Here is a 72,089-nt window from a genome sequence, read left to right on the forward strand (position 1 = left end):
ATTTAATTTAGTTCTTAATAATAATTTAAGTATTTTTATAATTTAGTTTTAGAAAATAAAAGAAGAAAAGAGAACAAAAATACAAAGAAAAATCGGATTGGGCCACTTCTTCAAAATTCAACCCCAGGCCCAAACATTTGTCCAACCTTCTCCATGACCCAGTCCATCTCAACATGGGTCGACCCGGTCCGCCCCATTAACCCAATCTATAAGCCAATACCCCTATCTTGCATTTCAAAGACACAAAAAAAAAAGAAAAAAAAAAGAAAGAACAAAAACCCTAAAAAAGGGACCTAAACCATCCGCCCCCATTTTGGCTTCTTATTCTCCAAACTCCAAGAACACCCCACCATGACTGTTGTTGCTCGACGTCCAGTCCCCCCCAGCTGCTGCTTCTTCACCTCCAAACAGACTTCGTCGACCGTTCGTTTCCATGGCCAAATGACCTCCGTTGCTGTTTCGTTCTCTTCGAGCTTGGGCATCACCATGGCCAAGCTGTCTTCACGCTATTGTTGCTGCCCTCATCTTCTTCGCGTGAACAAACCAAGCACTTCCAGCTGCTGTATCTTCAGACGAGCTGCTGCCACCTTTTCGTTCGGTCGAGTTTTAGTCGAGGTCGTCGAGCGTAGTTTTGAGTTCGTTCAAGTTTATAAGAAAGGTGAGTTCGTCGTTGAGTTCGCCGTTGAGTCCGGACAAATTTATTCCCATGTTTGAGGTTCATCGAAACAGTCCATACGATCGAATTCATCGTTGCTCATCTCCGGTTAGTAGATTTTTGAGTTTTATTTTTGTCCGTATTTTGTTTTGATATTTTCGGATCTAAAATCGGCAAATATTTGTTTTGTTTATCGTTTGAATTAATTTTTAGTTCATGTTCATGTGTTGTTTGTTAAATTAATTTTTCAGATTCCAAATGAAAGATTAATTAATTGTTTTTCATGTTTATTTCATGTTCGTATTGTTGTTTTAAATGAATATTTGTTAGTTTAATGCTTGTTAGATTCAAATTGAAATTTAATTAATTATTTCTTCAATTTGTTTCATGTTGTTATAAATTTTCCAGAAAATGTTAATGTTGTTTGAATCGTTAGAATCCGTCATGTTTGTCGCTTAAAAACAGATTTAATTCATGTTCATCTTTGTTTGAAGTTCATGTTTAAATCCAGTGATTTAATGTGAATTCATGTTTGTTTGTGATTTGCTTGATTTAATTTGAATCATGCATATTGTTGTTTGTATCATTGTCTCTTTGTTCATCCATTAATGGTCTAAATTAACCAGGATTGGTTCCCGATATGGTTGATTTATTTCCATTAATTTGGAGTTTGTGTTGTTCATCATGTTCATGTAAATTGTTGTTGAAGATTGTTGAGAAATTGGTCATCTTGACTATATTTTGGTTGAGTTATGATTAATTGATTGTTTAGAGCAGAGGGGTAATTTGGTAAATTGCATTGCATTCGGGGATAGATTTGTAATTGCAATAAGGTCGGAGGGGTAATTTGGTAATTGAACATTATTTTGATTCTTTATGTTAAGCATGGGGGACAAATATAATGGGGTGGGGTTTTTGATGTACTTGTTTAATATAATGGGGGACAAGACAAAACATAATGGGGAGGAATCTTGCACTTGTTTAATGTAGGCATGGGGGACATATTGTAATGGGTTGGTAATGTGGCATTTATTTAATGTAGGCATGGGGGACATATGGTAATGGGTTGGGAATGTGATATTTATTTAAAGAAGACATTTAATAGGGGGACACAACATGCCATTGGGGGAATAATTTGGGGTTGGGAATTGAAGACTTGTCTTGCTATATATAGAGTCATTCTTGACATTAAAAAGGGAGACTTGAGAATTTTGAAGAGATTTTTGGGGGGAGAGAAAAGGAGTTGAATATTATTGAGAGGATTTTTAGAGAGAGTTGACAGATTCTTTTTACACTTGAGAGTTGACATACTTTTATACTTAAGAGAGTTTGTGATAGTAAAAGAGAAAGACAATTTGAACTTTCACTCGAACAATTCTGTTTGCTTTTCTTCGAGTGTTATTCAAAAGTCAGAAACTACTGCATCTCGTATCTTTTCTCTCTTCTGCTTTGACTGCGATTGTACTTTTGCATTGCTGAGTTTTCAATCTGTTACTGGGTTATTCTACTGGTTGTTACTGGTTTTGCGGTGTTGCTGAACCTGTTGTTGCCGCGTTATTACTGTCGCTGACTCCTACTTCTTTTGTTCTTGTACTGCTGTTTCCAGGTACACATTTGTACACTCTTGACTTGAAGCGAAAAATGAAATATTAATCAGGCTCCTGTTCCTGTTGAATTCTTTTGTTTGGATCTGTGTTTGAATATTAATTTTCCTCTCTTTGTATAAAAATGTAGTCGATTAATTAATTAGTAATGAGGCTGCATATGTATGATGTCTTCATCTAATAATGCTAGTTTAAATTACTTGAAGAATAGTTAATCGGCTTTGATATTATTGTGTATCCCTCTCATGTTCCAGCATTAGTAAATAATAGAATATAAAAATGAAAGCAGTTTTTCTTTGTACAAACTCGATCGCAATTTTCCAATCGCATTAGCCGTAAACTAATAACTAATAAGTTACGTTTTCAGCATGTAAATAATTAAGAGATTTTCTTTTATTTTTAGATACGAACTTAATAGAAAATATAATCACTATAGGTTTATCCTTTAAAAAATAATGAGATGAGCCTCGCCAAATAAAAATGCAAATTGCGGGGCCCTCAACAAGTAATCATAATATTTAGAATTCAGGCTAGGCCGTTTAGTGAATCTCATGGCCTTCTCAAAAAATAATAACGCGTTAGACTCTTTAGGCATGGCTTAATTAAATCATATTCTTAAATTCGGGTGCACATTGATGTGACCCAAATCCAAATCTCAACGAAGTCAAAATGTGTTGACGATCACGGGCGCATTGATTGTGACGTGGTTCGAGATGCATTTTCACGACGTTGCAATTCTATAAAAATAAGTGATAATGATAAAAGCGGTTTAAACTTAATAAAAGCACGTAAGTCATAACATGTATTTAAATCAGATATTTAGCCATTATAACAATTTAAGCGACCGTGCTAGAACCACGGGATTCGAGGGTGCCTAACACCTTCCCTCGGGTCAACAGAATTCCTTACTTAGAATTTCTGGTTCGCAGACTTCATTTGGAAAAGTCGAAAATTTCCTCGATTTGGGATTCAAGATAAACCGGTGACTTGGGACACCAAAAGCCAAACCTTTCCCAAGTGGCGACTCTGAATTAAATAAATAATCTCATTTCGAATATTGTCACTTAAATTGGAAAAACTCCCCTCGCGCATTCTACCCTTCGGGGCGGGGCGCGCAAAAAGGAGGTGTGACATATATATATATATATATATATATATATATATATATATATATATATATATATATATATATATATATGTGTGTGTGTGTGTGTATGTATGTTTAATTAAGTCTATTTTTCTAGCTTCAACGTTATTAAATTTTTTGTAATATTTTTTTTTCCAATTGATAATATAGGTAATCAATTTGAAAACCGCCTACTTTATAAAAAAAATCTTTTTGTTGCTTTTAATACTTGATGCAATACTTGAAATTTCAAAGAGAAACAAAAAAGAATCTCAATTTACTTTATTTTTAATTTGGTTCTTGATTCTTTTTTTTAATTTTTTTTATAAAGGCAGTAAAAACTTCAAGTGGCTCTTGTCTAGCCCCCTCCTCGACTCGAGTTGTCCGCTCGGGTACACAGTCTAGAACAAATACTCAGGTTACGAACCTAGAATAACTTGACTTCATGCCGGATCCCTAGTAGGAACGCTTATTTGCATCATGTTGCATTTGACTTAGGGGACTCAACACAGGGGTTGAGTCCGTCTAGGACTAGCAACCTGAAATGAAAAGACCATCATGTTGCATCCTATTTGTTTCCGTGCATTTATTTGTCTCGGACATGCATGCTGCCTGACTTTGGAGTATTGTAAAAATATCAACAAATAATAATAATAAAAAAAAAAAATAACAGAGTATAGGGCTAATTTTCTACTTTGAAAAATAGCAATGCCCAATTACTGTCAAAACTCTGCCGAAATTTTGCGATAATAAAAGGGGAAAATGTTTTATTGACTAAGAAAAAGAAAAACAAAAAGATAGAAAAATAGTCTTTTATTTTTGGGAAGTTGTTTGTTGAAAAATAAAAGGAAAGAATTTTGTTCTAAAATAATTCGGTTAATTTGACCGAACTACGCGGGTCTGATTCTCACCGGATGTGAGATACGTAGGCAAACCTCATCGGTTCCGGCCCCAATTTTCAAAAATCCAAAAAATATATTTCCCTTTAGTTCTTTCTTTATAAATTTTTCCTTAGAAAATATAAAAAAAAAAAGAAGTTTTTTTTTTAAAACTCAAAAAAAAAGAGGGTAGTTTCCTTCTTGTTGAAGTATTTCATACGGAAAAAGAAATAAAAGAAAAAATAATAATAATAATAATAATAATAATAATAAAAGAAATCCAAAATACGGTTTTCCTTTATTTTGAAGTATTTTTCCAAAAAATAAAAATAAAAATCGAAAAAAAAGATATATATATATATATATATATATATATATATATATATATATATATATAATTTAAAGGTCATAGAATTAAAATATATAGATATTTTTCCTTCTTTAAAAGTTTGTCTTTCGTAAATGTCATAGAATTTAAAAATTAAAGTCCAAAAATATTTTCCTTTTTTTAGAAGTACTTTGTAAATTTAAAAAAAAAAGAAAATAAAAGAAACTTAGAAATCCGAAATATTTTCTTAAAAGTCCTTCGTTATTGAAGTCCAGAGTATGTCTTCGTTTTTCTTTAGAAGTTTTTGTAATTAAGTAAAAGCTCAAGAAATTCAAAACATTTTTCTTAAAAAAAAAAAAAAGTCCCTCTTTCGAAATTAAGAGGCAACATCCAAAATCCAAAAATATTTTCTTTCTTCCTTAGAAAAGATAAAACAAATGAAAATTCAAAAAAAAAAATCTTTTTTCTTCTAAAATTCCCAAAGTTTAAGTCAAAAGCAAATGAAATTTTAGAAGCCTTCCTTTAAAAAAATAAATAAAAATAATAATATATTTCCTTTCTTCTTTTAAAGCACTTTCAAAAAGAAGAAAATCATCAAAAAAAAATCAAAATCAAAGATGTTTTCTTTTGCCTTAAAGCTTCCATGGTCTGAGTTTTATAAAAGAAGTAAAAAAAAAGGTTAGTTTATTTACTCCATTCTCGATCTGCCCGAAATACGCGGGTTTGATTCTCACCGGATGTGAGATACGTAGGCAACCCTCATCGGGTCCAACCCCACCTTTTGCTAAAATTGCCAAAATCAATAAAATAAATAAAAACGTGTCAAATTTTAAATTTTGCTATAAATAAGTTGGGTGGTGTCCAACCTTCCCTTTTGCTAAAAATAGCCAAAAATATATGTCAAATTTTAAATCTGTCATAAATAAGTCAGGTGATGCTGTTTTGTCATAAATAGCCGAATGTTCCCGAAAGGGACGCCGGAAGGCTGACTTTGCATAAACAGCCACCTTTGGGTCATTTTTTAAGGTTTGGTCCAGTTGACCCACACAACCTTAAAATCTTCGTCACCGAGGCGTTGAAAGGCCGTGTTGGCAATATTGAGTTTTCTAATTTGAAAAACGATAAAAAGAGTCATAAATAAGTCAGGTGATGCTGTTTTGTCATAAATAGCCGAATGTTCCCGAAAGGGACGCCGGAAGGCTGACTTTGCATAAACAGCCACCTTTGGGTCATTTTTTAAGGTTTGGTCCAGTTGACCCACACAGCTTTAAAATCTTCGTCACCGAGGCGTTGAAAGGCCGTGTTGGCAATATTGAGTTTTCTAATTTGAAAAACGATAAAAAGAGTCATAAATAAGTCAGGTGATGCTGTTTTGTCATAAATAACCGAATGTTCCCGAAAGGGACGCCGGAAGGCTGACTTTGCATAAACAGCCACCTTTGGGTCTTGTTTAGTATTTTTGTCCAGTAGACCCACACAGCCTTAAAAAACCTTCGCCCCAAGGCGCTGAAGGGCCGTGTTTGCAACACCAGGTTTTTATTGTATTTTGAAAAAAAAACAACAAACAAAAAAAAAATAAAGAGTCAGCGGTCGGGTGAATACCGTTTGAATTTTGTCGTAATAAGCCGAGCCAGCTTCGGTCGCGTCTTAAACCGTTCTTGCCGAAGTAGCCTTAGAGTATCTTTCAGTTGTCGAAAGGTTATTTTCGTAAAAGAACGGACAAATTTGTAAAATGATCCTCCCCGGCCTCAAAATTCATGTGAAATTTGGAAGGGGCCACGTTTGCAAAAAATAACCGTTCGGTTGCGTTTTGTGAGTGTTGAAACCCAATTTTTTATTATGAAGAAAAAAATGTTTCATTGCTTTTACCTGATTCATGCGGGGTCATGATACATAGGCAATCTCCATCGGATTCGATCATAGCTACAAAATAAATTGAGAAAAAAAAAACAAACTGAAAGAAAAGGAAAAAGAAAATCGAGTGAAAAAGAAAATAGAAAAAAAAGGAAAAAAGAAAAAAAAAGAGTGCAAAAAATAAAAGAGCGGCAAAAACAAGATCAAGAGTGACTAAAGAGAGGCAAGAATAAAAGAAAAGAGGTACATAGTGAAGAGGGCTAGTTTAGGGTCGGGATGAAACATGCAACCCGTTCAAACACATGGTAAAAGCGTTTAACTGTTTAGGTGCATTGCATCCCATATTGCGATTTCCTATATGTTAAATGCTTCAAAACTAACAAGGTTGTGTGTGTGAGTAAATTAGCCAGGTTCTGTTCAGGTGATTGGTTTTGTTGGTATGCAGTGATGAGCAGCCTTGCACGCGGCCACAACATTATACACAAAACTGAGCTCCACCTCCCAGAAACGCCCATCCTTACCAAGCTCCATATAGTCCCCAATCAAATGTTCCTCAGTACAATCCTCACCCAAGAGAGTCTTTCAAAAGGAATCAGTTTACCTCTGTTGGTGAATCATACTCAGGCTTGTTCCAAAAGCTAGTCAGGCGAAGTCTGCTGCAGCCAGTGGCCCCAAATCGGCCAAACACCGAGTCCCCCCTCCCCGCATCGAGCTGATACTAGATGTGAATGCCACTCTGGAGCAGTGGGGCACGGTACAAAGGACTGTTGGTCATTGGACCCTCAAAATGGCAGTTGAAGACTTGATTGAAGCTGAAAGAATCGTTCCCCGGGACGAAAAGTTTCCTAATATGATAAACATTCCCATGCCTACTCTCACAAATGGGCCAATAGACGGAATGATCTGTGAAGCTGAGGAATTTGATCCGGCACTGAAGGCTATTGCAGCCATTGCCGAGACAGAAGAAAAGCCAAAAATGATTGCCATGCCTGAAAGTTCCCCATCAGACGGGAGTCTCGGTAGCCAGTCTTGCTATCCTTTCTGCATCTGGATTGTCTCAGGGTGTGATCCAGATGTTTTACTTTATTGTCTTACTTTCCAATGTAAACCCTTCTATCTTCAAAAAATAAAAACAAAAAAAATCATCAAAAAAAAATCAAATCAAAAAGAAAATCAAATGAAATTGATATTTCATTTTCCCGGAATGTCTATTTTCTTAAATCTTGTCAATTTTCTCATTCTCTTTTAGTTCTGTTAAATGCAGATTTCAATAATATGACATGCTTGCGGACTTCATACCCGGATCTTAAAACTCTGTCAGATCTCGAAATAATGAATCAAGAATTGGGTCGCAATGAAGAATAGCTTAAGGAAACAAGACAAAGAGTTGGAACAACTGAAGGAAAATTGATTCCCGAAATTGGAAAGGTCCATATATTACAACAAGAGTACTGCCAAAAAGAGTGTGTTGTACTTGGGACACATCGAAGGAAATGTCCTTGAAATAACTGTCAATGCAAATGCAGTCAAAAGGTACTATGTTGGATCCTTTATATAATAAAATCTTTTCCGGTTGAGATGATGAAGGCTTTCATTCTCGCTACCCAAACACTATCAACCCTTTGCAAAACCCATTTGAGCTGGTTACTCTTCTTTGATTACCCTCTTTGGAACCTAAAAATATTATTGAAAATAAAATGAAAAAAAAAAATTGAAATGAAAAAGAAAAATGAAAAAAGAAGAAGAAAGAATTGGAAAAATAAGAAAATATATATACAAAAAAGCAAATCAAAAAAAAAAAATCCAAAAACAAAAGTTGCCTGAACTACGTTTGACTTGATTCCGAAAGGATACGTAGGCAACCTCTCCTTGGGGTTCAGTCACACCAAAACAAAAATCCAAGAAGTCCCCCAAAAGTGAAACTGGGGCAGAAGTTATAATGGTTCGGCAATGATCCCGCCCAAAAGGTTCCAAAGTTGTAGTTCAATCCAAATTCTTTTTACCCCAAACCTTGTTCAAGTCCTTCTGATCAATCGGCAAAGCGGTTCAAAATAGGAAGATGGAGTTATTTGGACCTGATACAACAAAATGAGAAGATAAAATGAGAGAGTCTTATTGGTGAAAACCTACACGGGCACCGTAAGACGACGGTAAGCAGAGAAAATCAAATGAGAAGTCTTGTTAGTGAACACCCACACGGGCACTATAAGGAGATGGTAAGAAATGAAATGAAAATGCCAGCTTGTGAAAACCGGCAAAGGGCGCCCATGATCGAAAATGAAATCCTCACAACCACCGTCATCAATAGAGTCCTAGCAAGGTTTCTCGGTATTCGAAACAAAGTTGTGATAAATTTTTGGGAGTCAGACGGTTTACACAGATCAGGCATCCAGTCCAAAAGGCATGTCATGTTCATTGAAGTCCGCATGTACTCCGGATAAGTCTTTCTCTCCTTTCCCCGAAAGGGACACTTCTAGTTTTAAACTCATTCTCCATTCAATTATTTGTTTCTCTTTGAATCCCTTTTGGTCTAACACTGTTCCAAAACCAAGACAAAGAAAGGATGGCAAGACTGATTTACAGGGCTTTCGTTGGATACACGCTAATGTGCAAAGGGCACCCAGCCTCAGCAGGGGGCATCAAGACGACCTCGACTGGTCATGGCAGCCTATAAAGGCAATTGAAGTTGAAAGGTTTGGGTTTCACATGGTTAATCGCCTCCACGAAGTTTAAAAAAAAAACCAACGCGATTCCCCAAAGAAGTCCTACAAAGGTAAGGATAAGTTGGAGAGGTTAAGTCCCACGCGATTAGCCACTGCAGGTCCGTTTTATACAAATCCCCACAGAGTCTCCCCTTGTACAATCCCCCACAGAGTCTCCCCAATATAAAAAGAGTCTCCCCAATATAAAAAAAAAATCCCCGTTGGAATTTCCCCAGCACATCCCCAGCGAGTCCCTTTGTAAAAATTCCCCAACAAGCTTACCCCAACAAATCCTAGAAAGCCCGCTTTGAAACAAATCCCCAGCATGCCCCGTTGTACAAAAATCCACACAAAGAATCCACTTTGTAAATATTCCCCCCACAGAGCTTCCTTTTGTACAAATCCCCACAGAGTATCCCCAATAAAATCCCCGTTGAGAATCTCCAAGCAAGATGGGACACAAAAAAAAAAAGAAAAAAAAAGAGCCTTATGAGGCAAATCAACACAGAATCTGGAAATACAAAGCCTGAGCAGTCAAAAGGGTTTCGCCATTTGAAGCCAATCAACGGCGGGACTTCGCGACAGAAATAAGGACGCAACAAAGCAACAGGAACGATCAAGGTCACCAAATCGACCGTCATTTCCGAACTAACAATTGTTTTTTGTTTGAAAAGTTGAAACAGGTATAATCCAAGACAACCGTGCAAGAAGCAGGTGTCGCCCAAAGAAGAAGGTACATGTGTACAAGAAATATTTTGACAATAAAGAATTCACTCGAAAGGTAAGTTTCTACGAGACTCCCTTTTTATCTGCTACTAAAACAAGAAAATCCAAAAAAAAAAAGAGGCTAGCTAGCATTCTCGAACTTTACCCCCCAACCAGTCAGCATTAGGGTTTTAAACACTAAACTGAACTTTTCCCTTTCAGTCAGCATTAGGGTTTTAAACCCTAAACTGAACTTTTCCATTTAGTCAGCATCAGGGTTTTAAACCCTAAACTGAACTCTTTCATTCAGCCAGCATTAGGGTTTTAAACCCTAAACTGAGCTTTTCCATGCAGTCAACATTAGGGTTTTAAACCCTAAACTGAATTTTCCCTTTAGTCAGCATTAGGGTTTTAAACCCTAAACTGAACTTTTCCTTTAGTCAGCATTAGGGTTTTAAACCTTAAACTGAACTCTTTCCCTTTAATCAGCATTAAGGTTTTAAACCCTAAACTGAGCTTTTCCATTCAGTCAGCATTAGGGTTTCAAACCCTAAACTGAATTTTTTCTTTAGTCAGCATTAGGGTTTTAAACCCTAAACTGAACTTTTTTCCTTTCAGCCAGCATTAGGGTTTTAAACCCTAAACTGAGCTTTTCCATGCAACCAACATTAGGGTTTTAAACCCTAAACTGAATTTTTTCCTTTAATCAGCATTAGGGTTTTAAACCCTAAACCGAACTTTTTCCATTCAATCAGCATTAGGGTTTTAAACCCTAAACTGAATTTTTCCTTTAGTCAGCATTAGGGTTTTAAATCCTAAACTGAACTTTTTTCCTTTCAGCCAGCATTAGAGTTTTAAACCCTAAACTGAGCTTTTCCATGCAATCAGCATTAGGGTTTTAAACCCTAAACTGATTTTTTCCTTTAATTAGCATTAGGGTTTTAAACCCTAAACTGAACTTTTTCCATTCAATCAGCATTAGGGTTTTAAACCCTAAACTGAATTTTTCCTTTAGTCAGCATTAGGGTTTTAAACCCTAAACTGAACTTTTTTCCATTCAGCCAGCATTAGGGTTTTAAACCCTAAACTGAGCTTTTCCATGAAATCAGCATTAGGGTTTTAAACCCTAAACTGAATTTTTCCTTTAGTCAGCATTAGGGTTTTAAACCCTAAACTGAACTTTTTTCCATTCAGCCAGCATTAGGGTTTTAAACCCTAAACTGAGCTTTTCCATGCAATCAGCATTAGGATTTTAAACCCTAAACTGAATTTTTCCTTTAGTCAGCATTAGGGTTTTAAACCCTAAACTGAATTTTTCCTTTAGTCAGCATTAGGGTTTTAAACCCTAAACTGAACTTTTTTCCATTCAGCCAGCATTAGGGTTTTAAACCCTAAACTGAGCTTTTCCATGCAATCAGCATTAGGGTTTTAAACCCTAAACTGAACTCTTTTCCTTTCAGCCAGCATTAGGGTTTTAAACCCTAAACTGAGCTTTTCCATGCAATCAGCATTAGGGTTTTAAACCCTAAACTGAACTTTTTTCCATTCAGCCAGCATTAGGGTTTTAAACCTTAAACTGAGCTTTTCCATGCAATCAGCATTAGGGTTTTAAACCCTAAACTGAATTTTCCCTTTAGTCAGCATTAGGGTTTTAAACCCTAAACTGAACTTTTTCCATTCAGCCAGCATTAGGGTTTTAAACCCTAAACTGAGCTTTTCCATGCAGTCAGCATTAGGGTTTTAAACCCTAAACTGAATTTTTCCTTTTAGTCAGCATTAGGGTTTTAAACCCTAAACTGAACTTTTCCTTTAGTCAGAATTAGGGTTTTAAACCCTAAACTGAACTTTTTCCATTCAGCCAGCATTAGGATTTTAAACCCTAAACTGAGCTTTTCCATTTAGTCAGCATTAGGATTTTAAACCCTAAACTGAATTTTCCCTTTAGTCAGCATTAGGGTTTTAAACCCTAAACTGAACCTTTTCCATTCAGCCAGCATTAGGGTTTTAAACCCTAAACTGAGCTTTTCCATGCAGTCAGCATTAGAGTTTTAAACCCTAAACTGAATTTTTCCTTTTAGTCAGCATTAGGGTTTTAAACCCTAAACTGAACTTTTCCTTTAGTCAGCATTAGGGTTTTAAACCCTAAACTGAACTTTTTCCATTCTGCCAGCATTAGGGTTTTAAACCCTAAACTGAGCTTTTCCATTTAGTCAGCATTAGGGTTTTAAACCCTAAACTGAATTTTCCCTTTAGTCAGCATTAGGGTTTTAAACCCTTAACTGAACTTTTTCCATTCAGCCAGCATTAGGGTTTTAAACCCTAAACTGAGCTTTTCCATTTAGTCAGCATTAGGGTTTTAAACCCTAAACTGAACTCTTTCCATTCAGCCAACATTAGGGTTTTAAACCCTAAACTGAGCTTTTTCCATGCATGTCAGCATTAGGGGTTTAAACCCTAAACTGAACTCTTTCCTTTAGTCAGCATTAGGGTTTTAAACTCTGAACTGAACTTTTTCCTTTAATCAGCCTTAGGGTTTTAAACCCTAAACTGAACTTTTTCCGTTCAGCCAGCATTAGGGTTTTAAACCCTAAACTGAGCTTTTTCCTTCTAGTCAGCATTAGGGTTTTAAACCCTAAACTGAGCTTTTCCATGCAGTCAGCATTAGGGTTTTAAACCCTAAACTGAATTTTTCCTTTTAGTCAGCATTAGGGTTTTAAACCCTAAACTGAACTTTTCCTTTAGTCAGCATTAGGGTTTTAAATCCTAAACTGAGCTTTTCCATGAAGTCAGCATTAGGGTTTTAAACCCTAAACTGAATGTTCCCTTTAGTCAGCATTAGGGTTTTAAACCCTAAACTGAACTTTTTCCATTCAGCCAGCATTAGGATTTTAAACCCTAAACTGAGCTTTTCCATTTAGTCAGCATTAGGGTTTTAAACCCTAAACTGAACTCTTTCCATTCAGCCAGCATTAGGGTTTTAAACCCTAAACTGAGCTTTTTCCATGCATGTCAGCATTAGGGTTTTAAACCCTAAACTGAACTCTTTCCTTTAGTCAGCATTATGGTTTTAAACTCTGAACTGAACTTTTTCCTTTAATCAGCCTTAGGGTTTTAAACCCTAAACTGAACTTTTTCCATTCAGCCAGCATTAGGGTTTTAAACCCTAAACTGAGCTTTTCCTTCCATTCAACATTAGGGTTTTAAACCCTAAACTGAACTTTTCCTTTCAGTCAGCATTAGGGTTTTAAAACCTAAACTGTACTTTTCCCTTTCAGTCAGCATTAGGGTTTTAAACCCTAAACTGAACCTTTCCCTTTCAGTCAGCATTAGGGTTTTAAACCCTAAACTGAACTTTTTCCTTTAATCAGCATTAGGGTTTTAAACCCTAAACTGAACTTTTTCCTTTAATCAGCATTAGGGTTTTAAACCCTAAACTGAATTTTTCTTTAGTCAGCATTAGGGTTTTAAACCCTAAACTGAATTTTTCCTTTGGTCAGCATTAGGGTTTTAAAACCCTAAACTGAACTTTTCCTTTAGTCAGCATTAGGGTTTTAAACCCTAAACTGGATTTTTCCTTTGGTCAACATTTGGGTTTTAAACCCTAAACTGAACTTTTCCCAGATGGTCAGTATTAGAGTTTCGACTCTAAACTGAACCTTTCCCCAGCTAGTCGATATTAGGGCTCCAACCCTGAACTGAGCATGCATATCCTCTTTCATCAATTTTATGCACTTCCTGGCGAATAATTCACGAAATTTTCCTAGTGAAACTGGGGCAGAAAATTTCGTTCATTTGTTTTTCCCGCAGGTCTAACCTCGAGCCACACGGATCGAAACGACTCACAAGATGAGTCTCAACTCAGAATCTAAGAAGAAAAAGAAAAAAGATGTCCCAAGACACCGGAGAAAATGGAAGGCGGATCGCTCCAAGATTTGATCAAGGTCCCGAGTTCTACCAACCCCGTCCTATTCAGTATCGCAGAAATAAATAGGCGCCTACAACTTGCAAGCATCAAGATTCAGATCGGAGTCTACAAGCAGAATCAGCTAAGACCCAAGATCAAGTCGCAAAAGAATCATAGATAGGAATCTTGTAACTAGCAGTTGACATGCATATAAGTGTTTAGTTCAGTTTCAATTTTTCTTTGGTTGTAATAAGGCGGTCAGTAAAGCAGCGGTGACAACAGCAACAGCAGTAACAGCAAGCATTGCAATCCCATGGTAGTCCCAGCTACCAAAACTTCCCGAACTACATTAACCTGATTCCCCTTTAGCCAGGGATATGTAGGAAACCTTTGAAGCAGAGGTTCGGTTAAATCTTTTTCAAAAAAATGCTTCACACGGAGTACTCGGATAGGCAAAAATCGCTCACTTTATCTTTGCGCGAAAACCCTTCGTGTCTTCGGGCAAAGAGGGGCAGCTGTAAGCACGTGATTTTTGCCCTATATGAGAAATACTCCCAGAAAATGCAAAATAAAATAATTTTCCTTGGTGTGCAATTTTGAGTATTTTTGTGATATTTTTGGATAATTATTTGTATTTGTTTGTGTTTGCTTATTTGTTAAATTAATAAAAAATATAAAAATATGTCGCATTTTGCATGTAGGATTTCATTCTACAATTGTTAGTAATTAAATTAGTTTTACAAAATTTAAAAATTACAAAAAAGGCATCTTTTGCATTTTTAGCATTTAATGTCCAAATGAACAATTTTATGCTTAATTATTACTTAATTGTGCGTTAATTGTTATTGGGAGTTAATTTGCGCTTTTATAATTTAATTTAGTTCTTAATAATAATTTAAGTATTTTTATAATTTAGTTTTAGAAAATAAAAGAAGAAAAGAGAACAAAAATACAAAGAAAAATCGGATTGGGCCACTTCTTCAAAATTCAACCCCAGGCCCAAACATTTGTCCAACCTTCTCCATGACCCAGTCCATCTCAACATGGGTCGACCCGGTCCGCCCCATTAACCCAATCTATAAGCCAATACCCCTATCTTGCATTTCAAAGACACAAAAAAAAAAGAAAAAAAAAAGAAAGAACAAAAACCCTAAAAAAGGGACCTAAACCATCCGCCCCCATTTTGGCTTCTTATTCTCCAAACTCCAAGAACACCCCACCATGACTGTTGTTGCTCGACGTCCAGTCCCCCCCAGCTGCTGCTTCTTCACCTCCAAACAGACTTCGTCGACCGTTCGTTTCCATGGCCAAATGACCTCCGTTGCTGTTTCGTTCTCTTCGAGCTTGGGCATCACCATGGCCAAGCTGTCTTCACGCTATTGTTGCTGCCCTCATCTTCTTCGCGTGAACAAACCAAGCACTTCCAGCTGCTGTATCTTCAGACGAGCTGCTGCCACCTTTTCGTTCGGTCGAGTTTTAGTCGAGGTCGTCGAGCGTAGTTTTGAGTTCGTTCAAGTTTATAAGAAAGGTGAGTTCGTCGTTGAGTTCGCCGTTGAGTCCGGACAAATTTATTCCCATGTTTGAGGTTCATCGAAACAGTCCATACGATCGAATTCATCGTTGCTCATCTCCGGTTAGTAGATTTTTGAGTTTTATTTTTGTCCGTATTTTGTTTTGATATTTTCGGATCTAAAATCGGCAAATATTTGTTTTGTTTATCGTTTGAATTAATTTTTAGTTCATGTTCATGTGTTGTTTGTTAAATTAATTTTTCAGATTCCAAATGAAAGATTAATTAATTGTTTTTCATGTTTATTTCATGTTCGTATTGTTGTTTTAAATGAATATTTGTTAGTTTAATGCTTGTTAGATTCAAATTGAAATTTAATTAATTATTTCTTCAATTTGTTTCATGTTGTTATAAATTTTCCAGAAAATGTTAATGTTGTTTGAATCGTTAGAATCCGTCATGTTTGTCGCTTAAAAACAGATTTAATTCATGTTCATCTTTGTTTGAAGTTCATGTTTAAATCCAGTGATTTAATGTGAATTCATGTTTGTTTGTGATTTGCTTGATTTAATTTGAATCATGCATATTGTTGTTTGTATCATTGTCTCTTTGTTCATCCATTAATGGTCTAAATTAACCAGGATTGGTTCCCGATATGGTTGATTTATTTCCATTAATTTGGAGTTTGTGTTGTTCATCATGTTCATGTAAATTGTTGTTGAAGATTGTTGAGAAATTGGTCATCTTGACTATATTTTGGTTGAGTTATGATTAATTGATTGTTTAGAGCAGAGGGGTAATTTGGTAAATTGCATTGCATTCGGGGATAGATTTGTAATTGCAATAAGGTCGGAGGGGTAATTTGGTAATTGAACATTATTTTGATTCTTTATGTTAAGCATGGGGGACAAATATAATGGGGTGGGGTTTTTGATGTACTTGTTTAATATAATGGGGGACAAGACAAAACATAATGGGGAGGAATCTTGCACTTGTTTAATGTAGGCATGGGGGACATATTGTAATGGGTTGGTAATGTGGCATTTATTTAATGTAGGCATGGGGGACATATGGTAATGGGTTGGGAATGTGATATTTATTTAAAGAAGACATTTAATAGGGGGACACAACATGCCATTGGGGGAATAATTTGGGGTTGGGAATTGAAGACTTGTCTTGCTATATATAGAGTCATTCTTGACATTAAAAAGGGAGACTTGAGAATTTTGAAGAGATTTTTGGGGGGAGAGAAAAGGAGTTGAATATTATTGAGAGGATTTTTAGAGAGAGTTGACAGATTCTTTTTACACTTGAGAGTTGACATACTTTTATACTTAAGAGAGTTTGTGATAGTAAAAGAGAAAGACAATTTGAACTTTCACTCGAACAATTCTGTTTGCTTTTCTTCGAGTGTTATTCAAAAGTCAGAAACTACTGCATCTCGTATCTTTTCTCTCTTCTGCTTTGACTGCGATTGTACTTTTGCATTGCTGAGTTTTCAATCTGTTACTGGGTTATTCTACTGGTTGTTACTGGTTTTGCGGTGTTGCTGAACCTGTTGTTGCCGCGTTATTACTGTCGCTGACTCCTACTTCTTTTGTTCTTGTACTGCTGTTTCCAGGTACACATTTGTACACTCTTGACTTGAAGCGAAAAATGAAATATTAATCAGGCTCCTGTTCCTGTTGAATTCTTTTGTTTGGATCTGTGTTTGAATATTAATTTTCCTCTCTTTGTATAAAAATGTAGTCGATTAATTAATTAGTAATGAGGCTGCATATGTATGATGTCTTCATCTAATAATGCTAGTTTAAATTACTTGAAGAATAGTTAATCGGCTTTGATATTATTGTGTATCCCTCTCATGTTCCAGCATTAGTAAATAATAGAATATAAAAATGAAAGCAGTTTTTCTTTGTACAAACTCGATCGCAATTTTCCAATCGCATTAGCCGTAAACTAATAACTAATAAGTTACGTTTTCAGCATGTAAATAATTAAGAGATTTTCTTTTATTTTTAGATACGAACTTAATAGAAAATATAATCACTATAGGTTTATCCTTTAAAAAATAATGAGATGAGCCTCGCCAAATAAAAATGCAAATTGCGGGGCCCTCAACAAGTAATCATAATATTTAGAATTCAGGCTAGGCCGTTTAGTGAATCTCATGGCCTTCTCAAAAAATAATAACGCGTTAGACTCTTTAGGCATGGCTTAATTAAATCATATTCTTAAATTCGGGTGCACATTGATGTGACCCAAATCCAAATCTCAACGAAGTCAAAATGTGTTGACGATCACGGGCGCATTGATTGTGACGTGGTTCGAGATGCATTTTCACGACGTTGCAATTCTATAAAAATAAGTGATAATGATAAAAGCGGTTTAAACTTAATAAAAGCACGTAAGTCATAACATGTATTTAAATCAGATATTTAGCCATTATAACAATTTAAGCGACCGTGCTAGAACCACGGGATTCGAGGGTGCCTAACACCTTCCCTCGGGTCAACAGAATTCCTTACTTAGAATTTCTGGTTCGCAGACTTCATTTGGAAAAGTCGAAAATTTCCTCGATTTGGGATTCAAGATAAACCGGTGACTTGGGACACCAAAAGCCAAACCTTTCCCAAGTGGCGACTCTGAATTAAATAAATAATCTCATTTCGAATATTGTCACTTAAATTGGAAAAACTCCCCTCGCGCATTCTACCCTTCGGGGCGGGGCGCGCAAAAAGGAGGTGTGACATATATATATATATATATATATATATATATATATATATATATATATATATATATATATATATATATATATATATATATATATATGTGTGTGTGTGTGTATGTATGTTTAATTAAGTCTATTTTTCTAGCTTCAACGTTATTAAATTTTTTGTAATATTTTTTTTTCCAATTGATAATATAGGTAATCAATTTGAAAACCGCCTACTTTATAAAAAAAATCTTTTTGTTGCTTTTAATACTTGATGCAATACTTGAAATTTCAAAGAGAAACAAAAAAGAATCTCAATTTACTTTATTTTTAATTTGGTTCTTGATTCTTTTTTTTAATTTTTTTTATAAAGGCAGTAAAAACTTCAAGTGGCTCTTGTCTATTTTTTTTTATGAATTATTTTTTTAAAATAAATTTAAGCGCTTTAAGTGAAACAATACAATTTTTATAAGAGAGGAAAAAAATAGTTTTCATGATTATTTCAAAGATTAAGACAAGAGAGGTTGCTCTGATGGTAAGCAGCCTCCACTTCCAACCAAGAGGTTGTGAGTTAGAGTTTGCTCAAGAGCAAGGTGGAAAGTTCTTGGAGGGAAGGATGCCGGGGGTCTATTTGGAAATAGCCTCTCTACCCTAGGGTAAAGGTAAGGTATGCGTACGCACTACCCTCCCCAGACCCCACTAAATGAGATTATACTGGGTTGTTGTTATTGTTGTTCAAAGATTGAGTATTATTTTAGGAAATAAAAATAGTAATTTGGACAAGAAATTACTTTTTGGAGATCTTGCTTTATGAAAGTGGATTTTTTTCTACTATTTTGACAAGTGACCCAAATTTTGACTTTGTTTATCTTTTGGCTTTCTCATCATACTAAAACGCGTAAAACAAATTGCTCCTTTCCTGCCAAAACAAGAATAGACAAGAGCCACTTGAAGTTTTTACTGCCTTTATAAAAATAAAAAATATAAAATCAAGAACCAATTAAAAATAAAGTAAATTGTGATTCTTTTTTGTTTCTCTTTGAAATTTCAAGTATTGCATCAAGTATTAGAAGCAACAATTTTTTTTTGATAAAGTAGGTGGTTATCAAATTAATTACCTATGTTACCAATTGGAAAAAAAGTATTACAAAATATTTAATAACTTTGAAGCTAGAAAAATAGACTTAATTAAATGTGTACATATTTTAAAAAATATTAAAATCTTTCGTCAAAGTTCGGCTTTAGGCCACAATTATCGTTAAGACGCCCCAATACCGGAGGAGGGGAGAGGATTTTTGTCATTTGACTCATCGAGAAAAATCATAGCACGTTTTTTAAGTGGCATCACATCTTGGCTTCTAGTAGGGATGGCAATGGGGCGGGGCGGGGCGGGTGCAGGGCGGCTGCGAGACGGGTTTGGCAAAACCCACAAAAATTTCAACCCGCCCCCCCCCGCCCCGCATAGTTATTTTTTTTAATTTTCAACCCTCCCCGCTCGCCCCACTTAATTTTTTTTAAATTATTTTCTACAACAAACCAGTTTGATATTTTATTATTTTATAAAATGGAGAGTTTAATAGAATCAAATAAACATAAAATTGAGAGAGTATTATGCCAGTCTTCCAAAATAAACTAGTTGTCCATGTCAGGAAAAGCATGAGAAATTGAGAAAGTGCCGGCAATAAAATCGAACTATACATATAGTTATTCTATAATATTTATGTATGTATAATTCTATATGCATAATATATTATTATAGCAAAAACAAATCTACAAAGGATATGTATTACAACGAATATGTATTTTTAAAAAGGATATGTATTTTGTACAAGGTAATTTTAAAAAGGATATGTATGTTCTGCTTTTGCAAAAAATAATGAAAAGTAGAACAAACAAATAAGAGTGAACAATTATTCACAAAGGGAAAAATTAAACAACAGAACTCAAATACTAACTATTGCCACAGTACGTGCTCGGCAACCAATATCAATTCAGCATACTAAATATTGTCTCGTATTGAACCCGCATTAAACCTACAATCTATTCCGCCTCGCTTTAAAAATTTTAAAATTATTTTAACCCGCCCAGCCCCGCACCTGCATAAGAGTAAACCCTTCCCGCCCCGCATCAAACAAAACCCGCCCCGCCTCGCCTCATTGCCATCCCTATCACGTATTGGGTCCATGAATTGAATTTGGACAAACATTTACTTGCAACTGATGTTTATAACACATTAATAAATATATCACAGTATCTGTAAATAAATTTCTCTCACTTGCTAGCTGGTTGTCACGATTCGGAATTCCCATCGTCGAGATCGTGATGGCGCCTAACATTTCACTTGCTGGGCAAGCTACGTTAGAACAATTCTACTTCTTTTAATAGTTTAAGTAATAAACGAACTGCGATAACAGATATGTTCTAAGTATAAATGCGGATTACTGGTTGGTATATGTTCCATTTCGGAGACATCGAGATAACACCCCTACTCAAGGAAATAGGAGTACTGGTTGGTATACCGTGAGAAACTCCAGGTTTATTAATGTTGGAAAACCGCAAAGGTAGAGGTTTTCTCAAAATGATGGGTCTAAAGAAGAATCCATACTTGACATGTTTAAAAGAATCATACATTCCTTTTGACTATTTGTATGAGAGGTACAGTCACAACAAATCTTACTGCACTAATCCTGATGAGTTCGCCCTTACACCATTGGGGCATATTCACTGAAGGGTCTTTGTCTTCATGTTCTATTTCCTGGGGATGATAGTGTTTCTGATGAAGAAAGCAAGGATCCATACCAGGCTAGCTATGGTCACTAAAACTCTAATGAATCGAAATTGACAGACAACTATTCAGCCTCGTACCAATGATCTTTGCAGAGATATACCGAGCCCTAGAAAGGTGCCAATAGGGAGCCAAACATTTTGAGGGTTGTAATCTGCTACTTCAACTTTGGCTCATGGAACATCTCCAAAATGGTAAGTATCGACAGGAAATCCATCGAAGGGACTGGGATGATCATATCGCTTTTCCTCACCCAAAGCGAATGAATTACATGCCCAACATGTTCGCCCAACCAAAGAATGCTAGAGAATGGGTTGAACTCTTCGAAAATCTGACTGAGGACCAAGTACAATGGATGTTCGAGTGGTTCCCAACCGAAGAGTTCATCATCCGATCCAGGGACGCACCTTTTCGAATACTGATCGTCTTAAGAGGAATGTACCCATACATACCTCTTCGGGTTATGAGACAAGCGGGTAGGAAGTAGGTTATACCAAGGGTCGACAAGAGGATTCACTTCCGGGCTGACTTCTAGAATGACGATAGCCCTTATAGGTGCCAGGCTCAGCATACGTGGCATTGCAAGATTGTCATAGGAAGGGACACCATTGAACTAGATAGATACTATACAGGTTGTGTTACCTATTATTCGGGATGGTTGGAGGATAATCATAGTGGTCTGGGCCAGCCTGGATTTGTTTGAGGTAACATGATCATAGATGAAAAGGCTGAGGCACAGGTCAAGTACAACCATCTATGAAAGAGAATCCAAGAGTACGAAAGCGAGCACCGTGAGATACAGGAAGCCAATCAAAAAATAATTGAAGAGTGGAAGGATATGGCTGTCAGCGCCAATAAGAGATTGGTCTATCTGGAGTGAGGTATAGTATAGTTGGAAAAGAAGTTTTTGAAGAGGGTCGAAGATTGCCGGACTACTGACGGAAATGAAGGCGGACATCTGGCCAGAGCCTACTTGCTGTTGGGACTACGCGAGCTAGGGAGGCTGTTCGATGGAGCCAATGATGCCGAATCTGGGGAAGGTCCCTTTGGGACCAAATAGATAGGAATCTCCATTTCCGCTTTATAAAATGCAATAAGGTCAATGGCCATTAATGACTTTTAATTTCTTGTTATTTTAGTGTCGACTTGGAATTCGCCTACCTTTTATCAATGAAATGAGGCATTTAGCATTCTAAGTTCTCCAAATAAACTTGTCGCTAGGCCTACCTCGGGCACAACGAGGTCCCCAAAATTAGGACACACTTTATATTTCAAGCACTACATGTTTAAATATTGCAACATTTTTCTAATGATCCTCACTAACTTGTTACCTTTTGTTTATTCCCCTCCCCAAAGGTTAGTTCGTGAACTCTGTTAACGTCATCATATTTTACGAGATCCAGAGGTCCTCCACCTATTCCTCCTCCCAGTCCTGTCAGACACAAAAACAAAGGAAAAATGGAAGATTCGAACAACTCAACTGAACGGGTAGAGGTCACTCATGACACTCTGGTCCCCAAGGAAAATGCATCCCAACTAGAACAAAAGCTGTTGAAGTTTTAGGAAGAACTTGATCAAGTCCGAAATTTGGCAAGTCTGTCATTTTCCCTCACCACTCCAAAGGTTACCTTCCCAAATACTCAGAATCCTGTACCTCCGCAAAACATCCCAAAGAAACAAAACCATCCCACTCCTCACCACCACTGCAATACCTGCCATACCTAAGATAACACCCCACTGCTCATCCCAGAACTCCAAAACTCCACAAATGACCACTGCCACACCCAAAACAATACCCCCATCTACGTGGAGACTATGTCACACTCCACCCAGCCCATCTCAAGCACACCCGAGTCCGATGACAAGGACTTGCTCAACAGAAATATGGCTGAAGAGCTTAAAAGGTTGATTAGCAGAATTCAAGGCGTTGATGGTAGTAAGGGAATTGAGGGGCTAAACTATGAAGATCTTTGCATACAACCCAATGTTGAACTGCCCGAGGGGTACAAACCTCCCAAGTTCGAGATGTTTGATGGTACAGGGGATCCCAGGGTCCACTTGAGAACATACTGTGACAAGCTAGTCGGAGTAGGAAGAGACGAGAAAATCCACATGATGCTTTTCATGAGGATCTTGAAGGGAGACGCCTTGTCTTCGTACATTAGTTCGGATCCGAAGAAGTGGTCGAACTGGGTAAGCATGACGTCTGATTTTATGGACAGATTCAGGTTCAACACGGAGAATGCACCAGATGTGTTCTATATTCAAATTTTGAAGAAGAAACCCACGAAAACATTCCGTGAGTATGCTACTCGATGGAGATCAGAAGTTGCTAAGGTTAGGCCTGCTTTGGAAGAAAAGCAAATGAACAAATTCTTCGTTCGGGCCCAGGACCCACAGTATTATGAGAGGTTGATACTGATCGAGAATCACAAATTTTCTGACATCATCAAGCTAGGATAAAGGATCGAGGAAGGCATCAAAAGTGGTTTGGTTACGAACTTTGAAGCCTTGCAATCTACTAATAAGGCTTTACAGTCTGGTGGTACGTCCAAAAAAAGAGACGTAGGTGCTGTAATGGTTGCACAGAGGACCAAATCCCCTATCAAATACTAAATATACCCAATACCTCCAATCACATATCAGCCTACCCCAAATTACCAAGTACCCTCACCCTCTTACCATACTTTACCACCCACTTATCAGTCATCTCCACCTCCCCCATATCAGCCCACTTCACCCAAATACTCCCAACCAGCACATGTTTACCAAGCCTACAACACCCAACCATCCCACTATCAATCACCTCCCTCGCGTTAAAACTTCCCTAGATCTCAACCCAATTTCAACCGCAGACCTCCCAAAAAGTATACCGCCATTGCTGAACAAATTGACCAACTGTATAAAAGGCTCAAAACTGTTGGTTATGTCACCCATATCCCTGCCATAGCCCCCGAAAACCCTTCTTAGTGGGTCAATCCAAATAAATCCTGTACATACCATTCCGACATGAAAAGACATACCATTGATGAATGCCGCTCTCTGAAGGATAAGATCCAGACTTTGATTGATAATAAGATCATTGTAGCAAAGGAGCCTGCTCCGAATGTTCGCAATAACCCTTTGCCAGACCACAAGGGTAGAGGTGTTCACGTGATCGAGATAGAGGATGACTGGGAACCCAAAGGATCAATCTGTTTAATCACAGAAGGCGATGATCCAAAGAAGCCAGTAGTCACCCTTAATCCGATTGTGGTCAAGATTCAGCCTTCTGGGGACGCCGAGGTAAACATGTCCATGCCACTCGAGTTTGAAGCATCATCCTATGCAAAGATGCCAGTGCCAATTGAGGTTGAGCTTATGTCACCAACAAATACACCTATACCCTTTGAAGTTGCAGTCTTACCACCTAAGGGGCCTGCTCCGTTTGGAGTAAAGATAGCTACGCCAATTCTAGTGGCAATGTTGGCAGTAACACCATTCCACACAAAGGCTATACCTTGGGACTACACAGCCGAGGCTAGAAGAAAGGGGAAGGTCAAGTTCGGGGAAGCCGTTGTGGCACAGGGTATGATAAGACCGGCAGGGTTTATACCCTGGAGCATTTGGCTGAGTCAAACAAGCAGGCCTCTAGTCGGCCAACCATCACTGAAACCGAGACCAACAATCTCTGGGGAAAGATACAAACCAAATAATACTCAGGCATTGATTAGCTAAACAAAACTCCGACAAAGATTTCTATCCTTGCTTTGCTACAAAGTTCCGATGCACACAAGAATGCCTTGTTAAGAGTGCTGAGTGAGGCATATGTACCAAGTAACATCACTGGTGGAGAGATGGTAAACATGGTAGGGCAGGTATTGAAAAGTCACAAGATCACTTTTTACGAAGATGAGCTGCCGCCAAAGGGGATGAGTCACAACAAGGCATTGCACATCACCGTGCAGTGCGAAGATTACTTTATCACCAGAATCCTGATTGACGGAGGATCCAGCCTCAACATTTGTCTGTTGGTGACACTCAGTACATTAGGAAAGGGGCTGCATGAGATCAAGGACGGGGCCATCAACGTCAAAGCTTTCGACGGATCCCAAAGGTCCACTATTGGGGAAATTAGCTTGTGCTTACAAATGGGAACTACTTGGTTCGAAGTTGATTTTTAAGTGATAGACGTGCCAACATCTTACAATTTGTTGTTTGGACGACCATGGATTCAAGCCGCTGGGGCTGTAGCATCAACACTACATCAGGCCGTGAAGTTTGAATGGAACCACCAAGAGGTGATCATTCACAACGACGATAGCAATCCCATATATAGTCGCCAAACTATCCCAGCAATAGGAGGCAAAAGAAGGATAGGTAGGGAAACTTAACACCACATCGAGCGAGTCAACGTCGTTGTTAAGGACAAATGGTGGGACCTAGCAAGGGGCTTGGCAAGAACCTCCAGGGAATCGCTAAGCCTATCAAACTAAAGAAACATGGCACCACCTTCGGATTGGGATATGAGTATACTTGGGAGGAATTCAACTAATGGTTTCCACCATGGCGCGGTCCTTACTATCCACTGGAACAGCCAATACCACCTATGGAGCAGACTTTCCAACAGGTTGACATTGTTTATGGGACAGACGAAGAAGAAGCACTTGCTGCGGTAAAGAACTTGTTCCTAGAAGACTTTCCATCATGTTTATAGGAATTTCTGCACTCTCATATAAAGATATCATGTCTATAGGAATTTTTGCATTCTTTCATATAAATACCATGTCTATAAGAATCCTGCATGCTCACATATAGATGATATGTCTATAGGAATCTTGCATGCTCATATATAGATGCCATGTCTATAGGAATCCTGCATTATTTCCTATAGATACCATGTCTACGATTATTCGAAATCTGAACTCTGCATATATGGAAAATGTGCCTATAGGACTTTCTGAATCTTACATCTCCACTTTTCATTAGGCAAACACGTTTATAGGTCTTAAATAACCAACTGCGATTAAATATCATGTTCATGTAAATTCCAGCATCTAGATGTCATGTCTATTAGGTTTCTGCATTTTTACTATGTCTATCCATGTGTTCTAAAGTCGACAAACAAATAGAAATCATGAATATAGGAGTTAATCAAATCTGAATTACCTCACTCGCTTATAAGTCTAAAACCTGCAATAATAATGCATTACTAGCTGTAGAACTTATGATCTTTTGCTAAAACTTGCCTTTCTTTAATAACTGACAACTTTTTCTTAAATTAGAACGTATTCAATTTTCCTGAAACCAGTAGATATCATGCCTATATGACCCTCGTCCAACACTTAGGCAAGCCATAGGGTAAATTTATAAACTGAATCAGATTTTTATTAGCTATAACCAGCAGGCAAGCCTGATTCGGGCTTCTTATCTTAACTATGTAATAAATTAGTCTGCCTCAAATCTTTAAATTTTAATTAGACCTTAAATAGTACGTGCAAGTCATGCTACATTATGTGCTATTCTTTGGTTTAAATGAGGTCTGTTTGAGCGCTTTTTATCTATTTATATGCTCCCCCAAACTTGCTATATATGTTTTGTTTGTCGCCTTAGTATTTTACCTTTTGAAACCACAAACAAGCCCAACATCTCCTCCTTTTAGGATTAGTAGTCCCAAGTACCTCTGGAGCTGATAGGATTGGGGCAGGTAATAGCATGCAATAAGTGAACGAGATCATTCCACGCTTTAATACCTTAAAAGGGGCAAGAAAGGGTAGATATGGATATGATGACCACGTGATAACATCACGTGTAGCCCCTCACTAAGGAGTGATTACCGGATATTGTGTGGGGTGATCCATATTATTAGTAAACCTAGGACCCCCTCCCCTTTGTTCCTTGTTTCTTTTAAATCTTTTAAAACCATTTCTTCTAAGAAAATCAACTCTCTTTAGTTCTTTCCGATTTTGTTTATTTGTGACCATTACATGAAAATCCTCTCTTATTTGAAACTCTTACTTGCCTATGTGTTATTTGCATTTAAGTCACTACAATAGCTTGGCCGAGAACCACACTAGTGGATCTTGAGGGGTGCCTAACATCTTCCCCTTGAGATAATTTGAAGCCCTTACCCAAGCTCTGGTTATCCAAATTAAACCTTTCTTAGTGTCCTAATGCACTTAAATCATTTGGTGGTGACTCTTCAATTCCTAAACAATTTCCAAAAGGGAACGAGTTGTCTTCCTAAATGTCATAAACCCGATTTTGCAAGAAAAAGGGGGCGCGACATAAGGTCGGTGCAATCTACAAACTCGCCATTTGCTATTCTTTTTCGGTACTACTACAGTATTGGCTAACCAATTAGGATACTTTACCTCGCGGATAGACCCAATTTTAATAGTTTTTGAACCTCATCTTGAATCACCAAATTTTTGAAAGTCCCCTGATTTCTCTTCTTTTGTTTGACGGGAGAATACGATGGATCTTCATTTAACTTGTGAGTCATTACTTCCGAGGGTATTCCTGTCATATCAGAATGAGACCAGGCAAAACAATCCATGTTTGTTTTTAAAAATTCAATCAGATTACCTTTCGTGTCGTGGCTTAAGTTGGCCCCAATGTAGACTTTCCTTTCAGGCCATTGTGCAAATAACTCTAAAACATCCAGCTCTTCAATTGTTGTTTTGATATTTTCATTTTCTTCTGGTTCTTGAATGGAATCGGGCCTTGAGTCTACATCTGTTTGCCCTTGTTCAGTTGAGGCCTGTGTTGTGGTATCCTCAATTGGATTTTGTAATTGCTACTTTTCTTCATTTTTTGCACTTGAATCTGCTACATAATTGATGCTCCTGGAAGTCTGTTGATCCCCACGGATTTGACGCACTCCCCATGGTGATGGGAGTTTAATAACTTGATGTAAGGTAGATGGGACAACATCCATCTCGTGGATCCAGGGTCTCCCGAAAATCATATTGTAAGCCATTTCCATCTCCACAACCTGAAATTTCGTATCTTTGACAACTCCTTCTACGAAGGTTGCAAGTGTTACCTCCCCTTTTGTCACAACGCTTGAATTGTCGAATCCAGACAAAGTATGTGCCTTAGGTACTAGCTTGTCTTCATATTGCATCTCGTTTAATACTCTTAGCAAAATAATGTTCACGGAACTACCTAGATCAATCAAAACTCGTTTCACATTAGTATCATGTACAAGTAGAGAAATTACCAATGCATCGTTGTGAGGCGTTAACACGCTGCCTGCATCTACATCATCAAATGTAATACTTTCTTCTTCCAAAACATGTCGTACCCGCTTTCTGTGGGTAATTGTAACTTTAGAAACTTTATTGGCCCTCGTATATGTTACGCCGTTGATTTCCTCGCCCCCGCTTATAACCTTAACAGTCCTTTTAGGAGAAGGAGGTTTAGGGGGCTCTTGCCTGTTCTTCATGTATGTTTGCTTACCTTTTTCACTGAATAATTCAGTAAGATACCCTTGTTTCAACAGATGGTCGACTTCCCCTTGTAGCAACCTACAATCTGCGGTTTTATGACCATGATCGTTGTAAAATTCACACCAGTGGCCAGGATTACATCTATTTGTATTTGATCTCATTTCTTTTGGCCACCACACCTTATCACCCATGCTTCTTGATACGGCTACTAACTCTGAAGTACTGACGTTAAAATTGTAACCGCCAAATCTTGCCTTCAAGTTTCTATCATCATCTCGTGTCTCCCATGTGTTTCGATTGTTTCCAAACCTCGATGATGAACCCAACTCTCTATTCCTTGATCTATGATCATACCTTGAATTATCCTGCTTTGATCGTGAAACCTTTCCCACTGGGCCCATATATGGTTTGTATCTATTTTTACCGGATCTTTTTTTGATTTCTGAACGTCTCGAACTTACCTTTTCTTCTTTTTGGGATTGTGAAATGGTATCTTCTTCTATCCTTAGCTTTGTGATGTATCTGTTGTAAACGTCATTCCGGGTTGTTGCTGGGAATTCATGAACACTTTCTCTAAGTCGTCTCGTGGCTTCTAAACTTTTCTCATTCAAATTACTGGTAAGAGGAACAACTTCCCTCTTAAAGCACGGCTCAAGAAGAGAAACAACGTCCAAAACCATGTATTTAGATTGAAGTTCAAGACATCAAGCGCTAAAAGCAAAACAATTGTTCTTGCGAAATAATATTGTTTCACGAAAGTACTGTTGACAGGGAAAATGACTAACAAGATCCATAAATAATCTGTTTCTATATTTGAAAACAAAAAGAAGAACTTAACAGCACATGTGAAAAGTATAGAGAAGTGGAATTTTTATCATGGAGAAGGTGAATTGTTGACGCAGAACGTTGAAAATAGGGAATAAGAAAGTGTTGTCTTCAACCACCGAAATAACCTAGCTTTGTTTACTTATTATGCTTTGAATTTGGTAGTAATTCATAAGTTTTGTGTTGGAACCGTTTAGCTAAAATATTTCTTGACTTCCACATCAAAATTCCATTTCCATAATTGATGGCCTCACAATAATCTCAAACTACTTTTATGAAAAATAATTCATGAACATCGTAACCGGCTTTATATGCGACTAATAAATCATTGTGGCCATGGACACGGTTGTCGTGGCATGGTCACGATACATAAATCCCAACTCAAGTGCGCGTTTGTGGCGACTTGACCTCAACTTCAAATAATAATAAATAAACATGTTGTAAATAGCGGGTGCGTTTCACGTGACGCGAATCGCAATATGTACGAAAAACACAACATCAAAACTTGTTCAAATAATTTCCATAAGTATTAAAAGCGTTTAAATAAATACTAAAAGCGGTTTAAAAGGTAAAAATGCACAATATGTTTGGAATATGTATTAAATCAGACAATTAGGCCAATTATTAATTATTGAGCGACCGTGCTAAACTACGGAATTCGTCTCACACCTTCTCCCGGGTTAACAAAATTCCTACCCGATCCTCTGGTTTTCGCAGACTTTAAATAGAGTCAAGTTTCCTCGATTTGTGATTCAAAATAAACCGGTGACTTGGAACAACATAAATTATGCTAATTGGCGACTCAAAATCAATAAACAATCTCATTTCGAATAATGTCACTTAAATTGAAAAAACTTCCTATCCCCTCGGGAAAAAGGAGGTGTGGCAATAGGAAGGATGCTAAGTTTAAGGGGCAGCAAATATATGTGGCCATAAAATATAGGGGTATTAAGTGTTACTGTTTAGAATCACTGGGGTATTAATGCAATTGAGTTATATTATAGGGGAATTTCGGAAAAAGAAAAGCCAAAAAGAAAAACGAAAAAAAGGGAGGCACGTAAAACCTAACTATATAGCGTCCGAAACTTGACGATACGGATGAAATTAGCCAGCCGACTTAGATTTACAGAACCCTAGATCTGAAGTTTACCCAGCCGATGTGATTCGAAGAGGAATGGATGAAGAGGGTTTGAGAGAGAGGGGGTCTCCAGTTGTTGTCTATCTCCACGGGCTAGATGAAGAGTTTGATTGGTGGTATTGCATCGACGTGCCGGTGACAAAGGATCCGTTGTTGACAAAGGATGATGATAATTCAGGCCAACCGATAATCCTCCCTATGAAAAAGATTTCTCCGGTTGCGAAGCTCAATCCGGTTATTTATGGAAGTGAGGAAATTGGGCCGTTATTGGTGACGACATCTACTATGCTGGTGGATCCTTGCCTGATGGTCTTTCTGGGTCTATTCCTAATGAAAAATTGGTTAAGCATAGCATGACACAATCTGATCCTGCCTTTTGGCAGATCGAATCTTCCCTGAATTGTCCCCGTATGTCGCCCGTCGTCGAAGCTGTTGGTAGGGGAAAACTATGTGTTATGGGCGGAAATCACTGCACATGTCATGATCGTCCCAAATGTGGTGAAATTTATGATATCAAGGACAAAACTTGGAAGTACCTTGATGATGATTTTGATGCTTTTGCTCCCTATGATCCTTTCTCTGAAGTTGCTATTTCTGTGGAAAAAGATGAGCCTACGCAAATTGTGTTTTATTCCTTGTTAAAGGGTTGTATCATGTTTTTCGATCCAACTAAGGGTACTATATCCAAGTTAATCGAAGACCAGAAGGACTTTGCTTTGCGGAGTCATTCTTGGGATCCTTCTCCAGAAGGTCTTGGTGATAAGGCTAAAATTCGTCCACTAGTGCGTGCGTCCAATAATCTAAATGCAGTGTTCACTAACGATACATTCTATTGGTTCACCTTTGACATGTACATGTATGCATATCATGTTAGTGCTAAAAGATGGTTTCAATCGCCATGTCTTATAGATCAATTTCCCTCACTGTCTTCTCACGATCACCCTCCACCATCCCCCATTTTGGTTGGCCTCCCGCAAGATGGGAAATTCGTGGTGTTTCTTCCTGAAGAGCCTGAGCCTGGATTAATGATGATGGCCTGCCTCAAAGTGGAGAGAAACCTACAATCCTTACAAGTGTTGGTGGAGTTAATTCAACCTTTATCCTTGGAGGAGACAGATTTTTTGCCCTTTGAGGGGAAGGCAATGTGAGTACACTTTCCTTGCCGCCTTTTAATTTTTTTGAATTTTGGTTGTCCGCTTTGGTTATGAAAGTTCATTTTTGTTTGCTAGAATTATTGTCTCGAAGTTTATTGTTTCTTCCTTTGTACTCACGATTTCCGGTAAGAAACCTAAGTCCTTTTATGTCATGGTGCAAGTCATTATTCCAAGAATTTGATCTAGCTCGCCTAAGTCCACATGGGAGTAATGTCTCGTTTGCGATTTCTTTTTGAGTAGAATGGCACAAAAATATGGTGCAATATCTGCCCTTAGTTTCACATTGCAAAATAGCTTGGCATGAGTTGAAACGTGATTCATTCCCTGATTATATAGTGTACAAGCCAAATAATAAACACTATGGACCACGGAACAATGGATTTCTCTAAACAATAGAGGTGCTATTTTATAGATCTTTGTGCCTAGTGGAAAAATTTTAATATAACATTTTTACATAAAATTCTAATATGAAAAATAAACTAATATAACATTGTTACATTATAAATACTTGGTATTCCTTTAGTTTTGGGAAAATCAGTGGACAAATGTGCATGACCTAATCTTCACAAAGTAACAATACAATACAACATGCACCAACCATACATTTGTATGATTGCATCCATTTGTATTCCCCTGATCAGCCATTTGTTCTTGTTATGATTGCATAAAATTTCATTCATATTTATCTGCTCATTTGTGGTTGTGTTTTGTTCTATTGCTCCGTTTATCCTCCTTTATTTTTCACTCTTGTCATCCAATCCTTTTCTTTTGGTTCTTGAATGTACTGGATATTGGAAGGGGTTAGGGATGGCAATGAGTCGGTGCGGGTGCGGGTTTGAGTGTTAGCGGGGCGGTGCGGGTTTGGGTGTTTGCGGTTGCGGGGTGGGGCGGGGCTGGTTCAGTTTTTTAAAAAAAAATTATGCGGGGCGGGTCGCTGGTTGGGGATTTTACTTTTTGGACCGATAAAAACACAAACACAATCACAAGTGTAGTTGTTCAGTTTCTCTCTGCAATGGCACGCAAGTCTGAGAAATTCTTGGAGCTAAATGGTAAAATTCTCAATTCCAATCCCAATAATTATTTATCCTATTTGTATTGAAGCTGTAATATATTCTTGAAATCAAGTTGTAAGCGGTTCTATTTTATAGTCTACGATTGAACTAATAAACAGTACCAAATTATACTGAGTGTATCTTAATGCAAAATTTAAGTGGCAAATTTCAGATGTTGTGTAGATGTTTGTGGCGTCTTTATATAATACAACTACTGTAAAAAAAAATCAAAAAAAAAGAGATTTTTTTTAAAAAAACATTTTGCTGGGCAGGCGGGTGCACGCGAGTTTAAATCATATGCGGGGCGGGCGGGTTGAAATTGTGCTGCCCCGTACCCGCACCGCCTGCCATTCCTAGAAGGGGTAGTTGGAAAATACAGTCTCTACAAACAGTGTGGAGTGTGTTTCTCTATCCAAGATTATTTCTGTTATCTGTATTATACATGGACACGTTCAAGCACATGATATGTTACTTGAAAGGCATCAAACTCATGCCTGGTTGCATACGCCATAACTCACCTTGTTGGAAGAACTCCTCGCTTGCATGTACCAGATCGAAAGAAGTGTAACATTGAAAAAGCTAAGAATGTGTTCCACTTCTTGGTCCTTGTGAATTGTCAAAAGGGTCCCGAAATATGGGACGAAGGGAATATTTTAAGTATTTGAAGTTTCTAAAATCATATGCTCGCAAAAAGAAAACATTAGCTGTTTGTAACCTCTTTGTTATATCCTTAAGGGATTAATAATTATCTGTTGTAGGCTTGTGTCCGTGTATTGTATTTTATTATATTATATTATATTGCATCGTATCGTATCATTTTGATGTGTACAATATTTGAATAGATTTTTATTATTTTCCATCATTTCACGATGATATGCCCCAACAATATGAAGAACGAACTTGCAATACAACATGTAACAACCATCCAAACAAGGGGTTAGTACCTATGTTGCGCGGACTCTACAAAATGATGCCGCACCCCGTGTCGGATCCTTCAAAAATACACTATTTTTGGAGGATCCGACACGCACCGGGCATAATTTTCGGAGAGTCCGAGCAACATAGGTTAGTACTAGATCTAATAAAATGAATCTTTTTAACCAATTTGATGAAAGTTCACTAAGTAGATGCATTTGTCAAATACTATGATGATGTTTTAACTTTCGGGAAGTCCCAAAAGTATAATATTATAGTTGTATGATTATGTGTAAAAACGAGAAACTTAAATTAGTTGCGAGTGAAATTTCATCCTTCTTTTTTTTCCTCCCGTGGACGTTTTACTTTGCTTGAATTCTGCTAATGCTTTTTTTCTTGACATGAATGTTGAAGGTTGAAGAATACTGGGTCAACTAGCATGCACGGATGAGCAGGGGCAAATCTACATGCTAATTTTGGGTGCTCAAGCACCCATTATCTTTGACAAGATTTAGTAAATTTGTATAGGTAATTATAAATATATTTAGGTAAATATTGATTGAGCACCCATAACTAAACTCTTTTTTCCTCTTCTTTCAATTTTTTATCAGTGAGCACCCACGACTTTAAAATCCTGGATCCGCCACTGCGGATGAGTTTGATCTGCAACAGAGATCTAATGGTGAGTGGTTGTTGGATTTTCATATTTTTGTCTCTTTCTATTTGGAAAATTATAGGATATATAGATGAAACAGGAAATTTTGAAGTGCATCCATCTTTTTAATCTCCGTATACCGCCCTTAAAAATGTTGTAATTTTTGTTATCCTACCATTTTCTTATAAACCAGCAGTCAGTTTAATGCCTGGCTTTTCTTTTGTTGGTTGGTTTGGGAATTTTTCTAGTTGTCAAGACATTTGAAATTGCTGTTACTCAAAAGTTCTGAAATTTCAGTACTTCGACTTGGCAACTCTCCAAATTTCGAATGTCTTAAACTTCTAGTTTTAGTTGTTTGATAACTATCATTATGAATCTTTTGGTGAAGGCGAAGATCTTTGTAATGCTGTAATGGATTTGTAGTATGATCCCTTTAAGGCAAGAAATTTGCATTTCTATGATCAGCAAAAGTTACCAGTTTGCTGTGGTTGCTGTAAATATTTTATCTTTTTGATGCAGATGCTCTTGTGGAGATATTTTCTCTAAAACCTTTTTTCGAATTGCAGGCATCTCGTTCGAAGGGTTGTGTCGGTCTTGTTTGGTTCTCTAAGTTAATTGATTCAATTAGTTTTATTAGTATATTAAACTTTGTGCTTTAGCTTGTACATAAATATGCTGCATTGTGATGGACATAAAAACGTATAAGATTGTGTTTTGTATAGGCTTTATCTTTGCCTTCTAGAGCGAAGGTAACTTGTACATTTTAATGTTGCTCCTTTTCATCCCTTCCCCCCCTCGTGATGTGTTGGCATGAAGGGAAACAAATGATTTCCTCAGATATTTTGTGCTTGGTAAGTGAATTGACAATATTTATCAATGTTTGGTTGGTGAGGAGGAACACAATTTCCGGACCATCAGGACATGTAATTTCAACTCACCTTCTCGCCAGAATCAACATATGCCTTGTAGAACGAGCATGAGTTCACCCCCATCTCACTACAAAGTCCAAAACCATTCCAGTCCCCCTAGTGTCTATGTAAGGAAGACAATTAGGGCTCTCTTGTTTGGTATCACGTGTGAGCATTGCAAACTGGAAAAGATGGAAAAGCTAGATGGTGTTTCTTACGACTTTCCACAAAACTGCATCTGAGACATGTAAAAGTTTATCTAGATTTTCAATTGCTGGTACTTTGGAATACATGTGCAATTAATACCATTCTTTTAACAGTTTAGATCTAGCAAAGCAAGCAAATTGCTGGTACTTGGGAATAAATGAATAGCTAAGCTGTAGTATTCAACCAAATTAAGTTAGCTATAATCAACACTGAAAGCAATCAAAGCACCAAAAACAATTAAGCAGTTACCTATTAGCAACAAGGAAACACACCAAATAGATACTTTGTCATAACTCAACCCTTCTTTCCATAATTACTGAGATTCCTCTTTTTTCACTATTAAGTTTTCCCCTAAAGATGATTAGTGAAACCCCCCCCCCCCCCAGATAAAATGTTAACCTCGGCAATGGCTACACCTAGGCATCGTAGGCGCATTCACATAACTCCTTATTTTTACTGGCTAGAGGAACAACTTCCCTCTTAAAGCACGGCTCAAGAAGAGAAACAACGTCCAAAACCATGCATTTAGATTGAAGTTCAAGACATCAAGATCTAAAAGCAAAACAATTGTTCTTGCGAAATAATATTGTTTCACGAAAAGTACTGTTGACAGGGAAAATGACTAACAAGATCCATAAATAATCTGTTTCTATATTTGAAAACAAAAAGAAGAACTTAACAGCACATGTGAAAAGTATAGAGAAGTGGAATTTTTATCATGGAGAAGGTGAATTGTTGACGCAGAACGTTGAAAATAGGGAATAAGAAAGTGTTGTCTTCAACCACCGAAATAACCTAGCTTTGTTTACTTATTATGCTTTGAATTTGGTAGTAATTCATAAGTTTTGTGTTGGAACCGTTTAGCTAAAATATTTCTTGACTTCCACATCAAAATTTCATTTCCATAATTCATGGCCTCACAATAATCTCAAACTAGTTTTATGAAAAATAATTCATGAACATCGTAGCTGGCTTTATACGCGACTAATAAATCATTGTGGCCATGGACACGGTTGTCGTGGCATGGTCACGATACATAAATCCCAACTCAAGTGCGCGTTTGTGGCGACTTGACCTCAACTTCAATTAATAATAAATAAATATATTGTAAATCGCGGGTGCATTTCACGTGGCGCTATTCGCAATATGTACGAAAGACACAACATCACAACTTGTTCAAATAATTTCCATAAGTATTAAAAGCGTTTAAATAAATACTAAAAGCGGTTTAAAAGGTAAAAATGCACAATATGTTTGGAATATTTAATTCAGACAATTAGGCCAATTATTAATTATTGAGCGACCGTGCTAAAATCACGGAATTCGCCTCACACCTTCTCCCAGGTTAACAAAATTTCTACCTGATCCTCTGGTTTTCGCAGACTTTAAATAGAGTTAAGTTTCCTCGATTTGTGATTCAAAATAAACCTGTGACTTAGAACAGCATAAATTATGCTAAGTGGCGACTCAGAATCAATAAATAATCTCATTACGAATAATGTCACTTAAATTGAAAAAACTCCCTATCTCCTCGGGAAAAAGGAGGTGTGACAATAGGAATGATGCTAAGTTTAAGGGGCAGCAAATATATGTGGCCATAAAATATAGGGGTATTACGTGTTACTGTTTAGAATCACTGGGGCATAAATGCAATTGAGTTATATTATAAGGGAATTTCGAAAAAAGAAAAGCCAAAAAAGAAAACGAAAAAAGGGAGGCACGTAAAACCTAACTATATGGCGTCCGAAACTTGACGATACGGATGAAATTAGCCAGCCGATTTGATTCGAAGAAGAATGGATGAAGAGGGTTTGAGAGAGAGGGGGTCTCCAGTTGTTGTCTATCTCCACGGGCTAGATGAAGAGTTTGATTGGTGGTATTGCATCGATGTGCCGGTGACAAAGGATCCGTTGTTGACAAAGGATGATGATAATTCAGGCCAACCGATAATCCTCCCTATAAAAAAGATTTCTCCGGTTGCGAAGCTCAATCCGGTTATTTATGGAAGTGCAGGAAATTGGGCTGTTATTGGTGACGACATCTACTACGCTGGTGGATATTTGCCTGATGGTCTTTCTGGGTCTATCCCTAGTGAAAAATTGGTTAAGCATAGCATGACACAATCTGATCCTGCCTTTTGGCAGATCGAATCTTCTCTGAATTGTCCCCGTATGTCGCCCGTCGTCGCAGCTGTTGGTAGGGAAAAACTATGTGTTGTGGGCGGAAATCACTGCACATGTCATGATCGTCCCAAATGTGGTGAAATTTACGATATCAAGGACAAAACTTGGAAGTACCTTGATGATGATTTCGATGCTTTTGCTCCCTATGATCCTTACTCTGAAGTTGCTATTTCTGTGGAAAAAGATGAGCCTACGCAAATTGTGTTTTATTCCTTGTTAAAGGGTTGTATCATGTTTTTCGATCCAACTAAGGGTACTATATCCAAGTTAATCGAAGACCAGAAGGACTTTGCTTTGTGGAGTCATTCTTGGGATCCTTCTCCAGAAGGTCTTGGTGATAAGGCTAAAATTCGTCCACTAGGGCGTGCGTCCAATAATCTAAACGCAGTGTTCACTAACGATACATTCTATTGGTTCACCTTTGACATGTACATGTATGCATATCATGTTAGTGCTAAAAGATGGTTTCAATCGCCATGTCTTATAGATCAATTTCCCTCACTGTCTTCTCACGATCACCCTCCACCATCCCCCATTTTGGTTGGCCTCCCGCAAGATGGGAAATTCGTGGTGTTTCTTCCTGAAGAGCCTGAGCCTGGATTAATGATGATGGCCTGCCTCAAAGTGGAGAGAAACCTACAATCTTTACAAGTGTTGGTGGAGTTAATTCAGCCTTTATCCTTGGAGGAGACATATTTTTTGCCCTTTGAGGGGAAGGCAATGTGAGTACTCTTTCCTTTCTGCCTTTTAATTTTTTTGAATTTTGGTTGTCTGCTTTGGTTATGAAAGTTCATTTTTGTTTGCTAGAATTATTGTCTCGAAGTTTATTGTTTCTTCCTTTGTACTCACGATTTCCGGTAAGAAACCTAAGTCCTTTTATGTCATGGTGCAAGTCATTATTCCAAGAATTTGATCTAGCTCGCCTAAGTCCACATGGGAGTAATGTCTCGTTTGCGATTTCTTTTTGAGTAGAATGGCACAAAAATATGGTGCAATATCTGCCCTTAGTTTCACATTGCAAAATAGCTTGGCATGAGTTGAAACGTGATTCATTCCCTGATTATATAGTGTACAAGCCAAATAATAAACACTATGGACCACGGAACAATGGATTTCTCTAAACAATAGAGGTGCTATTTTATAGATCTTTGTGCCTAGTGGAAAAATTTTAATATAACATTTTTACATAAAATTCTAATATGAAAAATAAACTAATATAACATTGTTACATTGTAAATACTTGGTATTCCTTTAGTTTTGGGAAAATCAGTGGACAGATGTGCATGACCTAATCTTCACAAAGTAACAATACAATACAACATGCACAACCATACATTTGTATGATTGCATCCATTTGTATTCCCCTGATCAGCCATTTGTTCTTGTTATGATTGCATAAAATTTCATTCATATTTATCTTCATTTGTGGTTGTGTTTTGTTCTATTGCTCCGTTTATCCTCCTTTATTTTTCACTCTTGTCATCCAATCCTTTTCTTTTGGTTCTTGAATGTACTGGATATTGGAAGGGGTTAGGGATGACAATGGGTCGGTGCGGGTTTGAGTGTTAGCGGGGCGGTGCGGGTTTGGGTGTTTGCGGTTGCGGGGCGGGGCGGGGCTGGTTCAGTTTTTAAATAAAAAAATTATGCGGGGCGGGTCGCGGGTTGGGGATTTTACTTTTTGGACCGATAAAAATACAAACACAATCACAAGTGTAGTTGTTCAGTTTCTCTCTGCAATGGCACGCAAGTCTGAGAAATTCTTGGAGCTATATGGTAAAATTCTCAATTCCAATCCCAATAATTATTTATCCTATTTGTATTGAAGCTGTAATATATTCTTGAAATCAAGTTGTAAGCGGTTTTATTTTATAGGCTACTATTGAACTAATAAACAGTACCAAATTATACTGAGTGTATCTTAATGCAAAATTTAAGTGGCAAATTTCAGATGTTGTGTAGATGTTTGTGGCGTCTTTATATAATACAACTACTGCAAAAAAAAATCAAAAAAAAAGAGATTTTTTTTAAAAAAACATTTTGCTGGGCAGGCGGGTGCACGCGAGTTTAAATCATATGCGGGGCGGGCAGGTTGAAATTGTGCTGCCCCGCACCCGCACCCGCGCCGCCTGCCATTCCTAGAAGGGGTAGTTGGAAAATACAGTCTCTACAAACAGTGTGGAGTGTGTTTCTCTATCCAAGATTATTTCTATTATCTGTATTATACATGGACACGTTCAAGCACATGATATGTTACTTGAAAGGCATCAAACTCATGCCTGGTTGCATACGCCATAACTCACCTTGTTGGAAGAACTCCTCGCTTGCATGTACCAAATCGAAAGAAGTGTATCATTGAAAAATCTAAGAAAGTTAACCCTCTTAGAAATTTATTTACCAATTCGATAGAATTTAAGAAATTCAACTATCAATATGATCACAGATATTCCAAGTATAGTATGCTTTTGGGTCCTAGACTATCCAGACTTACATATATTAGTAGCTACGCACGAACTCTCGTCACCTCATGCGTACGTAGCTCCCACAAATAGAAGCACATAATAAATTATATCACCCATGTGAATAATTACCTCTTACAAGGTTAGAAAGGAGACTCACCTCGCTCCAAAGCATACTTCCAATACCAAGAACGAGCCCAAACTCTCAATTTGGAGCCGAACAATCCAAAACTAGATAAACTAGGTAATAACTAGTCAATACAAGCTCACAAGATCGCATTCTAACTATTTAAGCAATTTTCCAACCTTAAACACAAGTTTCCTAAAACTTGACCCCGGGCCCACGTGTCCTGATTCCGAAATTCTTCAAAGAAAGTTTTTCTATATAACCTAAGGATCACAAATATATGATTTTTACTTCATTCCATAGCAAATTTCGTGGTTGAATCTCGTTTTTAGCAAAACCCTAGGTTTTACCCTATTCTCATGATTTTCACAATTTTTTTATGTGTTAATCTACCCAAAACTCAAGTATTAAACTCATATTAATTGGAAATAACTTAACTCATAATGCTAGGAAGAAATGAAGGTCACTGCCTTTTGCGATTTCTGCCTGTGCGGTCCTGGGCCGCACCTGTGACCACTGCTTCTGCGGTCTGGGCCACTTCTACGGACAGGCCCACCGCTTCTGCGATTTCGTTTATGCGGATTTATGGCCGCATCTGCGGTCTTAGGCTGCCTGGCCTTGGGCGAATTCTGCGATAGATGGATCGCTTCTGCGGTTTAGGAACCGAAGGTGCGGTTATGACAGCAACCAACAACTTCAGCCTCCCCAAAATTTCCAAATTCAATTCATTAACCACCCGGAATCCACCCAAGGCCCCCGGGACCCCAACCAATCATACCAACCGGTCCCAAAATACATGACGGACTTGCTCGAGGCCTCAAATCGCATCAAATAATAGTAAAATCATGAATCGGCCTCCAATCCAAGCTTTATGAACTTCAAGGTTTCAAACTTCTACTTTCCATGCTTAAACCTATCAAATCACGTCCGATTGACTTCAAATTTTGCTCACAAGTCATATTCGACATTACAGACCTACTCCAACTTTTGGAATTGGATTACGACCCCGATATCAAAAAGTCCACTTCCGGTCAAACTTTTCAAAAACCTTCAAATTTCTATCTTTAGCCAAATGACTCCAAAATGACCCACAGACCTCCGAATTCACTTCCGATCGCACTCCCAACTCTGGAATCACCATACAGAGCTACTCCCAAACTTGGAATCCCAAACAGACATCCATAACACTGAAATGCTCTTCAACCCAAACTTATAAAATTTCTTCCAAAATGCTAACTTCCACAATATGCGCCAAAACTCTCCCGGGTCATCTAAAATCCAACCCGGACATACACCCAAGTATGAAATCATCATACGAACCTGATGGAACCTTCGAATCCTAATTCTGAGGTTGTTTACTCAGAAATCTGATCTTAGCTACTTCTTTCATCTTTAAGCTTCCGAAACGAGAATTCTCTTTCCAAATCAACTCCAAACTCCCCGAAGTTCAATTCTAACCACGCGTGCAGGTCATAATTCCTGAAATGAAGCTACTCATGGCCTTAGACTACTGAACGGTGCGCTAGATCTCAAAATGACTGGTCGGGTCGTTACACTGTGGGTGTGCAGACTTGTAGAGGGGCCCCTTACGGTCCAAGCGCAATATCAAGCCATCTCGTGGCATCATCACTAGGCGCTCGACCTCATATCAATCAAGCCGCCTCATGGCGTACATATCTCAAGCCCTCGGCCTCAAATCAATATCATTGTTTCCTCACAATATAGGCCCTCTCGTCCTTACTCAGTTAAAAATCCTGACAAGCCACTCAGGCAAAAGTAAAACCGTGTTTCTTAGCACAAAACATCATTTAAGTATTAAAAACCAAGCAAACATTGCTGAGTATGAAAATAGTGGAAAATAGCATGACTGAGTTCAAGCATAAAGTCAAAACAGTGAGGAAATATTATTAAAAATCCCCGAGGGGTTCAAATAGTTGGCACGAAGCCCAAATATGGCATTCAACCAAAATAATGATGATAACAAATAGATTTCAGTCAAATACGCGGTAAAATCATCAATCGGGACGGACCAAGTCACAATCCCCAATAGTGGACGGGCCCACGCTCGTCATCAAGTGTGTGCCTCACCTCAATATTGCACTACGATATGCAATCCGGGGTTTCAAACCCTCAGACCATCATTTACAATCATTACTCACCTCGAACTAGTCAAATCTCTAGCTCGCGATGCCTTTGCCCCTCGAATCGGCCTCCACTCACGTTGAATATATCCAAAATTAGAACTAGGATGTCAAAATATGCTAAGGGAACGAAGCCCAAGCAAAAACAATCAATAATTGACACAAATCCCGAAATTACCAAAAACAGATCCCCGGCCCCACATCTCGGAATTTAATAATTTTCACATTAATTGATTCCTTATCTCCCCACGAGTTCATACATATCAAAAATTTCAGAAATCCGACCTCAAATGGTCCATCAAATCCCCAATCATAGGTCTCCAATACCAACCCTAGGTATCCCAAAATTTCACTCTTAATTTCCTAAATTTCTAGCTCTAATCCATAACCGCTTCTGTGGTACCACATATGCAGCCAAATCACCGCTTCTACGATTCTTCACTTAAAAGCCCAAGCCGCTTCTACGCTCAGCCTTCCAACCTGCGACTTCACAGGTGCAGTACCACACCGCATCTGCGGTTTCTGGAAATTTCCCAAAAAATCCTCTTTTGCAGCTCCTCTACCGCACGTGCGGCGTTGCACCTGCGGTCCCCAATTCGCAGGTGCGAAAATACCAGAAGCAACAAATTCAGCAGCTGCAACAAAAATCCAACTTCTCCGTCAACCATCTGAAATCACCTCGAGGCCCCCGGGACCTCAACCAAAAGCACAAACATATCCTACTACCTTATTTAAACTTTTTCAAATCATCAAAATACCTCAAACAAAATCAAATCACCCAAAAAACATTGGATTCAAGCCAAACATTCAAAAATCTTCTTATACGCGGCAAACTCAGAAAACTTGATTTTTTGCTATTCAAGAGATTTTGGGAGCCTTCCCCGAGACCTCGAGGGTGGAAAGCCACGATCAATTTCTCGGTCTCAGGGCTCATCGAGGTCTAGCTCGATGGATGCAAGGCCCCAGGCCGGGATAAAAGAGGAAGTCCCCTGGGCACATGGCTACACCTGACAGATCCGGCCTATCTGGAGCCTACTGTGAGGTCATGCGTCAAGACGTCCCATCTTTGTACTTTTACAATTAATATACATGTACTATATCGAGTTCACTCGCCTATATAAGGGGGACCCATCCCACTTTGTAAAGGAATGATGTTGCTCCACTCCTCCAATAAGCAATAATATATATCTCTCTCTCTCTCTCTCTCCTTTTTCTTCCAAGTTATCAGTGTTCTTCGACCCCGAGGTCTCCCTAGCATTTTATTGTTCTTTGCTTGTTCTTCATCATTTTGTCACGCCCCAAAAACCTTGGAACACGACCGGCGCTCAACCGAGTAAACCCGACTGAGCAAGACTGTTAGGTTTCATTCTACCCAAACTGATTCATGAATAAATAGGAGATGGACTCCATTAATCATACTTAATAAGTATTTCATTAACAACTTCCATTTCATTTCCATTAGCAACTTAAATCATAGTATCCAAAATATGACAATTTTCATAGATATGAAGGAAGACATATTTGCCAAATACCAATATTTCCAATTTAATTCCAGATACTAAACAACACCCATAACCTATCTACGGAGCCTCTAAATACAACCGATGAGTAATATGGAAATGTCGGCAACAAGGCTCCGGCTATAACTCAAAATATAAAGTACATGATAAACAACGGTACAGGACCCCGAAATGAAGTGGGGCTCACCAAGTCAGCTGAAAGGATGATGCGGCACTAGCTGCGACCAACACGACCTACCATAGAAACACCTACATCCATTTAAAGACATAACACCCCCAGCAAAAGGGACGTTAGTGCCATCGAATAACACTAGTATGTATAACTAAATACCATCTTATTAGAAAGAACTATCATACAAGGACAAGGAAATCATAAGGATTTAACAAAAGTTTTAAACAATCACCACACAATCAAATAAAAGGGATCACATAACTTTCACATAATTTCCATACCTCTAGGTTGGATTTCATAGCCCGTCCATAGGGTTCACATATCATATTATACTCATATGCATTTCATAGCTCGTCCATAGGGTCCACATATTATACTATAACCTATGCGTTTCATAGCCCGTCCATAGGGTCCACATATTATACTATACCCCTATGCGTTTCATAGCCCGTCCATAGGGTCCACATATTATACTATACCCCTATGCATTTCATATTTTATAGATTCCAATTAGTATTTCCAGTCACCAACAACAACAGTATTTCCTTGGCTCATTTGGCCATTATACCCCTATGCATTTTATAGCCCGTCCATAGGGTCCACATATTATACTATACCCCTATGCGTTTCATAGCCCGTCCATAGGGTCCACATATTATACTATACCCCTATGCATTTCATATTTTATAGATTCCAATTAGTATTTCCAGTCACCAACAACAACAGTATTTCCTTGGCTCATTTGGCCATTCACAAGATTCTTTGTTCCTGGCACGGTGGCCGTATTTCATATTTCACTTGTTTCACATCGATATCAATTTCAACAACAAGCCATTCAATCCAAGATGTAAGTACACATGAGAGGAATCATGAATCATGGGCATATACAATATTTCAAAAATCATACACCTCAGGTTTATTAACAATGGAACTTTAAACCCAACGGATTCTTCCAAAAAGGAGGGGACACACCAAACCACAATGAAACACACATCAAAGGCATAAAGAGGCACTACACCAATTGTTCTTGAATTATTCTTTTCCAATCATGACAATATACAATTTCAACATTGGAGTATGTAACAACTCGGATCACATTGGATGTACTTATAAAGCAAAACATTATCTCGAACAACAACTTATGGCATAAATTGTGTACAAAGCCTTCACGACACTTTATTATTGAAGTCATTTATGGAAAGCAGAGTCGAGACTCATTTCATAATCTGTTTCATAATTTTTCATGTCATAGGCATCCCAGGTACAATTATAATTCACATTCCCAGCACATTGGCCAATCTCTATTTCCCAATGTCATTTGATTTATTTTAATCACCTTTATACATAGAGGATTTCACATAGTTTGTGTGAGCACGTGATTTTTGCTTTACAGAAACTACTCCAAAAGGAAATTCAAAAGTAAAAGAGCTACCTTCGGGTACAATTTTGAGAATTTGCATGACATTTTGATAATTGATCATGTTGCATGCATTTAAGGAAAATGATACATTTGGGAATTAATTAACCATTATTTGGTTTTTAAAAGCGAAAATCACAAAAATAGGCATTTTATTTTATTTTTGTTGTCATGTTAATTTTATTAAATGCTTTAATTCATGTGATAACTATTGTTAGGTATCAATTAATATTTGTCTAGTTTAATTTTTGGGTTTTGGGAATTTTTAGTTTAATTATAAGAAGGAAAGACCGGATTTGGGCCAAAATTTAATTAAAAATCAGGCCCAAACCAATTTGTAACGACCCAGTCCAAACCAGGTCTTCTAAGAGACGCCCCCAACGACGCCATATTGGCATGCCCATTTTGAGCCATTGATTGATTTAAAGGAACAACCCAGATCAGGCCATTCACTTACCCAAACGACGCCGTATAGGGCCGTCTAATCTCAACCGTTAGCCCAATCTAATCCAGCGGTCCAAGACCCCTTTCAGCAACCCGTTTCCAAACCCGACCCAGTAACCGATTCTAACCGACCCCCAACCAATGCCAAACGGTGCCATTCCCCATTAAGTGAAAGATCCTAGCCATCGATCTCACTTCATCCAACGGCCAGGATCCATTTTCCCCCTCCGTATATAAGCCCTCCATCACACCCCACACCCCCTATCCAAACCACACCCCCTCACCTCCTGTTCATCGTCGTCTCTCAAGAGACGAACCCCTTCCAAACCCTAGCCTCCCCCATACGCTCTCACCATAAACCCGGCGGCAACGATGCCGATGACCACCAAAGTAACACCCCTAATGCACCCAACCACCCTGAACACGGATCTGTTACCCCCTTGCTTCGAATCATCCCCCATCGTCTCGAATCTTAGTTTTAAGATTCGAGCCCAACCCTGATCTACACCAACCCACCCCAGTTTCACACCAGTCACTACTCTGGCCTCACTCGTGACCAAACCAAGCTTGGTTTGGTCCGAATCTACCCACAAATACTCAAACCCTAAATCGGACTATTCGAACCCTAGAACACAAGAATTTTGGGAATCTGACCAGTTTTAACATAAGGTTGGGGTCTAATAGACCTTAATCGAAGTGTTCTCGGTTGAGAACACCTCGATTAAAGTCTGTTCGACCTCAAATGTTCAAATCCAGCTCAGGCCTGGTTCGTTCATGTTTGAGTTTCCACAGTGAGTTTTCCTTTTTCTTTTCTCTTTTTGTTTAAATGTTGTTTTAGTTTGTCAGCATGTTTAGTCAATTTGTTTGTTATTTCTAATATTTTCTTTCCATTTATTCTCCATCTTCGTAAGACCTTTTATTTGGTCGATTGTTTCTGTTTATGTTTGAATACGTATGGTGATATACATGTTCGAGTTGATTAATGTCGTCGAATAGATAATTCATATAGATTCCCTGTGTCGGGCAAAGTTGTTGAAGGCAGTTGATGCCCCGCTCGTGTTGTTTGTTTGATCGACTGATTATTCTATGTCATAATTAGTATAGTCGATTAGATAAACGTCGTCGATTAGTTTTATAGGATTGAATGATCAAATATTCTGATTCGTATAAGCTTCATATGACTGATCGAACCATTGTCGTTTAGCTGTTTGTTTTAATCTATCTGTGAATGATTTGTAGCTGCAGTACAATAGCTGGAACTCAGTTTAGGATAGCTTAAGTTTGAACTTTCAGAAGTTTAAATTTCAGACTGCTGAAGCTCAGGGTAAAATAGTAATAACTGGGGGCTAACAGGGGTAGTTTGGGGGTGTAAAAAGAGCAGAAATTATTAGTTTAAGTGAGCTGACAATAGGGTACTGGAATAGGATTAAACTAATACAATAGTGGGGAACCAAACTTGATAGCATGGGGTTAATTAAAAGACTGTCAGCTGCCCATACCATTGGGGCACAAAACACATGTTAATGGGGAATAAAGGGGTATGAGTAGAGTTGAGGGCTGGGGGGAAACGAGGCAGCCTGGGGCTGGCTTGTATTTAGCCTATAAATAGGCTCATTTGAGGAGAAGAAAGGGGGTTAGAGATCAGGTTTCAAGAGTTAGGCATAAGAGGGTGAGAGGTTAGAAAAAAAATCAGAAATTAAGGTTGAAAACTAAGACTTCAGAAAAGAAAAAAAGGAACAAAAGTGTTAAGGTTTTTGATCCTCATTCTAGGTTAGGCTTTACATCAAAGAGCTTCAACTTGTCTTTGCCTTTGAGTGTGTAACGAAAAATCAGAAATCACTGCTTCTTGCACCTGTCTGTGTGCTGTTTGGTACTACTGGATTTCCAGCTTGGCAGTATCCAGTTTTCTATTTGCTGAATACTGTTCCATTAGGCTACTCCTGGGATTCTGCTTTGGTTTTAAGAATCTGTCGCTACTGGTTATTCCTATTGGTTTCTTTGGATTGTTGCTGTTTGGGTTGGTCTAAAATTGTTGCTGGATTTTCTTCTAAGTTTGCTGCTGAGTTTTGGTCTATTATTGGGCTGTCCCTGTTGTTGCTATTGCTGTGTTGTTGTTTACTGTTCTGCTGATCATTCTCCTTCTTCTTTTGCTTTCCTATACCAGGTACACGACTGATACACTGTCAATGTAAGCTGAAATTTGAGGCATGAATATAAAGAAAGTTGGAAGAGTTGAAGTTATTTCGAATTAGCTTTAGAAAATGTATTGAAACAATAGGTTTCCTACATGATAGTTTACTTTCCCTAATAGAACTATGTGGTTAACTGTGATGTAGTTGAACCTTTATACCTATCATTCAGTTGGAAAACTATATGTGTTGCTTATAATTGAAAGGATTTGATGTTGTAGTAGTCATGTTCTATTAATTCATTATTGTGTTTGTCAAGAAGCGTGTTAGGTACCCAATGGTTCTTTCTTTAAACAAATGGTCTGTTTTAAGTTGTTAGGAATATGGTTTGATTAAGGCAAACAATACATTGCATTTCAGCTTCCCCCCTTTTTGTTTATAAATATTAAACACATATCAAATAAGTTGAACAGGCCCAATTGGAATAAGAGTGGCCCAGGTCGAATTTAACTTCATGCACATTAGGCCTAGGCCCATAACTGCCAAACGAACTGCCCGTATCACGTCCCTCTTTCAACAAATCATGTTTGAAACTCAACTATAATAACTCATAAGTATGTAAATACAGTAGGACCTTTCCATTTTTAGAGACAAACAAAGATAGGAAATCATAGTGGCTTTTAGGTTTGCCTTTAAATAAAAAGGAGATGAGCCTCTGATGATAGGCTATAATTGCGTATTTTAGTCGATTATTACACTCTAATTTACTGCACTTTAGTTGAGTTTGCGCTTTAATCGCTAGTGTCTTGCACTAACTGTGTGTTTTATGCCTTGTAGGAGTGATTCCGAGCTATATAGATGTTATGGAATGAATTCAAGTGATTTGGAGCTTTGAAATCTGTGTAAAAGTTCAAGGAATTAAGCCAGGATCGCGTTTGGGGGTCAACGGATGATAGTTAGAGCAAACGAAGAATCGAGCAGGCATATTGCGCACTGTCTAGTAAAATACACATAACCTTTTGCTCAGGAATCCATTTGGGCTTCACAATATATGGTTGGAAAGATACCTCAAAGGGCTACAACCTACATGTTTTATGTTTTTCCAAATTAGAAAAGGAATAGGGTAAAAACGCGCGAACTACAAAGTTCGCACGGTAGTTCGCGCGTATAAGGAACAGAGGCAGAATACTGTGCGAAGTAGTGCACAAACTATGTAGTTCGCGCAATAGTTCGCGTGCTACCAACCCGGAAAAACATTATTTAGGGGTAAAATTGGAATTCCTTCTTAATCCCACTCAATATACATAAAGCAAAATCTCCATTATTGATATAAGATCAGATTTTAGAGAAAGAGTTTTAGAGAGAGGAACTTTTTGAGGAGCTTCATCTTGGAGCTAAGAAAGGAGAAGAAGAACAACATCTTGGAGCAATGATTCAAAGAGTTCTTCTAAAATTTCTTCTAGTTGATTGTTAATATTATGTTTAAAACTTTTATTGTTGATTTTTGTATGATTATGAGTAGCTAAATACTCTAGTATTCTTGGGTCATGGATGTTAGATGATCTTGTTGTTTGAAGCTTAGATTGAAAATCTTGAATCTATCATTATGGGTTGTTTATTTGATTCTGCTTCTAGTTATTTTACTGCGTAGCTAACAATGAAATATTATTTACGGATCTTGAGTTAAACATGAAAAAGGAAATTCTTGATTGCATATAGAATCAAATAGAGCAAGATCCGGATCCTGGTCATCGGGTGAAAGATTCGCAATTAAGATAGAACTATACTTAATTGCCTTGCTTGGTTGAGAAATAGGATTTGTAAATGCATTTGAGTTAATATTAATACCATAGACATATAGGTATTAATTTAACTTGAATAGATGCATAAGAACTCGAAAGATTCTTATGAATATTATTAACCCTATAATCAATAACCCGGATAATTCAATAAATCAATCTTAAGCTAAAATAGTAGCATGATCTCTAGCAAGTCCATGACCCTGGAATATCTTTACCAAAATTGTTATCAAAATATTGTGTAATTGGTGTAGTAATTTTGTGCTGAATTATTGTGCAATTATTAAGTAAGTTGTAAATTGGTTCTTTTATATATTTTGTGATAATTAGCTTGAATTGATAATTGTTTGAGTCTTCATCAGTCGAGAAGTTTATCACAATTCCTCGTGGGAACGATACTCTACTTACTACTATATTACTTGTCGACCGCGTGCACTTGCGTGAGTGTTTTGGTCGCAACAGCCTCGCCCAAATAAAACGCATAAATTGCGGGGCCCTCGTTAAATGTATATATTAAATATTTAGATTCTGGGACGGGCCGTTTAGCAAATTTCACGGCCTTACCCCAAAATAACAACACGCTAGTTCTTTAGGACACGTCTTAATTAATCTTATTTTCTTAAATTCGGGTGTGCATTTCATGCAACCCAAATCCGAATCCCAAAACATTGAATAAAAGTGTGTTCCGGATTGCGGGTGCATTTCATGTGACGCAAACCCAAAGACATGTTTTAAACGATGTTCACATTCTTTTAAAAAATATAATAATAAAAGCGGTAAAGAGTTAAAACTTGCACATGAGCGCATAATTGTATAAAATCAGATAAACAAGCCGAATATGACAGTTGAGCGACCGTGCTAGAACCACGGAACTCGGGAATGCCTAACACCTTCTCCCGGGTTAACAGAATTCCTTATCCGGATTTCTGGTTCGCGGACTGTAATACAGAGTCATTCTTTTCCTCGATTCAGGATTAAATTTGTGACTTGGGACACCCTAAATCTCCCAAGTGGCGACTCTGAAATAAATAAACAAATCCCGTTTCGATTGTCCTTCAATTGGAAAAACTCCTTCACCCCTCGCGGGGGCGGAAAAAGGAGGTGTGACAGCTCTGGCGACTCTGCTGGGGAACGCCATCCAGAATCTCTAGTTCAGGGTTAGAAATCGAGCTTAGAATAATTGTTGTGTTTAGCTTTATCTGATTTGTTACATGATCTGTGTTTAATGTGCTAACTAACTGCTTTTACCACTTTGATATTTTGTGAACTGTATATAAACTGTGCCGAAACCTATATCCTCTCTGAGTCTTCTAAATCATGAAGAAGGGTGCACTTCGTGTGACTTCTTTTCTGTTTAAAGTCAATCCCAATTTAGAACGAGGTTCGGACAAGTTGCTAAGCCGGTGAAGCTTCTGTATTCCCGGTACGCTGCCCTCCCTTGGCTCGAGCTGTTTGCTCGGGTAAGCCAGGTCTAGAACAAACACCTAGGTTTTGAACCTAGAATAACTCAACTTCATGCCGGATCCCTAGTAGGAACGCTTATCTACATCATGTGCATTTTTGACTTAGGGGACTCAACACAGGGGTTGGGTCCGTCTAGGAATAGCAACCTGAAACAGAAAAGACCATCCTGATGCATCTTACTCAACGCTGTGCATTTATTTGTTTTGGACTTGCATGTCGACCGGATTTGAATAAAAAAAAAGGGGAAAATAGCAGTGTATAGGGTTAATCTTCTGTTTTGAAAAAAATAACAATGTCCAAATAGTGTCGAAACTCTGACGAAATTTTGAGAAAAATATTTTATTTTTAATATAGTTGTTTTATTCAAAAAAAATCTATCATTTTTAGTTTGTCCGGTCTACAGAAATGGAAAAATGAAAAAATAATTTGTTCTGTCCCAAGAAACTTCGGATCTCTGTAGCTGATGCTGGTCTAGGCCAGTTCTTGACTGCATCAATCTTTATCAGATCAACTTGAATACCCTCTGCTGATACAACATGACCCAGGAATGCAACTGAACTCAGCCAGAACTCGCACTTCGAAAACTTGGCATACAACTGACTATCCCTCAAATTCTGAAGAACCACTTTAAGATGTTGCTCATGCTCCTCCCGGCTTCGGGAATAGATCAAAATATTATCAATAAAGACTATCACGAATGAATCTAAGTAAGGCCTGAAAACTCGGTTCATCAAATCCATAAAAGCTGCTAGGGCATTTGTCAACCGAATGACATCACCAAGAACTCATATTGCATGTACCGAGTGCAAAAAGTTGTCTTAAGGACATCGGATGCCCTAATCCTCAACTGATGGTAGCCAGATCTCAAGTCGATCTTCGAGAAGACCTTGGCGCCTTGAAGCTGATCAAACAAATCATCAATCCTCGGTAATGGATATTTATTCTTGATTGTAACCTTGTTCAACTATCGGTAATCAATACACATTCTCATCGATTCGTCCTTTTCTTTACAAACAACACTAGCGCACCCCAAGGCGAAACACTAGGTCTAATGAAACCTTTTTCAACAAGTCTTGCAACTGCTCCTTCAACTCTTTCAACTCAGGCGGGGTCATACGATACAGCGGGATAGAAATGGGCTGAGTTCCTGAAGCCAAATCAATGCAAAAGTCAATATCTCTGTCGGGTGGCATACCCGGCAGGTTTGAAGGGAATACCTCCAGAAACTCACGAACAATGGGCACAAAATCAATAGAAGGAACCTCAGCATTAGAATCACGAACATAGGCCAAATAGGCCAAACACCCCTTATCAACCATACGCCGAGCCTTCATGTATGAGATAATACTGCGGGTAGAATGACCAGGAGTCCATCTCCACTCTAAAAAAGGTAAACCTGACAAGGCTAAGGTCATATTATTGGCATGACATTCCAAGATAGCGTTATAAGGTGATAACGAGTCCATCCCTAATATGACATTGAAATCAACCATGTCTAGAAGAAGCAAATCTACACGAGTCTCAAGACCCCCAATCACAACTATACATGAACAATGGACTCGACCTACCACAATAGAATTACCCACCGGTGTAGACACATAAATAGGAGCACTCAAAGAATCACTAGGCATGGCCAGATACGATGCAAAATAAGATGACACATAGGAGTACGTAGATCCCGGATCAAATAAAACTGAGGCATCTCTGCTACAAACCAGAACAGTACCTATACCTCAACCTCTAATACCTCTACCTCTACCTCCACCTCTAGCTGACTGAGAAGGCTGAACGAGTCCCTCAATGAACCTCCTCACTCTCTCTTTCTCAGTGGGAGTATAAGAAGAGCATGACGGGTCAAATCATTAAACCTAGTCTTGTACTGAGTAAGAGTCATAGAACTTTGCTAGAGACGCTCAAACTGCCTCGGGTATATCTCTTTGAGTGATGGGGAGAAACTTCTCTAGAAATAGCTGAGCAAACTACTCCCAAGTCAAAGCTGGTGATCCGACTGATCTAGCCAAACAATAATCTCTCCACCAAGTCTTGGCGGATCCAGAAAAGCAAAAAGTAGCAAAATCGACCACATTGGTCTCGACGATCCCCATGTTCATGAGAACCTCATTACAGTTGTCTAGATAATCCTGGGGATCCTCAGAAGATGCACCACTGAAAGTAGTAGTGAAGAGATGGATGAAACCTATCCAACATCCGCAAAACCTCCGAAGGTGCAGCTGATCTAACACCGGTCTGTGCTGCTATTCGGTTGAAGAAGCGGCACGTGACCTCACCATTCACGAAAGGACAAGAGTAGAGGTTTCAATTTAGCATTGAGAGAACAAAATCGCACAACAAGAAAGAATAGATGTGAAGTTTTGCCTAACTCTGTAGCCTTTGGGGGATAAATACAGACGTCTCTATACCGATCCTTCAGACTCTACCAAGCTTGTCTGTGAACTGTGAGACCCATGTAACCTAGAGCTCTGGTACCAACTTGTCTCGACCCAGATTTCCCACCCTCGGGAGTCGTGATGCCGCCTACTGATGTGAGCTAGGCAAGACAATTATTAAACAAATTACCTTTTTACCTGTTTTATATTCTTTAACATTTGTAAAACAATAACGTGTAAACATCAGAAATTTAGAATAATCAGAAGAAAAGCAATAAAAATATCTGAACATGTGCTAATACAACTATTTAAGCCTTAACCACCCAGAAGTGGTGTCACAGTATCACAGACAATCTAAGATTTACTATATACAATGTCTGAAAAATAAATGATACATTATTTCTGAATTAAAGGAAATGAAATAGGGATAAAGGGATAGAGCGAGACGCCATGGCCCTGCGGACGCCTGCAGGTCTACCTTGGATCTCCGTGTAGACTGAAGGTAACCACCCAATCTACGATCCAAAATCTACTCCGGGATCTACACATAGTGCAGAGTATAGTTTCAGCACAACCGACCCCATGGGCTGGTAAGTGCCAAGCCTAACCTTGGCGAAGTAGTGACAAGGCTAGGATTAGACTACCAAATAAATCTACGCAATTCAACTATATACAATGGAAAAGAAGAATAATAATAAACAGTCAAGTATGGGAGGGGTAGCATGTTGTGGTGGAGATATCAATTCAAAATTTAAGGACAACAGGTAATTGAAAGAAACAATATATCTCAGATATCAACAAAGAATCATAAATCAATAAGCGCACGACATCACCCTTTGTACTTTTACTCTCGTCCTCACCAAAACAATCAAGTAATGAAAATGTGCACGAGATCACCCGTCGTGCTTTTACTCTCGTCCTTACAATATAATCAATATAATTGGCATGGAATGGTACATCATGCGGCACGACATCACCCTTCGTGCTTTACAATCTTCCCTCTCAAATCATACACGGCATCACCCTTCGTACTTTATCACTCTCTCGCCAAACAATATACGACATCACCCTTCGTGCTTTAGCTCTCTTCCTCAACCAAACAACAATCACAAACAATAGGGCAAGGAAATAAATGAAACTACAATAAGAATCCCGGCAAGGGAACAATAATTCAATAACAAGTTCCGGCAAGGGACAACATCAAAACAACAACAATATCCCGGCAAGGGAGATTCTTTTCTCTTTTTCACCTTCACTTTAAAACTTGAGACAATGCTCTAATAGGGTTCAATTTACCTCTTACACTTTCACATTTCATTATACGACTTGAGCCAACGCTCCTCAATATTCAAACGCCACAATTACTTCCACAAACTTTGCCAGAAATGGAAATCATCACCAAAGCATGAACAATACAACGAAGTCATAAAAATAACAATATAAGACTCACAGGCATGCTTGACACCAACGAATATATACTCGTCACCGTGCCTATATGTCGTACTCGACAAACACCACATAGCAAATAGGACTCGACTCCAAATCCCTCAAGCTAAGGTTAGACCAAACACTTACCTCGATGTCACGAACGTAATTCACGTCTCAATTATCGCTTTACCCCTTGATTCCACCACCAATTCGCTCGTACCTAGCCACAAGTTACTTAATTATGTCAATAAACGCTAAATGAATCAACCCCAATGCATGAAAATGAGTTTTCCAAAGTTTTACCCAAAAAGTTAAAAATCGCTCCCGGACCCACATGGTCAAAACCCGAGGTTCGAACCAAACCCCGATTACCCATTCCCCCACAAACCCAAATATATAATTTGTTTTGAAATCGGTCCGCAAATCGAGGTCCAAATCCCCAATTTTTGAAAACCTAGGTTCTACCCCAAACACCCAATTCTCCCCATGACAATTATTGATTTTGAGTTGAAATAATATTAAAAAATGTTAATGATTCAAGGAAACGAGTTAAAATTTACATACAATCGATTTGGAAGGAGAGTTGTTCTTGAAAAATCGTCCTAGGGAGTTTATGTTTTGAAAAAATGTGAAAAATGGTTGATTTTCGGCTAAGTTTAAAAATTGCAGGTTGCAGATATGAGAATTATGAACAAGGTTCGCAATTGCGAACCCTGACCTCTGCTAGGTTCGCATTTGCGAAGGGGGTTATCGCATTTGCGAGATGGCAAATGCGAACAAGGGATCGCATTTGCAATGATAGGCCCAAAAAGGGGTGTATCGCATGTTGATACCTAATTTTTTCCTATATGTTTTTATGTTCAAAATACTTTCAAAATAGCATGTGTACGCATATATAAGCATGCCCAAGAGTTTTGGATTTTTTTTTTCTAATTTTTAAGGATTTTTAAAATCAATTTATTGCCTATTTTAGCAGTGCAAAATCCAATAATTATTCCCAAAATTATCATCTTAATGAATAATTTATTTCCATTCTCATATTTACACCAAAATATAATTAATATGATTTTTGCATATTTTTATAAATTTATTTAGTATTTTTAAATCTAAATTGCATATAATTGTAATTATAGCCTATTTTAAGATTAATAGCATTTCTATAATTGTAAAATTGGTTTCAATATTTTTTAATTAATATTTATGCATTATTAGTTGGGTCAGTACTTTTAATTTGTTTTTAAAATCTTTTTTACTATTTATCAAATAAAAAGGGACAAAACTGGCTATTTAAAAACTGGCCTCATTTCGTTTCAATTGCAGCCCATTTTGTATTTCGATTATAGCCACATTAACCCCCCAATTGACCCAATTTGAATCCCAGCCGTGCCAGCCCAATTCCATACCCTTTGACCCATTTAACTACCCGACCCAAGGCTCCTTTAATCCAGACCGTTGATCAATCTGATCAACGGTCACGATCTCCCCTTTCCATTTTTAATTCCCCAAACCTTACCCTAGCCCCCATTTCTGTTTAGCTAGCCGCCTTTGAATTCTCTCTACCCTCAAACTCTCTCGAAGGTTCTTCGGAACCCTAGCCGTCTCCGACCACTTTTTCACCGTACTTTCACCGGAATTCATGGCTTCTCAGGCCATGGATGGACTATACTCACTCCTCTCCACCATTAGATCTTGGTTGTTTGAAGTTATGAGGCCTGAACTCAACGATTCCCTCTTCGATCTTCTCCGATCTTTGATTCCATGGTTTCTCCGGCCATGCTCCGGCACATTCGAAACTCAGGAGCCTGGTTCTTGACCTTTCCGACTCAGGAATAGACCTGTCTCCAAGCCTTTCTCATTTATAGGGTTTCTCTAAAACCCTAAGCCATTCAAGGTTCTTTCACCGTTATTTGTTTAGATCTGTACTATGTCTCTGCTTTTCTTGACATCTAGAATGTTTTCCCCAAAAGCTTTTGTCAAAATCGTTTCTCTCCGATTCTTAGGGTTTCCGCAAGGATTTTTGAAAAAATCTTTCTGATTCTTTTCTTCTTTGCTTTATGTGTGTTTGTTTATACATTTCTCGTATGATTTCCTTTATTTTATGCATATATTGTCTTTTACCTTTTTCTTTTCTCCTGTTAATTTCTGCTATGTTTTCACTACTCTTCTGCTATATGTGCCTACCATTAAAGTTATTTGATTTTTGACTCTGTTCATGTTCTTACATGCTTCATCTGCTTGTGTTCAAGTTTGCACTGTCTCTTTCTTCTGAACTCATTTATGTTCTGAGTTTCTCGAATATGTTTTTCATGATTTTTCTTCCTTTGTTGTTCAAGCATGCTATCATGTCTGTTTTGTTGAAACTCTGAAAAACAAATGGTTTGCTTTCCTACCTCCATGTCAGATTCAACATTTGAAACCCTAGGATTTGGGGTTTCCTTTTGACGATTTTGATTTTTATGTTCGAGTCAGGGTTCCACAATGGGACCTGCATCTCCTTGCTTATGATTCTGAATTTCTCTTCGATTAAAATTCTCTTTTAAACAACTTGACAGTCTCTTCTTGATTTACATGTTTGAGTGTTTATATATATGAGAACTATTCTTTCAAAAAGACTTTGCCAACTACTAATTGATTCCGGATTCCTTTAATTGTGTTCAATTAATTGTTACTGGTTTTCCCTAATTGAACCTTTCTTTACCCCTTTTCCTGACTCGATTCATTCGAGTTAAAGTCTGAAGTTTTAATTTTACTAGTTGATTCCCTTTCCTTTTTCTTTACAAGCTGTGTACTATTAGCTTGTTTCCTTTAATAGATTCTATGTACTTACCCTTTATTATATTATTGGGAAAATATTTTTTAAAATCCCTTTCCATAATGGGTTTACCCGCTTGAGATCAGAATCCCTTAACTAAAGGGAGACTGATCAGAATGATATTTCCTTACCTTTTCTTGCTTACTTGCTACACTATAAAGAGCTCGACCCTTCTGCATTAAACACACAGGCTTTAAGCTTTAAGCTTTGATAAAACCTTACTCTCTCACATACACTTTCAATCACAATACTTTTTCAATACCTTGTACTCTCTGCTGAGCCTTTTGTACTGCTTTGCAATTTGGCTTTTCAAGACTGCTGTTTTACTTACCCGTCTTTCCTGAAATTTGTATGTCTAATTTAATTTCTTGCCTCACCCCCTATATGTTTATTTTATAGTTTCAGTACTCTTTCCCACTTTTCTATTCATGTTCAGTAGTTAAATTATGTGGGTTTCTTTCCTTGTATCTTGCTTCTATTATGAATCTCTATCCCCCTATTCCCCTCTATGTATCTGAGTTAATGGTTTTGGCCTGGCTACTTCCCAGGTCTGAATCTGACCTTCAATAGGTCCTAACTCCCAATTTATGCTGACAGGCTGGTTAGGGGTGTGCCAGCATCCCAATTGCTAGGCATGACCACTAGTTTGTCATGGCTCCTCCCTAATTTTCCCCCTCTATTGCACTTACACTTACTCTTAGACTCTAAGTTCTGCCCCCTCCTATGAGACTTGCCTTGGGGACCTTGAGTTCCCTCTGAACTTGGACATTGGAGGGTTGGCCATTCCTCACTACACTATAATTCTGTAATATAATTGGGTATAAGCACTGCCTGGAGTTCACAAAGCCCCTTGGAACTTTGACACACCCAAAAGATGAGAAAGGCTTTGGGAATCTGATCCTGGAAGTTGGTTTATCTACTATTATTGGACTTTGAGTCTGAATTAGGCTGTTTAGATGTAGTTGGAATTTCTGATGTAATTTACTTTTTCTGGATTCATTCAAGTTGTAATAACTATGGGGTGTATAGTAAAAATGGGGAGGGTCTCTCATGTTATGCATATGGGGTAGATATCATGCTTTAGGTTTTATTTCTGCAATCACAACATTTTCGTTTATATATCTGCATTTAGAAATTCTGCCTATAAGATTGTTTCATTATGCATTTAGAAATCCTGCCTATAAGATTGTTTCATTTCAGCATCAGAAAACGTGTCTATAAGTTTCTATACTTCTGCATATAGAAATCATGACTATAGTCTTCTGCACTTCTGCATATACACATTACGCAAACAGTCTATAGGTTAAAATAATCAATTGCATCCTAGACACCGTGCTTATAGGACTCCTGCACTTATGTAACTATTTTAAACCAATGACACTTATAGATCATGCCTATAAGAGCAAATCAGCTGAATCGGTTTCGTTTCGAATCTAAAATCAGTCATAAGTCCGTAGATTTTCCTTTATAAAACCAGCATCCTTTTCGTATAAATCTGTGTACTCTGTTAGATATCATGCCTATAGGTCTCACGTAGGCAAACTACTAGGTAATTAACCAACTGTATCAGGTTTGATAACTACATCCAGACAGGGCTAATTCGGACTCCTCTGAAAAATATGTGATAAATCAGCATGTCCTACGCCTTAATTTATTAAAGACCTAACCAGTACTTGTAAGTCATGCTAAATAACTTGCTGCTTTGAATGAGGAGGCCTACTTGAGCCTTAATTGCTATTTGTTCACCCTTTAACTGCTATTTGTTTTTTGCTTGTCGCCTAGATTTTTATCCTTTTGAAACTCTAAAAAAGCCCCAACTCCCTCCCCTTTAGGATTAGTAGTCTCAATGCCTCCGGGACTAATAGGATTGGGACGGGTAATAGCATGCAATAAGTAACGATACTATTCCGCGCTTTAATACCTTGACGGGGTCGGAAGGGTAGATATGGATATGATGACCGATGTGTTAATATCACGTGCGACCCCTCTTCTGAGGAGTGATTGCTAGGTATTGCATTGATGTGATCCATATTAATTACCCCCGTAAAATACCATATTCAACATCATATGGTACCCGAACCATATTAATTACCCCCGTAATTGTAACTGTAAATTCAACATCATATTCCACTCGTTCCAAACAAAATACCATAGCAATGCTTATAATGAGTGGTTGCGCCTTCCGATATCATTACCCCCTAAATTTGGCAAAAGCGTATTTGCGGTAAAACTAGTCAATCAACGGTGTAATCGACGGTTCTGTGCCTTTCCCTCTTGAGTTGTCCGCTCAAGGGTACCAGTCTAATACCCTATAGAAACCCTACTATGTTCAATTGTGCATGCATCACTGTCAAAACCTAGACGAGTCAGTTATGTTGTCCACATAATGACTCCTTAAGATAGCCTTGTCCAAAGTCCACTAGGTTTCCTGGGAACCCAAACGGACGTTACCATATTCTGTGCATTTATTTGGAGAACTAAATGCTGCTTATGCTAATTATTGGTTTAAATAGTCGAGTCCGGCGGGGTAAGGGTCTAACACTTTGTTTTGCAGAAATGAGGCACGAAGTCCCCAGATTTGGCATGGTCACCAACATCCACCCAAGGTTGCTAAGCTGGTGGGAGGATCTTCACTCCAGTGATCAGGCTCTTGTCCGGAAATACCTAGGAAATATGCCTTCTCTCCTGGAGGTCCAACCCAACAACAAATTCATAGAAGTTGCTACTCTGTTTTGGGACTGTGATAGGTCTGTGTTTCGCTTCAGGGAGATTGAGATGACACCTCTACTCGAGGAAATAGGAGGATTAGCTGGTATTCCATGGGAGAATCCGGGTTTACTTATGCCAGAAAATCGCAAGGGTAGGGTTTTTTTCAAAACGATGGGACTAAAGAAAAACACAAACTTCACCTGTTTGAAGGATTCCTACATTTCTTTCGACTATCTGTACGAGAGGTACGACCATAGTAAGTCCTACCACACTTACCCAGATGAATTCGTCCTCACCTCATTGGGGCATATCCATAGAAGCGTCTTTGTCTTTATGTTCTGCTTCTTGGGGATGATAGTGTTTCCTATGAAGAAAGCAAGGATTCACACCAGGCTAGCTATGGTCACTAAAACCTTAATGGAGGGAATTGGTGGGAAACCCTTTAGCATAGTGCCCATGATCGTTGCAGAAATGTACCGAGCCTTGGAAAAGTGTCAACAAGGAGCCCCACACTCGAGGGGTGCAACTTGCTACTCCAGCTCTGGCTCATGGAGCATCTCCAAAGAGGTGAATATAGGCAAGAGATTCAGCGTAGAGACTGGGACGATCATATAACCTTCCATCAACCAAGGCGAATGAACTACATGCCCGACATGTTTGCTCAGCCAGAAGATGACAAAGGATGGGTGGAGCTATTTGAAAATCTGACTGAGGATCAAATATAATGGATGTTCGAATGGTTCCCTACTGACGAGTACATCCCCAATCTAGGGACACACCGTTTCTGATACCGATCGGTTTAAGAGGAACCTACCCTTATATCCCCTTCCGGGTCATCAGACAGGCTGGTAGGAAGTAGGTTATACCAAGGGTCGACAAGATGAGTCACTTCCGAGCTGACTTCCAAGCTGATGACAGTCCTTATAAGTGCCAAGCTCAGCATATGTGGCATTGCAAGATCATCATGGGAAGAGATACTATCGAGCTAGACAGATACCATGCTGACTGCACCCCATACTATTCAGGATGGCTGGAGGATAATCACAATGGTCTGGGCCAACCTGGGTTTGTTCGAGGTCACAGGATTATCGATGAAAAGGGTGAAGCTCAGGACAAGTACAACCAATTGCGCAAGAGGATCCGGAAATGCGAAAGTGAGCACCGGGAGATTCAAGAAGCCCATCAAAAGTTGATTGAAAAATGGAAGGATATGGCTGTCAGCGCTAACAAGCGATTGGGGTATTTGGAGTGGGGTTTAGTAGAGTTGGAAAGGAAGTTCATCCAGAGGATTGAAAACTGCCAGAACACCGAGGGAAATGAAGGAGGGCACTTGGCTAGAGTCTATTTGCTGCTGGGACTGCGTGAGCTGGTGAAGCTGTACGATGGAGCTAAAGATGCCGAGTCTGGGGAAGGTCCTTCTGGGACCAAGTAGTTAGGAGTCTTTTCTATTGTTTAAAAATGTAATAAGGCCAACGGCCATTAGTGACATTTTATTTTCTGCTATTTTAGTTTCGTTTTGGGATTCGTCTTATTTTTATCAATAAAATGAGGCATTTAGCATTATAAGTTCTCCAAATCAACTTGTCGCTAGGCCCGCCTCGGGCACAACGAGGCTTCCAAATTAGGACACGATTCATATTTTTGCTAAATATTGCAACGTTTTCTTCTCATAATCCGCACTAACTTGCTACCTTTTTGTTTTTACATTTTGTTTATTCCCCTCCCCAAAGCATTACTATTACTTATCTTGATGAACCGATGATTGTGACATGCAACGAGAAAACACAACAAACAGATATAGACTCAGAAGAATATGATATACTAGAAGAGGTTTTTAAAGAGGTTGAGGATTTTGAGAATAGACCTAAGTCTAACTTGGACGAAACTGAGATTGTCAACCTGGGAGATGCAGAAAATGTCAAAGAAACGTGCATCAGTGTTCATATGTCACCATCAGAAAAGAAAGAGTACACAGAATTTCTAAGGGAATATGAGGACATATTCGCCTGGTCTTATGATGACATGACTGGTCTCAGTACATCTATTGTAACTCACAAACTGCCAACCGATCCGACATGTCCACCAGTAAAACAGAAGCTCAGGAAGTTCAAACTTGACATGAGTTTGAAAATCAAGAAAGAAGTCACCAAGCAAGTCAAACCCAAAGTTCTCAGAGTAGTAGAGTATCCAATATAGTTAGCCAATATTGTACCAGTGCCGAAGAAGGACGGGAAGGTTAGAGTCTGTGTCGACTACCGGGATCTCAACCGGGCCAGTCCGAAAGACGACTTCCCCTTGCCGAACATACACATTCTAGTTGACAACTGCGCCAAGCATGAACTGCAGTCGTTCGTTGATTGTTTTGCTAGGTATCATCTGATATAGATAGATGATGAAGACGCGGAGAAAATGGCTTTCATTACGCCGTGGGGGATGTATTGTTACAAAATGATGTCGTTCGGGTTAAAGAATGTTGGGGCCACCTACATGAGGGCCATGACTACTATTTTCCATGACATGATACACAAAGAGATCGAGTTATATGTATACGACGTCATCATCAAATCCAAGAGAGCCAATGACCACATGGAAGATCTGAGGAAGTTCTTCAAAAGACTAAAAAGGTACAACTTGAAGCTGAATCCCACCAAGTGTGCATTTAGGGTTCCTGCCGGAAAACTACTTGGGTTCATCGTGAGCCACCGAGGAATAGAACTGGATCCATCAAAGGTCAAAGCCATCCAAGAATTGCCACCACCGAAGAACAAGAAAGAGGTTATGATTTTCTGGGGAAGACTTAACTACATCAGCCGGTTCATAGCTCAATCTACTGTAATTTGTGAGCCAATCTTTAAGATGTTGAAGAAGGACGCCACTACCAAATGGACTAATGATTGTCAGAAAGCCTTCAATAGAATCAAGGAATACTTGTCAACGCCGCCAGTTTTGGTCCCACCCGAGCTGGGTAGACTTCTATTACTCTAACTCGCAGTATTGGATGGAGCATTCGGTTGTGTTCTGGGGCAGTATGATGAAACGGGAAGAAAGGAGCAGGCCATCTATTATCTCAGTAAGAAGTTCACCCCGTACGAGGCCCGATATGCTCTATTGGAACGCACCTATTGTGCTCTGACTTGGGTAGCTCAGAAGTTCAGACACTATATCTATGCCTATACCACTTACCTCATATCAAGAATGGATCCTTTGAAGTACATCTTTCAGAAGCCCATGCCCACTGGCAAGCTAGCCAAGTGGCAAATCCTGCTGAGTGAATTCGACATTGTTTACGTGACTCAGAAGGCAATCAAAGGACAAGCACTGGCAGATCATCTTGCTGAAAATCCCGTGGATGGAGAATACGAGCCTCTAAAGATGTATTTTCCTGATGAAGAGGTATCTTTCATAGGGGAAGATATTGCAGAATCCTATGATGGTTGGAGAATGTTTTTCGATGGAGAAGCAAAATTCAAAGGAATTGGCATAGGAGCGGTCCTAGTATCAGAAACCGGCCAGCATTATCCGGTGTCTGCCAAGCTCAGGTTCCTGTGCACCAACAACATGGCCGAGTACGAAGCCTGCATCTTAGGGCTCAAGATGGCCATTGACATGAACATTCAGGAATTTCTAGTGATCGGAGATTCAGACCTTCTTATACATCAGGTCCGAGAAGAATGGGCAACCAAGAACTCCAAGATACTCCCTTATCTGCATCATGTACATGAATTGAGGAAGAGGTTCACAAAGACAGAGTTACAACATGTTCCTAGAGTTCAGAATGAGTTTGTAGATGCATTGGCTACCCTATCGTCTATGATACATCACCCAGACAAGAACTTCATTCCTATTCCGGTAAAGATCTATGATCAACCAGCTTACTGCACTCATCTAGAAGAAGAAGTAGACGGAAAACCTTGGTTTCATGATATCAAGGAATATTTGACGAAAGGAGAATATCCAAAACTCGCAAATCCTACTCAGAAATGCACAATTTAGAGATTATCTAACAACTTCTTTCATAGCGGAGGAATCTTGTATAGGAGGACTCCTGATTTGGGGTTACTAAGGTGTGTCGACGCAAAGGAAGCATCCAGGCTATTGGAGGAAATTCATGCAGGGACCTGCGGTCCGCATATGAACGGCTTTATCTTAGCAAAGAATGTACTCCGAGCTGGTTATTTTTGGATGACTATGGAAACAGACTGCATTTAGTATGTCCGAAAATGTCATTGCTGTTAGATACATGCAGACATGATAAAGGTGCCTCCAAACGAGCTTACTGCAACAAGCTCGCCATAGCTGTTCGCCGCTTGGCGAATGGATGTTATCGGACCTATCGAGCATGCCGCATCAAACGGGCACAGGTTCATTTTAGTGGCAATTGATTATTTCACCAAATAGGTTGAAGCAGTATCGTACAAAGCAGTGACTAAGAAAGTGGTAGCAGATTTTGTCCGCGACCGTATTGTTTGTCGGTTCGGAATTTCGGAGTCAATCATCACTGATAATGGTTCCAATCTCAACAGCGATCTGATGAAAGCCATGTGTGAAACCTTCAAGATAAAACACAAGAATTCTACAGCTTATAGACCTCAGATGAACGGAGCTGTAAAAGCCGCCAATAAGAATAACAAGAAGATACTAAGGAAGATGATAGAAAAGCATAAGTAGTGGAATAAGAAGTTATCATTTTCCTTGTTGGGATACCGCACCACAGTCCACACATCAACTGGGGCAACTCCCTATATGTTGGTTTATGGTACAGAAGCAGTCATTCCCGCCGAGGTAGAAATCCCCTCCTTAAGAATCATACAGGAAGCAGAACTTGACGATGCAGAATGGGTAGAGAGTCGCTACGAGCAACTAGAACTTATAGATGGAAAGAGAATGAATGTAGTTTGTCATAGTCAGCTCTATCAGAACAGAATGTCCAGAGCCTTCAATAAAAGAGTCAAGCCGAGATAGTTTACACCGGACAGTTGGTGTTAAAGAAGATTTTCCCACATCAAGAGGAAGCCAAATGGAAGTTCTCTCCCAACTGGCAGGGTTCATACATGGTTCACCGGGTCCTCACCGGAGGAGCTCTCATACTTGTAGAAATGGACGGTGAAGCTTTGCCGAAGCCGATCAATTCAGATGTAGTGAAGTGATACTATGTGTAACTCTTATGATTTCATCATATGATGTAATTTGAACTACGCCTCACCTGATTCCCATTTAAGAGGGGATACGTAGGCAGCCCTATGGGTTCAGTCATAATTCAATAAAATTTCCACTCCCCCCGCTATTGGAAACTGGGGCAGAATTTTGAGGAGGACCCTTCAAATTTCGAAGTGATTTCAGCCATTCGATGCAAGCAGCCGTCGGAAGCAACAACCTAGTAAACTGGGGCAGAATTTTGAGGAATACCCTCAAAATTCCAATGTGAGAGAAGTTGCAGTATCTTGGACCACGTCGCAGTCGTCAGTTCATCTAAAGAAAACTATTCTTAATTATGTATTTATTATCACATTTCTTTACTAAATCATGCATATTTGTTACCAAAGTTGTTTTGTTTAGCAACGCTACCCCAATGATACGCCCAATATCATCGGAACGGAGCCGAGCAGGTCAAGCAGAGCCAGCCGGAATACGAACTAACCTTCCCCTCTTTACAAAACTCACGATTTTTCTTTGAATACAGGCACTTGAGTTGCAAAATCATCAAATATACTATACACTCACGAGACTCACATTGCTCAGAAATACAACTCTCAGAACCGTTGCACTTACTCACAGCTGCTATCCACACGCAGTGCTCCCAGCAGACACAGTATCCCCAGCAGTCGCAATATCTCGATCCGCTATCAGCTAAGAAAATTCTATCATCATTTTGCCCTTTTACTCCTTGCATAAGGCTACCTTTCTGCCTTCCGAGACTAATCTCTGTCTCTATCTGCATTTCCTGCATTGCATAAGGCTACCTTTATGCCTTCCGAGACTAAGCTCTGTCTCCATCTGCATTTCTGTATTGCATAAGGCTAACTTTCTGCCTTCCGAGACTAAGCTCTGTCTCTATCTGCATTTCCTGCATTGCATAAGGCTATCTTTCTGGCTTCTGAGGTTAAGCTCTACCTCCATCTTCATTTCTCTGCATTGCATAAGGCTACCTTTCTACCTTCCGAGACTAAGAATTGTCTCCATCTGCATTGCATAAGGCTACCTTTCTGCCTTCCGAGACTAAGCATTGTCTCCATCTGCATTTCTCTACACTGCATAAGGCTACCTTTCTGCCTTCCGAGACTAAGCATTGTCTCCATCCTGCATTTCTCTACATTGCATAAGGCTACTGTTCTGCCTTCCGAGACTAAGCTCTGTCCCCATCCTGCATGGCTGAAATATCGCCACCTTTTATTTACGTCTTGCATTGGTTGAAATATCGCCACCTTATGCATTTCATGGGCTGAAAGATCGCCAAATTTTCCAAAGGTGTCATTGTTCATAGGCACCATTTGCATAGCCCGAGAACGCCATGCCATGGCCTGAGGACCCCATTTTATCTCTTGCATATCATTATTCAAAGGCATCATAGTTCGGAGGCATCATTCTCATAGCCCGAGAACATCATTTCATAGCCTGTGAATCCTTTATCATACGCTTCATGGCCCAGGACGTCATGGTCCGAGGACATCATCCTAACCGTCCAAAGACAGCATTCATGGTCCAATGGGAACTTGCATCACATTTAAATTTATGCACAATATATGCTCATTTGCAGGTAAACCGTCTAGCAACGGCCGTCTCAGCAGGAGTGATCTCGCTCCAGTTCCCGCAGCCTATCAGACTCTGACCATCCTTCCCAACTTGAACATCGCGTCCGTCTTTCGAAATCTCCATCGGCATATTCCATCAATGGGTCCTGAACTACATATGGCCTGATTCTTGTAAGACCAGGGATATGTAGGCAGCTCAGGAATCAGAGCTCGGTCAAAATTCTTCAAATCGCTTCATTCGGTCAAAATTGGCCATCATATCTTTACCCGACAATTCTTTCATCCTTCCCGGGTAAAGAGGGGCAACTGTTGATACCCAATTTTTCCCTATGCTCAAAATACATTCAAAATAGCATGTGTACGCATATATAAGCATGCCCAAGAGTTTTGGTATTTTTTTTTCTAATTTTTAAGGATTTTTAAAATCAATTTATTACCTATTTTAGCAGTGCAAAATCCAATAATTATTCCCAAAATTATCATCTTAGTGAATAATTTATTTCCATTCTAATATTTACATCAAAATATAATTAAGATGATTTTTGCATATTTTTATAAATTTATTTAGTATTTTTAAAACTAAATTGCATATAATTGCAATTATAGCCTATTTTAAGATTAATAGCATTTCTATAATTGTAAAACTGGTTTCAATATTTTTTAATTAATATTTATGCATTATTAGTTGGGTAGTACTTTTAATTTGTTTTTAAAATCTTTTTTACTATTTTATGAAATAAAAAGGGACAAAACTGGCTATTTAAAAACTAGCCTCATTTCGTTTCAATTGCAGCCCATTTTGTATTTCGATTATAGCCACATTAACCCCACAATTGACCCAATTTGAATCTCATCCGGGCCAGCCCAATTCCATACCCTTTGACCCATTTAACTACCCGACCCAAGGCTCCTTTAATCCAGACCGTTGATCAATCTGATCAACGGTCACGATCTCCCCTTTCCATTTTTAATTCCCCAAACCTTACCATAGCCCCCATTTCTATTTAGCCAGCCACATTTGAATGCTCTCCACCCTCAAACTCTCTCAAAGGTTCTTCGGAACCCTAGTTGTCTCCGACCCCTTTTTCACCGTACTTTCACCGGAATCCATGGCTTCTCAGGCCATGGATGGTCTATACTCACTCCTCTCCACCATTAGACCTTGGTTGTTTGAAGTTGTGAGGCCTGACCTTGACGATTCCCTCTCCGATCTTCTCCGATCTTTGATTGCATGGTTTCTCCGGCACATTCGAAACTCAGGAGCCTGGTTCTTGACCTTTCCGACTCAGGACCAGACTTGTCTCCAAGCCTTTCAAATTTCTAGGGTTTCTCTGAAACCCTAAGTCATTCGAGGTTCTTTCACCGTTATTTGTTTTGATCTGTACTATGTCTCTGCTTTTCTTGACATCTAGAGTGTTTTCCCCAAAAGTTTTTGTCAAAATCGTTTCTCTCTGATTTTTAGGGTTTCCGCAAGGATTTTTTAAAAAATCTTTCTGATTCTTTTCTTCTTTGCTTTATGTGTGTTTGTTTATACCTTGCTCATATGATTTCTTTTATTTTATGCATATATTATCTTTTACCTTTTTCTTTTCTCCTATTAATTTCTGCTATGTTTTCACTACTCTTCTGCTATATGTGCCTACCGTTAAAGTTATTTGATTTTTGACTATGTTCATGTTCTTACATGCTTCATCTGCTTGTGTTCAAGTTTGTACTGTCTCTTTCTTTTGAACTCGTTTATGTTCTGAGTTTCTCGAATATGTTTTTCATAATTTTCTTCCTTTGTTGTTCAAGCATGCTATCATGTCTGTTTTGTTGAGACTCTGAAAAACAAATGATTTGCTTTCCCACATCCATGTCTGATTCAATATTTGAAACCCTAGGATTTGGGGTTTCCTTTTGACGATTTTGATTTTTGTGTTCGAGTCAGGGTTCCACAATGGGACCCTGGACTCTCAGACTCACTATGAGTCTGCAGGTTGAACCTGCATCTCCTTGCTTATGATTCTGAACTTCTCTTCGATTAAAATTCTCTTTTAAACAACTTGACAGTCTCTTCTTGATTTACATGTTTGAGTGTTTATATATATGAGAACTCTTCTTTTAAAAAGACTTTGCCAACTACTAATTGATTCCGGATTCCTTTAATTGTGTTCACTTGATTGTTACTGGTTTTCCCTAATTGAACCTTTCTTTACCCCTTTTCCTTACTCGATTCATTCGAGTAAAGGTCTGAAGTTTTAATTTTACTGGTTGATTCCCTTTCCTTTTTCTTTACAAGCCGTGTACTATTAGCTTGTTGCCATAAATAGCTTCTATGTACTTACCCTTTATTATATTACTGGGAAAATATTTTTTTAAAATCCCTTTCCATAATTGTTTTACCCACTTGAGATCAGAATCCCTTAACTAAAGGGAGACTGATCAGAATGATATTTCCTTACCTTTTCTTGCTTACTTGCTACACTATAAAAAGGGCTCGACCCTTCTGCATTAAACACACAGGCTTTAAGCTTTAAGCTTTGATAAAACCTTACTCTCTCACATACACTTTCAATCATAATACTTTTTCAATACCTTCTACTCTCTGCTGAGACTTTTGTACTGCTTTGCAATTTAGCTTTTCAAGACTGCTGTTTTACTTACCCGTCTTTCCTGAAATTGGTATGTCTAATTTAATTTCTTGCCTCACCCCCTATATGTTTATTTTATAGTTTCAGTACTCTTTCCCACTTTTCTGTTCATGTTCAGTAGTTAAATTATGTGGGTTTCTTTCCTTGTATCTTGCTTCTATTATGAATCTCTATCCCCCTATTCCCCTCTATGTATCTAAGTTAATGGTTTTGGCCTGGTAGTATCTAAATTACTGCCCAGGTCTGAATTTGACCTTCAATAGGTCCTAACTCCCAATTTAAGCTGACAGGCTGGTCAGGGGTGTGCCAGCATCCCAATTGTTAGGCATGACCACTAGTTTGTCAGGGCTCCTCCCTAATTCCCCCTCTATTGCACTTACACTTACTCTTAGACTCTAAGTTCTGCCCCCCTCCTATGAGCCTTGCCTTGTGGACCTTGAGTTCCCTCTGAACTTGGACATTGGAGGGTTGGTCATTCCTTACTACACTATAATTCTGTAATATAATTGGGTGTAAGCACTGCCTGGAGTTCACAAAGCTCCTTGGAACTTTGACACACCCAAAAGATGAGAAAGGCTTTGGGAATCTGATAGTGGAAGTTGGTTTATCTCATATTATTGGACTTTGAGTCTGAATTAGGCTGTTTAGATGTAGTTGGAATTTCTGATGTAATTTACTTTTTCTGGATTCATTCAAGTTGTAATAATTTGTAATAACTATGGGGTGTATAGTAAAAATGGGGCAGGGTCTCTCATGTTATGCATATGGGGTAGATATCATGCTTTAGGTTTTATTTCTGCAATCACAACATTTTCGTTTATATATCTGCATTTAGAAATTCTACTTATAAGATTGTTTCATTATGCATTTAGAAATCCTGCCTATAAGATTGTTTCATTTCAGCATCAGAAAACGTGTCTATAAGTTTCTATACTTCTGCATATAGAAATCATGACTATAGTCTTCTGCACTTCCGCATATACACATTACGCAAACAGTCTATAGGTTAAAATAATCAATTGCATCCTAGACACCGTGCTTATAGGACTCATGCACTTATGTAACTGTTTTAAACCAATGACACTTATAGATCATGCCTATAGGAGCAAATCAGCTGAATCGGTTTCGTTTCGAATCTAAAATCAGTCATAAGTCCGTAGATTTTCGTTTATAAAACCAGCATCCTTTTCGTATAAATCTGTGTACTCTGTTAGATATCATGCCTATAGGTCTCACTTAGGCAAACTACTAGGTAATTAACCAACTGTATCAGGTTTGATAACTACATCCAGACAGGGCTAATTCGGACTCCTCATCTGAAAAATATGTGATAAATCAGCATGTCCTACGCCTTAATTTATTAAAGACCTAACCAGTACTTGTAAGTCATACTAAATAACTTGCTGCTTTGAATGGGGAGACCTACTTGAGCCTTAATTGCTATTTGTTCACCCTTTAACTGCTATTTGTTTTTTGCTTGTCGCCTAAAATTTTATCCTTTTGAAACTCTGAAAAAGCCCCAACTCCCTCACCTTTAGGATTAGTAGTCTCAATGCCTCCGGGACTAATAGGATTGGGACGGGTAATAGCATGCAATAAGTAATGATACTATTCCGTGCTTTAATACCTTGACGGGGTGGGAAGGGTAGATATGGATATGATGACTGGTGCGCTAATATCACGTGCGACCCCTCTTCTGAGGAGTGATTGCTGGGTATTGCATTGATGTGATCCATATTAATCATAAACCTAGGACCCCCCCCCCCTTCCCTTTTATTTGTTTTCATCTATTCCTTGTCGAATTGTTTAAATCTTTCATCAAATTCCTACCCCTTTTTACCCTTTCTCAAGTTTCGACTTACTTGCAAATGTTGTATGTGAACCCCTTCTTACTTGAGCCCTTAATTGCTTATTTGATTATGTGAAGTCACAATTGTAACATGGCCGGGAACCACACTAGTGGATCTTGAGGGGTGCCTAACACCTTACTCTCGAGATAATTTCTAGCCCTTACCCAAACTCTGGTTCTTCAAACTCAAACCCTTTGTAGTGTCCTAATGCACTTAATCATTAAATGGAGACTCTTCAAATTCCAAAACTCAATTCCCAAAAGGGAATTAGTTGTCCTCCCAAATGTCACAGGCCCGATTTTGCTTTTTTAGAAAAAGGGGGCGCGACATCGCATTTGCAAAGGGAATCTCGCATTTGCAAGGAGGAGCTAGCCTAGGCTGCTTTCACAATTGCGACAAAGCCCTCGCATTTGCGAGCCAGAACTAATTGAAGCCTGCAATTCCTTAAGTCCAAATATTCACAGAAATATTCCTTAAGCCCAAATATTCACAGAAGCCTGCAATTCCTTAAGTTCAAATATTCACTCCGTGACTTATCCAAAACTCACCCGAGCCCTCGGGGCTTCAAACCAAACATGCACACCAACCTAAAAAATCATACGGACTCGCTCG

The 72,089-nt window shown here is 38.5% G+C and overlaps 2 protein-coding genes across 5 annotated transcripts; both read left to right on the forward strand.

Annotated features, from left to right (window-relative positions):
- Positions 1–30,092: 30,092 nt before the first annotated feature.
- On the forward strand, positions 30,093–34,819 carry LOC107817785 (uncharacterized). Of its 4 annotated transcripts, none has more exons than XR_012696875.1 (4): positions 30,094–31,310; positions 33,702–33,815; positions 33,899–33,969; positions 34,509–34,819. XR_012696875.1 is itself a non-coding variant. In XM_075225766.1 (2 exons), exons 1-2 carry the CDS (start codon positions 30,520–30,522, stop codon positions 33,736–33,738), a joined length of 828 nt encoding a protein of 275 aa, XP_075081867.1. In that variant the 5' UTR covers positions 30,093–30,519; the 3' UTR covers positions 33,739–34,782. The 4 variants fall into 4 exon arrangements, 1 of the variants encoding a protein (XP_075081867.1); XR_012696876.1 differs by having other exon boundaries at positions 34,462–34,782; XR_012696874.1 differs by having other exon boundaries at positions 33,899–34,782.
- Positions 34,820–36,623: 1,804 nt separating this feature from the next.
- LOC142166599 (uncharacterized) lies at positions 36,624–47,928 on the forward strand. The gene is made up of 2 exons (XM_075225963.1): positions 36,624–37,962; positions 47,682–47,928. The coding sequence occupies exons 1-2, from the start codon at positions 36,854–36,856 to the stop codon at positions 47,707–47,709; spliced, it is 1,137 nt and encodes a 378-aa protein (XP_075082064.1). The 5' UTR covers positions 36,624–36,853; the 3' UTR covers positions 47,710–47,928.
- The last annotated feature ends 24,161 nt before the right edge of the window (positions 47,929–72,089 follow it).

The sequence above is a fragment of the Nicotiana tabacum genome, chromosome 11, assembly GCF_000715075.1.
Source record: "Nicotiana tabacum cultivar K326 chromosome 11, ASM71507v2, whole genome shotgun sequence".
Classification (NCBI taxonomy): Eukaryota; Viridiplantae; Streptophyta; class Magnoliopsida; order Solanales; family Solanaceae; genus Nicotiana; species Nicotiana tabacum.

Bases quoted from the DNA above. Each gene is read 5' to 3' on its own strand.
- LOC107817785 (XM_075225766.1), top strand. From the start codon at position 30,520: ATGACACAATCTGATCCTGCCTTTTGGCAGATCGAATCTTCCCTGAAT. The intron at 31,311-33,701 runs GTGAGTACACTT...TGAATGTTGAAG, and splicing joins CCCTTTGAGGGGAAGGCAAT to GTTGAAGAATACTGGGTCAA.
- LOC142166599 (XM_075225963.1), top strand. From the start codon at position 36,854: ATGGATGAAGAGGGTTTGAGAGAGAGGGGGTCTCCAGTTGTTGTCTAT. The intron at 37,963-47,681 runs GTGAGTACTCTT...TTCCTATACCAG, and splicing joins CCCTTTGAGGGGAAGGCAAT to GTACACGACTGATACACTGT.